This window comes from Gymnoscopelus microlampas (assembly GCF_963454915.1).
Source record: "Gymnoscopelus microlampas genome assembly, chromosome: 16".
In the NCBI taxonomy this organism is placed as follows: domain Eukaryota; kingdom Metazoa; phylum Chordata; class Actinopteri; order Myctophiformes; family Myctophidae; genus Gymnoscopelus; species Gymnoscopelus microlampas.
Window position 1 is genome coordinate 25,945,916 of NC_139953.1, and position 72,089 is coordinate 26,018,004.

The 72,089-nt window shown below is 41.6% G+C and overlaps 4 protein-coding genes across 5 annotated transcripts in view; 1 reads left to right on the forward strand and 3 right to left on the reverse strand.

Annotated features, from left to right (window-relative positions):
- Positions 1-7,928: 7,928 nt before the first annotated feature.
- On the reverse strand, positions 7,929-23,332 carry LOC311062915 (plasminogen-like; the record flags this gene model as incomplete). Its single annotated transcript, XM_084082134.1, has 19 exons — positions 7,929-8,117; positions 9,044-9,189; positions 9,669-9,775; positions 10,587-10,727; positions 12,029-12,106; positions 14,088-14,199; positions 16,111-16,204; positions 16,425-16,570; positions 17,516-17,694; positions 18,320-18,482; positions 19,466-19,590; positions 19,717-19,879; positions 20,335-20,453; positions 20,896-21,016; positions 21,181-21,320; positions 21,653-21,767; positions 22,035-22,141; positions 22,263-22,395; positions 23,284-23,332. 19 exons carry the CDS (start codon positions 23,330-23,332, stop codon positions 7,941-7,943), a joined length of 2,415 nt encoding a protein of 804 aa, XP_083938260.1. The 3' UTR covers positions 7,929-7,940.
- Positions 23,333-32,837: 9,505 nt separating this feature from the next.
- On the reverse strand, positions 32,838-48,586 carry LOC311063341 (plasminogen-like). 2 transcript variants are annotated; one of them, XM_084082728.1, is made up of 17 exons: positions 48,483-48,586; positions 48,028-48,142; positions 47,547-47,686; positions 47,269-47,389; positions 46,833-46,951; positions 46,079-46,244; positions 45,833-45,957; positions 44,108-44,270; positions 43,272-43,459; positions 42,546-42,694; positions 42,117-42,210; positions 40,535-40,649; positions 36,962-37,039; positions 36,300-36,440; positions 35,553-35,659; positions 33,890-34,035; positions 32,838-33,204 (listed from the first exon to the last, which is right to left on the reverse strand). In XM_084082728.1, the coding sequence occupies exons 1-17, from the start codon at positions 48,580-48,582 to the stop codon at positions 33,043-33,045; spliced, it is 2,229 nt and encodes a 742-aa protein (XP_083938854.1). In that variant the 5' UTR covers positions 48,583-48,586; the 3' UTR covers positions 32,838-33,042. The 2 variants fall into 2 exon arrangements, 1 of the variants encoding a protein (XP_083938854.1); XR_014602580.1 differs by lacking the exon at positions 35,553-35,659 and having other exon boundaries at positions 33,068-33,204.
- Positions 48,587-58,663: 10,077 nt separating this feature from the next.
- LOC311063913 (thymocyte nuclear protein 1-like) lies at positions 58,664-60,646 on the forward strand. Its single transcript, XM_084083547.1, has one exon. It carries the CDS (start codon positions 59,144-59,146, stop codon positions 59,882-59,884), a length of 741 nt encoding a protein of 246 aa, XP_083939673.1. The 5' UTR covers positions 58,664-59,143; the 3' UTR covers positions 59,885-60,646.
- Positions 60,647-67,808: 7,162 nt separating this feature from the next.
- The window catches only part of vgll2a (vestigial-like family member 2a), a 19,096-nt gene continuing 14,815 nt past the window's right edge, over positions 67,809-72,089 (reverse strand). The window contains exons 4-5 of the mRNA XM_084082685.1: positions 68,216-68,333; positions 67,809-68,096 (exon numbers count right to left, since the gene is read on the reverse strand). Of these exons, the coding sequence (XP_083938811.1) occupies positions 67,898-68,096; positions 68,216-68,333 (317 nt within the window). The 3' untranslated portion in view covers positions 67,809-67,897. The remainder of the gene's footprint in view (positions 68,097-68,215; positions 68,334-72,089) is intronic.

Genomic DNA, 72,089 nt, shown 5'->3' on the forward strand with positions numbered 1-72,089 from the left:
TTCGGTAGTGACAAACTTTGGTTTCGGTAGTGACACAATGGTGAAAAAATAAATGTACTAAGTCCAAAGCTCGATGAATGTTAGGGACCAAAAAAAGTCACTACAAAGTACTACCAATCAACTCTAAATTGGCTGAAACGTACTCCTAACAGGTTTTTGGGGGGACGATTTTGGCCTCCACACTTAGTGATTTTTTCGGATTTAACTTTCGTTTCGGTAGTGACCAACTTTCGTTTCGGTAGTGACACAATGGTGAAAAAAAAATGTCACTACAAAGTACTACCAATCAACTCTAAATTGCCTGAAACGTACTCCTAACAGGTTTTTGGGGGGACGATTTTGGCCTCCACACTTTAAACATCCTGTTGATTTTGCTATTTTTATTAAAAAGAACTTGGACTGGATCCGCGGATCTGGATCTTCAAATAGTAAAATCAACAGGAAGTTGACATTTTTATTTAAAAAAAACAGTACTGGGTTTGGTGATGTTCTATATTGACTGAATCAGTTTTGTTTGTGTTCGTTTGCGTGCTAAAAGAGTGACTTTGAGAGCCGTTTCACCGTACAATGTCAATGAGGAGCATATTTTGAATGATCAATTTCTATTCAATTATTATACAGCAATTATTTTAGATTTCTTGTTCACCTTTGGAGTTACATCATGACAAGGTAACTACACAACCCAAACCTCTACCACAGTGATCTTGTTCTTTAACAAGCAAAATCCAAAAGGCTGGAGTGCTCCCAGTGAGCTTCATGGTGAGAGAGAGAACAAGAATGAAGTCCAGCCACCTCTTTTATAGAGGACAATCCAGGTGGGCCAGATCTCCACTGATGACACACTCTGCCCTCCAATCATTCTGACACACATGACACATGGTTAGTAACCATGACAACCACACCAGTCACCCTGACAACTCCTCCAAGGAACAGGCCATATGGTGTAGTTGGCAGGGCTTTATTGAAGAAAAGGTGACATTAAAAACAAACAATTAGACAAGACAAATAATCATACATTGATGATGATAATGAAGTGTAAGTCCAGAGCTCGATGAATGTTAGGGACCAAAAAAAAAGTCACTACAAAGTACTACCAATCAACTCTAAATTGCCTGAAACGTACTCCTAACAGGTTTTTGGGGGGACGATTTTGGCCTCCACTCTTAGTGATTTTTTTCGGATTTAACTTTCGTTTCGGTAGTGACCAACTTTCGTTTCGGTAGTGACACAATGGTAAGTACTACCAATCAACTCTAAATTGCCTGAAACGTACTCCTAACAGGTTTTTGGGGGGACGATATTGGCCTCCACACTTTAAACATCCTGTTGATTTTGCTATTTTTATTAAAAAGAACTCGGACTGGATCCGCGGATCTGGATCTTCAAATAGTAAGATCAACAGGAAGTTGACATTTTTATTTAAAAAAAACAGTACTGGGTTTGGTGATGTTCTATATTGACTGAATCAGTTTTGTTTGTGTTCGTTTGCGTGCTAAAAGAGTGACTTTGAGAGCCGTTTCACCGTACAATGTCAATGAGGAGCATATTTTGAATGATCAATTTCTATTCAATTATTATACAGCAATTATTTTAGATTTCTTGTTCACCTTTGGAGTTACATCATGACAAGGTAACTACACAACCCAAACCTCTACCACAGTGATCTTGTTCTTTAACAAGCAAAATCCAAAAGGCTGGAGTGCTCCCAGTGAGCTTCATGGTGAGAGAGAGAACAAGAATGAAGTCCAGCCACCTCTTTTATAGAGGACAATCCAGGTGGGCCAGATCTCCACTGATGACACACTCCGCCCTCCAATCATTCTGACACACATGACACATGGTTAGTAACCATGACAACCACACCAGTCACCCTGACAACTCCTCCAAGGAACAGGCCATATGGTGTAGTTGGCAGGGCTTTATTGAAGAAAAGGTGACATTAAAAACAAACAATTAGGCAAATAATCATACATTGATGATGATAATGAAGTGTAAGTCCAGAGCTCGATGAATGTTAGGGACCAAAAAAAAAGGCACTACAAAGTACTACCAATCAGCTCTAAATTGCCTGAAACGTACTCCTAACAGGTTTTTGGGGGGACACTTTTGGCCTCCACACTTAGTCTTTTTTTTTTCGTTTCGGTAGTGACACCATTGTGTCACTACCGAAACGAAGTTAAATCCGAAAAAAACACCAAGTCCAGAGCTCGATGAATGTTAGGGACCAAAAAAAAGGCACTACAAAGTGCTACCAATCAACTTTAAATTGCCTGAAACGTACTCCTAACAGGTTTTTGGGGGAACAATTTTGGCCTCCACACTTAGTGATTTTTTCGGATTTAACTTCGTTTCGGTACCATGGCTCAAGAGAAAACTCTGGGGTTTATAAACCGAAGGTTTAAGGTTCGAAACTCCTGGAGCACATTTTCACTGTCCATCTAACTTTTAAAAGGTGGTTAGAGTATAACGTTCTCTTTTGTATTATACCTGTGTGGCTCAAGAGATAAACACAGGGTCTGAAAGCAGAAGGTTTGGGGTTCAAAGCTCATGAAGAACATTTTCACTGGCCATCTAAATTATAAAAGGCGGGTCAAGGATGACGTTCCCAATTGTAACTTCCATGCCAGCGTGGCTCAAGAGATAAACACAGGGACTGAAAGCAGAAGGTTTGGGGTTCAAGGCTCCTGAAGAACATTTTCACTGTCCATCTAAATTCTAAAAGGCGGGATAAGGATGACGTTCCCAATTGTACTTTCCATGCCAGCGTGGCTCAAGAGTTAAACACAGGGTCTGAAAGTAGAAGGTTTGGGGTTCAAGGCTCCTGAAGAACATTTTCACTGTCCATCTAAATTCTAAAAGGCGGGTTAAGGATGACGTTCCCAATTGTACTTCCCATGCCAGCGTGGCTCAAGAGTTCAACACAGGGTCTGAAAGTAGAAGGTTTGGGGTTCAAGGCTCCTGAAGAACATTTTCACTGCCCATCTAAAATTCTAAAAGGCGGGTTAAGGATGACGTTCCCAATTGTACCTTCCATGCCAGCGTGGCTTAAAAGATAAATCAAAGGCTCACAAACTAAAGGTTCGAGGTTCAAAGCTCACTCAAAACAACTACTAAATAAAAACTAAAAGGGTAATACAACAAAAAAACAATGGAGCTGTGGTCAATACAAACTGGTGATGAAAAAAAACAATAAAAAAATGTCTCAAACAAATTCATGTGAAAAAAAACAGTGGCCATAAAATCACAAAAAATACTAAAATAAAAATCTTTAATTAATATGTAAATGTATTAAGCTCCTCCCCCTGGAGGTGGGCTCCCTCCATGCTCCTCCCTCTCCTACCGGAGCTAAAAGAGGGCGTGAGGAGGGAGGCGGGCTTCATCCATGGTTCTCGCCTTAAAAAGACCGAAAATTGAGATCTTCCCTGACCAAGATTCAAACCCACAACCATCCGCTTGTGAAGCCTATGCTTTACTCTTGCACCACCAGGCCTTTCACATTAATTAGGATTTTGAGGTTATATTTAAAGTTAAAGCAAGAGGGGACAGGTCAAAAGATGAAAATCCACAGCAAACACCTCTACCCCTGACAGAATGACTGGATCTACTAGATACACCCTCTGATGATCAGGGAAAGAGTTCATTATGACACGACTGAGATTTAGGTTGTTTAAAACCATCTGTTAGAAAACGTTTACTCTGGCTGAGTCTGAACCCAGATTTACACTTTCATTGAAAGGAAACAGAGAGATGTTTCGTAATGTCATAAAAATTCATACCCTTTTTGTCATTTATAAATTCCTTAGTTTCAGATGATCAAAACTATAGCAGTTTTGGTGTTAAATCAAGTAGGCTACATTGTTCTCACTTTGGACTGGACATTAAAAAATATGTCTTAAGTTTTCAACTATAGTTCCTCAAACAGTGCTGTATTATGACCACAGATCCTCTTTGATTAACTGAATTAAGTTTAAGAAAGTACCACTTTGCACTCATGGCATGCAGCATATCAATCAAATCAATGATCAATTATAGGCCGAGCTCCATACTTCGTTTTGAGGTATTCTAGTGACTCAGGGATAACAAATTACATAAATTCAACCACTTAAATGTAATGTATTTATTGCAACAACCAACCAAGAGTGTTGCAAACGGCTGAGTTTGTAACAAAATGAGGAAACTCACACAAACAAAGAACGTTTACATTATTTTATTAAAACTAACTTAACCCCATATGGGTAACCGGTGAGCCTCAGGGCTCAATACTAGTGTATTTTCTGTTTTGTGTTACTATGAGGAAAGTTTTGACTGAAAATAGCCGATCGACAAGCTCACAACGTGTCGCAGTGAGCTTGTCGATCGGCTATTTTCTGCTAAAGCTATACCCACAATACGGATACTGGGGTGGTTAACAGTGCTTAAAGGGCAAGACCACTTTGGTAGAGGTTTGGGTTGTGTAGTTACCTTGCCATGATGCATCTCCAAAGGTGGGCAAGAAATCTAAAATAATTGCTCCATTGATAATAAAAAAATATGCTCCTCATTGAATTACATTGTAGGCTGAAACAGCTCTCAAAGTCACTCTTTTAGCACAAACGAACGCAAATAAAGTTGATTCAGACTATATAGAACATCACCAAACCCAGTACCATTTGTTTTTTAAATAAAAATGCTAACATCCTGTTGATTTTGCTATTTTTATTAAAAAGAACTCGGACTGGATCCGCGGATCTGGATCTTCAAATAGTAAAATCAACAGCAAGTTGACATTTTTATTTAAAAAAAACAAAACAGTACTGGGTTTGGGGTGTTCACTCTCCATTCCGACATCTCACCACTCCGACTAGTGGCTTCCGCGTGCGGTTAGGGTTAGGGTTAGGTATAGGGTTCGTCAACGTCGGAAAGGCGACATGTCGGAAAGGAGAAATGCACCCCTGGGTTTGGTGATGTTCTACTGTATATTGACTGAATCAGCTTTGTTTGTGTTCGTTTACGTGCTAAAAGAGTGACTTTGAGAGCCGTTTCACCATACAATGTCAATGAGGAGCATATTTTGAATGATCAATTTCTATTCAATTATTATACAGCAATTATTTTAGATTTCTTGTTCACCTTTGGAGTTACATCATGACAAGGTAACTACACAACCCAAACCTCTACCACAGTGATCTTGTTCTTTAACAAGCAAAATCCAAAAGGCTGGAGTGCTCCCAGTGAGCTTCACGGTGAGAGAGAGAACAAGAATGAAGTCCAGCCACCTCTTTTATAGAGGACAATCCAGGTGGGCCAGATCTCCACTGATGACACACTCCGCCCTCCAATCATTCTGACACACATGACACATGGTTAGTAACCATGACAACCACACCAGTCACCCTGACAACCCCCAGGGTTGTCACAAGAATTAAATATAAAAATAGATAGCTGTGCTGTGAACAATTTAGGCTGACAAGAACAAAGTATTTTTTTAACGACAGGACTGTATGGCATTTTGTTTATACTAAAGTATTGTATGAATTCCTTTTTTATGACACAGTACGAGTTTAGTATGACTTTTCTCATAATACTATTGTGTCAATGTAGGAACTGAATTAATAACAAGCTAAAGTCCTTTTTGCATCAACTCCTCCAAGGAACAGGCCATATGGTGTAGTTGGCAGGGCTTTATTGAAGAAAAGGTGACATTAAAACCAAACAATTTAGTGATTTTTTTGGATTTAACTTTCGTTTCGGTACTCGTTTCGGTAGTGACACAATGGTGAAAAAAAAAATGTCACTACAAAGTACTACCAATCAACTCTAAATTGCCTGAAACGTACTCCTAACAGGTTTTGGGGGGGACGATTTTGGCCTCCACACTTAGTGATTTTTTCGGATTTAACTTTCGTTTCGGTAGAGACCAACTTTCGTTTCGGTAGTGACCAACTTTCGTTTCGGTAGTGACACAATGGTGAAAAAAAAAAAGTCACTACAAAGTACTACCAATCAACTCTAAATTGCCTGAAACGTACTCCTAACAGGTTTTGGGGGGGACGATTTTGGCCTCCACACTTAGTGATTTTTTCGGATTTAACTTTCGTTTCGGTAGTGACCAACTTTCGTTTCGGTAGTGACACAATGGTGAAAAAAAAAAGTCACTACAAAGTACTACCAATCAACTCTAAATTGCCTGAAACGTACTCCTAACAGGTTTTGGGGGGGACGATTTTGGCCTCCACACTTAGTGATTTTTTCGGATTTAACTTTCGTTTCGGTAGTGACCAACTTTCGTTTCGGTAGTGACACAATGGTGAAAAAAAAAATGTCACTACAAACTACTACCAATCAACTCTAAATTGCCTGAAACGTACTCCTAGCAGGTTTTTGGGGGGACGATGTTGGCCTCCACACTTGGTGATTTTTTCGGATTTAACTTTCGCTTCGGTAGTGACACAATGGTGAAAAAAAAATGTCACTACAAAGTACTGCCAATCAACTCTAAATTGCCTGAAACGTACTCCTAACAGGTTTTTGGGGGGACGATTTTGGCCTCCACACTTAGTGTTTTTTCGGATTTAACTTTCGTTTCGGTAGTGACCAACTTTCGTGAAAAAAAGACTACATATAGAAGAAGCCTCTGTCACCAATTTGTCCATACATGGTATGTCTGGTTGTGGTTAAGTTTCTTATGCATGAATAAATAGGCACAGACTAGTCGTGACATCATTATTATGTCACAAGTATAAATACGGTTGGTATATAACGTAAGACACAAAGATTTCAGAATTAGACCTCACACGACTTCACACAACACCGGCTTAGGTCTGGCACAAACATCCTGGTCTTGTTATCCTATATTACCGGTATCTAATTGAAAAAATCACACCCTGTGTGAAGGTAGCGGCGCCTTTGATACATTTTGTCATCGATATGTGTTTATAATGTGTTTATAGCCATGTGTCACGTGAAGCTTGACCAATCACTTTGTTGACGCACCTGACCAATCAGAACGTTGACATACGCACACGGACAAAGTCAGGTATAGAGCAGGATCCGCTCAATACCTAAGGGTATAGATCGGCTAGCGCCGCTAAAAAGGTAATGCTACAATATGTTATGAGGAAACAATGCCATAGTGTGCCTCTGGTAATATATTCTCAACCTTTTTCATTTCAAGGACCCCCAGTTTGATATGCATTAGGCCAGGGACCCCCATTGGACACAATCTTCATCATCTCTGCGACCCCTATCTGTAAAATCTGTGTTAATTGAACCTTATGGGTTCCATTGGTACACTCTCTGAGTTACAGACCCAAAAGGGTCCATTTGGACCCCTGGTGGAGAAACAATGCATTAGCCTATTATATATATAAAAACAAGCATACAATATTATGTGTAACAATACACTGGTTGTATGCCTTTGATTTAAAGAAAGAAGCCACACTGATGTCATCAAAATACTGTAAGCCATAGTGATATTCTACCATCAAATATTTGCAATAACCAAAAATATCATAGGCTACTGTGATAGCTTCAGTAATAATTAACAACTCCAGTATGTTTAAAAATGCCATTCTACATTATGTCAGAAGTAAGCCATACTATATTATTTGTTGATAATAGCCCATATATGGTCATCAGAAATAATCATCACCTCATCAGACAGTACTGTTACTGTACAAGTATTACAATCATCTGTTGAATGATAGAAAGAAACCGACAGCAATCTGAGTTTCCATTTTTGTGCACGTTTGTACAAACACATTTGAACACATTGTGTTAAAATAGCAAACACAAAAAAACAAAACAAAACTGAGAAGTATGCAGGTTTTTGATACATTTGTATTAAAACATTTATTTTTTTAAATGTCTTTAGGAAGTCTCACAATGCGTTGGCTTCTTCAGTATCATTACTGTTCACAGTATAGAGCCATCGATTGATGTGTATTTTGTAGTGTGCCCCTTTAGTTGGTGGCCATGGTACTCTGAATCCAGTCAACGAATTTGGAGACCCGGGTGTAGACACCAGGCCTCATGGCTTTGGCACAGCCCAGACCCCAGGAGGTCACACCCTGGATGACAAACTTGCTCTGAGCGTTGCTCTGAGCGTCGCTGCACACGAGAGGGCCACCGCTGTCACCCTGCAGGGAGAATGCGCGCACACACACACACACACACACACACACACACACACACACACACACACACACACACACACACACACACACACACACACACACACACACACACACACACACACACACACACACACACACACACACACACACACACACACACACACACACACACACAAATGAGGTTTGCTGCTTCAAAGTGTAGAAAACAGTGGTGGAAAGTAAGTACATTTACTCAATTCTGCATAATGACATACAAAAGGTACATTTTGATACCATTTTAATATATTTCATTAATTCCGGAATTTTACATGTAACAGAGTATTTCTACATTGCAGTATTGATACTTTTACTTAAGTAAAACAATTGAGTACTTTTTCCACCACTGGTAGAAAGTCAAAGTGTTTTGTGATCATGGATGTTGTGTTTGCATACAGTACACATGCAACAGAGTGGCCCTGCCTGAAGACCAGAAGCCTAATACCTCCCTGGGCATGGGAGAGCTCAAATCCAGGTGATGCATAGATTAGACACACAAACAGATGGGTGGGTTCACCATCAGGATGGTTCAAATTGTGGCAGTATGTTGTCCGGGATTGGGATTTGTTCTAACATACTGTGCAGATGAGTAAAAAAAACTATAAAGGGAAAAAGATGTGATTTTTATTGAACTATTTGGACAAGACAATGGAGAAAGACAGAAAAACAGGAGCAGAGCATGAGGGGATGATAAGCAACAAACAGGGTAACAGGGCCAGTGTTCTTAATGGCTGAACCACCAAGGTGCTCTTGCAAATACTTTTAAAATCATGGACAGTTACTGCCTGGGAATAAAGTGTAACTTTGACAAAAGTGTGTGACACACTAGCCCTGGCTCTGAACCAGGGCTAGTGACACACATGCACTCATGCATGCACAGATGTTTTGCATACCTGACAACTATCTGTTCCTCCCTGGATGTTGCCTGCGCACATCTCATGGGGTCTCACTCTGTAGTTCAAGTAAGATGGACGGTTACAGATCTTGTTCTCGATCACAGGGAATCCGGTTTCCTTCAGGACCCCCTCTCCACCTGTGCCTGTAGAATAAGGCAATACGGCTGTAGAATTAATACATAAAAACTAAGGACATTTAAAGTGATTTACAAAAGGCATAACATGCATTAATGGAGAATTAAAGAATAAAATAAATGAAAGACATGAAATATCTTAATAAATATTAGTGCAATTGTAGTCTCACTTTTCCTGCTCAACCAAGTTGCCTCCATACTGTATGAGGTCTTTCTTACATAAATTGCTACATTGATTTTGGATATGCACTTTTCAGTCACTTTTATCATCTTTTTATCATCTATCCTTGTGCACAATCATCTCTCTAGACATGACTTCTCCCCATCATCGTCATTATCATCATCATCATCATCATCATCATCAACAATACAGTTGTCATGCTGCACCTTTGATTCATAAAGTGTTCTCAAAAAGGATTTGGTTTGATCAGATGACGAAGAAGGGAAGACAATTAGACGCACACATGCGCGTGCTTGTTGTACTGTACCTTGAGTTTCTCCCCAGCCAGTAACATAGCACACTGTTTCACTGGGGACCACATAATCTTTGTCTGGGAGACAAACAGGCAGCACCTTGTCGTTTAATACAGCTGGGCTGGAAACGTATGCACACACACACACACACACACACACACACACACACACACACACACACACACACACACACACACACACACACACACACACACACACACACACACACACACACACACACACACACACACACACACACACACACACACACACACACACACACACAGGATTTTCATTGTGACCAATGGTTCAAGAATTATAGTGACAAAATGTGAAGCGACCTGTTATAGCACAAGGGATGGAGGTTCTTCCTTGGCTTACTGGTACAGTGTGTATGCAAAGTTTGGACCGATCGGGCCAGCGGTACACAAGATTAGATGCTCACAGTTAGGCGGACAGACAGACAGACAGACAGACCGACAGACAGACAGACCGACAGACCGACAGACAGACAGACAGACAGACAGACAGACAGACAGACAGACAGTGGCTAAAATATAATCCCTGCTCTACCAAAATGAGGTGTTGTTAAATCCCATTTTGAGCTACAGTATATGTGCACAGGAGGGAAAAGGGAGACTCTGGAGCCTACATCATTTTATACATTCCAAACATTCATTCAGATAGGTTTCATTGTATGCTGACCCACTGCCACAATTGGACTTCTTATTTTCTTCCAAGTAAGTTAGCTGTTACCCTTTCAATTTAGGGAATCATTCATGATGTATTATTCATTAATAACCAAAAAACAAAACCCCAAGACAGCCAAAAATCTAAATCATAAAGCCTTATTTTGCTTCTGATAAGCTCCAGCGATATCCGGCTGATTTTGGTTAGAGCAACATACAGTATACTTCCACTGCAGTACTCACCTGCTGAGTTTGAGAAGGGCGATGTCGTCTCCGTTGGGCCCAAGAAACAGTTGATCCAGTGTCCTCTCCTGTTTAGACGTCTCGTTGGCTCTTTCTGTGTGGATGCCCATCACCACCTTGTAAAATGATGGCGGCTTACCCCTAGACACACACACACACACACACACACACACACACACACAAATGGAACATGCTGTGTCATACGACAAAAAAACTGTCATCCACAAAGTCGAGGTCTGCATTAGGGTTATAACACCTAATCAAACTAATTCATTTAATTGATTATAAAAAGTAATTGATTTAAATAAAATACAGTAGCAAATATAGAGAAAATAGCATGTCTCCAAGCTATCAACGATAGCTTACGATGCGTAGCATTGTGAGATTGAAGCTTGACCATTTTCACTATTTCTGCATAACACTGTTGCACACTTAGAATAAAATAGGATTTAAATGGTTAAAGGTAGGGTAAGTGATATTTCTTGGTTAAAACTGAAATGTTTTTTATTAAAAGGTAAAAGAAAACTATATTCTGATAGTAGTCATTGCTAGAGTGTTTGTTCAGTAACAGGGGTCTCCCTATCTCTCCAGCTCTTTAACAAACAGAAAACTCGAAAATGTGCTCCTCGGAGCACAGGTCTCCGCCAGTACTGTTCCTGATTAATCCTGTCTTACCTCACTTCAAAAGATATAAATGATCTTTTGAAGTGACACACTTATTTATAGGTCTCTATTTCATCATGCGTATCGCTAGCCAATCAAAGCACACCCTTTCAACATATTGTCACGTGTCACGTGAAGCTTGACCAATGTTAGCTTGGTGGACACACGGAGGGACGAGAACGAAAACATAGTCTCCTGGCGGAGACAATAAATGTTCAGGTGGGTTGCCAAATTCAGCCAATAGGAGAGAGTACCAATATATCAATATATAGTGTTCCATTTACAATTTTGTCTGCTCATATCTTTGTGTCGTCACCTCCACTTTCAATTGTGTAATCTGTCCCGTCTTAGTTCTCTATCCTGATTGGATAAAATTGGTATCCTGACCTGAAGATATATTTTCTGTTTATAAATAGCTGGAGAGACATGGAAACCCTTGATACTGAACAAACACTCTATAGCAATGAGATCAGAGAGCAGAATCAGAATATAGAGCTATTTAACACTTATTTTAACAAAAAAAATATTGTTTACCTTACGTTTAATCAGACTAATCAATATATAGTTGATTTAATGTTGTTGATAATTGTTATCAATTGTTGATAAATAAAACATGAAAATAATACATTAAAAAGTTATGCTTCTTGATGATTTGATTAATCGAAAAACTAATCGATGGAATCATTGCTAAGAAAATAATCAATAGTTGCAGCCCTAGTCTGTATCTCAGGAGGTATTTCCATAAGGGAGTGAGTGTATGTGGGGTGTGTTAGAGGTACTTCTCCAGGCAGTGTGCAGCAGTCACGACCCACTGGGGAGCAATCAGCGTTCCTCCACAGACATGTATTCCTGAATTCCTGAGAGAGAAAGATGGAGACAGACAGACAGACAGACAGACAGACAGACAGACAGACAGACAGACAGACAGACAGACAGACAGACAGACAGACAGACAGACAGACAGACAGACAGAGGGATGGATAGATGGATGGACGGACAGACAGACAGACAGAAGGGCAGAGATGAAGGCTACAACATTGCGATACATGATACATGATGGCAATGAAGAAAACAAATTATATTGTACAATTTCATAGTTTGTCATGTAGTATAGTGTCTTGGTGATATTATATTTTGATGGATTGTATAATATTTGATCACATACACAACTTTTCGCCCTGAGGGAGGGGAGTGACAAAAGTTGTCTGGTTGTTTATTGCTTTTATATTATCATTTTTTTTGTTATTTATTATACTGAACAGACAAGATGTAATACAACAAAAATGGCATTCAGTGCTCACCGCTGAAGGAAATACTGGGTAAAACAGTAATGTACTGTAATGTTCCTGATGATTCTCTCACAGTACAATGAGTCAATAGAAGGGAACTCTAAACCAGCGATTCACGACTAGAGGTTACGAATGTAACCCCGGTTTTAGTAGGTTCGGAGTTTACTACTCACTATGGGATATCAGCGCCCTCAGGCGATGCACAGAGCAACACACACGCTCCCGATGCCAATTATTTGATTGGCTTAGGGTATGTCACGAGTCCGGAAGACCCTAGGGTACAAGAGACTCCTCTTAACATTCTCCTCTCTGCACACCAAATGCGCACAGAAAGGGGTGTAAACACTGTAAACACTGAACCTACTAAAACCGGGGTTACATTCGTAACCTCCAGTTTTACCACGGTTCTCCGTTTACTACTCTCTATGGGATTCATAAACCCCCCTTGAGGTAATGAGCCACACAACCCTGACAGGCCTGCACGCCCCTCAGCCCCTAGGTCCCGTCCCCACGGGCGTGACCTACAGCCCAATGGGCGCCCCCAACCCACCGGGCTGGGGTGGGATAGATAATAATAAAGGTTAGGCCCTGACACACTCCAGAGTCCGCCTGTTTACTAACAGGCACACACAAGCCTGCCTCATAACTCAATATGAGGAAACAGGGCCCCATCTCCTGGGAGCCAGGCCAGCTCGTCCCATGGAAACCCAAGAGGAAGTGGAGAGATAGGGAGAAAGGCCCCAAGCCTACTCCCTTCCCTCCACTGGCCTGGAGGCAGCCGCTACGCCTAGGACCGCGCGCACCACTGATGACGCCGCCACGTCCAGGCTGTAACAGGCCGCAAAAGTCGATGGAGACGACCAATTTGCGGCTGCACAGATCTCCTGGATCGAAGCTCCCCTGTAGAGAGCCCAGGATGTAGCCATGCCTCTAGTAGAGTGAGCCCTCAGACACTCCAGAACCGGGGCACCACTACTCACATAAGCCAACCTAATGGCATCTCGGATCCATCTAGAAAGCGTTGCCTTAGTGACCGCCTTCCTCTGAACCCCAAGGCCAAAAGAGACAAAGAGCTGCGTCGATGAGCGATTGGCCGCTGTCTTCTGACAATAGAGCTCCAAGGCTCTCACTGGACAGAGACAATGCACCCGCCTTTCCTCCGACGAAACGAAAGAAGGCGGATGGAAGGCCTCCAACTCACCCGGATCCGGGGCCACCACCCCGGTCCTGGTAACGAACGTCAGGTTAGGGTTAAGCAAAACCCTCCTGTCGTTGTTAAAACACTTCATGCACTCCGGACTCATCGAGAGTGCATGCATGTCACTGACCCGTTTAGCCGTAGACAGGGCCACCAAGTCTCGAGCTGGAAACTATTATAAGACTGAGCATGAGATAAACAAATTATCACCCGGGAATTCGTCTTTGTCCAGGTGTTGGATAATGAAAACGTAAACAAATGTCTAGGTGATAATGTATGTGTAGTGTAATGTACAGTAGCATATCTTTCCATATTATATTTAATCCCACTATCCCAGGTAATCCCACTCACTTGATTCTGAGGCTGATCTGCCATGGCCATGAGTGAGGTTTTGATACACAGCCTCCCACAATACGACCAAAACAACGCCGTGGAGAGACAGGTGACACGCCACACTTTCCCGCTGCAGTGGAAGACAAGAAACAACAACAGTCTCACCAGTGAAATACAACACTATGTTTACATTTGTTTTGATATAATTTCCCCCCAAAACACATTGGAAGCCAAGTCTGGTTGACACTGTGTGTAGACACCTAATGATCCATTAGTTCTTCAGGTATAGCGTGCCTGCCTAAATCTGACTTAATACTTTAATCTGAATATAAAAGTTATAAATTAATATGATATCAATGACTGTTGCAGTTGCAATCAATAGTCCTTTAATTTCAGGGTATTTCCCAAGCTTTAGTTCAAATTGATATAAAACATTTGAAGACCGTGCCTGCCAACACACTTCAAAATTACATATTTACATTTTAGCACGGTTAACACTCTGACCGCCGGGCCCGTAGCCTACGGGCCGATAAATCCAACCGTAAAGCGCCGATCCGGTAGCCTACGGGCTGTGGTGCTTTTTCCTTTTTTTCGAAAAAAAAAAACTTTAGTAACAGAATTACTCGGGATCCGGTTTTGCCGATCCCGTCGGCCCTCGTTGTAATGACGAAACTGAAACCCTATTTTCTCCTTGTAGTTTTTTCTCCTCGGTGATCACTGTTTAACATAAACCATTCTAACTACAACATGGAGGCACTGTTTGAGACGTGGTCTTCACTGCTCGAACCAGGCAGATGTCTGCGATGTAAACAAACAGTGCACAGCTCAATCTTAGGGATTTTAACAAGGTCTATGGCGACGTGAAAAAAACAAAAAACAACAATAAAACGTTGGCACTGGTGAACATTATGAGATTAACCTCTGGCGGTCAATGTGTTAATGACACGAGGGAGACCAATTCATACTGTAGCAGCGAGTGGTTGCAGGTTTATTCACCTTCGGCAATAATCTATCTATAATTTCAGTTTGTGTGTGTGTGTGTGTGTGTGTGTGTGTGTGTGTGTGTGTGTGTGTGTCCTGGGCATAACTCAGGCACTGGCCGACAGACTTCAAACTTGGCATGTCGCAGTTGACCCAGAGGTGTGCAGAAGTGCCTTTAGTCCAGGGGCCAAGCCAGATTTTAGTACCACCCAAGGTAGGTGACCGTAAATCCTTTATATTTCTGTCTTCCTTCATGTCTCTAGTTAATAGTTTGGTATGATACATCTGCCAATCTAGTAGCTTAATGACAGTTATCACTCTCTAAACAAACCTACCTCCATAAAACTGTGATGTGTGTCATTGATATGACTTCTAGACAATACTTTTTGGAAACCAATGGTCTTATAAACAGTTGACCTTAAGGTCATTTTACCAGTAGAATCCATTTCTGCTGAGGAAATGTTGGTATTGTGCATATTTAATGAGATAATTTGCTTATTTGAACACATTTGTGGAAATAATTACATGATAAATACAATTACAGTTAGATATTTCAAAAGGTGTAAAACATATGTGGGGAAAAATAGTGGTCCATGACCTGTCTGTGACCTACTGGCAATGTGCAAAAGCAATTTGGTGCTGATCGGCCCAATGATTTGCGAGTTTCGCCAGACAAACTGCTACAAGCTGTAGTTGACAAATCCAACACATCGGCTTCATGGACTGACCTAGCTCTGCGTCACGTTTGTGCAGCTGCATCATTATACCGTAAAGTAGTAACGTGCTGCTTGCATGCAATAGATTAAGTAGAACTCCATTTATTTTATAGGACAATGCATAAAATATCTGTATCGCGTTCGGCAAAGAGATTTGATGTGGAGGAAAAAAAGGAGGGGCCAAGTATAGACCCTTGGTTGACAAAGTATATAGAGTGGTTAACACTGAGGATCTTACAGTGTAGAATGGGATCCAGACATATTGGGGGCGTCAAGGCCAAATGCATACACAACTGGGTGTTATTGAAATTAAAAGGTTGATGATAATCTCTGGATAAACATACCACAGTCAGGGATCTGGCAGTAATCCCATTTCTTGTTCACATCAGTGGTGTAACACCATGGACCGTTCACATCATTGTCGGGGTTTCTGCAACTCTGACAGTAAGACAACAAAGAATGATTAAAGCCGCACTTAATTTATACATGGCGTAGAAGTATAAATCAAGCTTAACACTCTTCAACATTATGTACGGTATATATTTGTTATAGGGCTAATATTCCATTAGCAGCCATGAAACTGAGCAGTCCTCTGTGTCTCTGAAACACCACTGAAGTTGTGATGAAAAGTTTACTCCAGTGAGTCACACACACTTACATTGCTCTCTAGCCCTTTGGTGGGGTGTGTCTCAGGGGTGAAACTGTGACGGTGGGGTGTCTGTGCGGGCCAGGCCTGACAGGTGACTCCCAACAGGGTCATGGAGGTAGAACCATTGTAAGTTGCTCCATTCCCCACCTTGCAGTCTGACAGAAAAACAGATGGATGGATGGATGTAATTTAGGATGTAATAATTAATGTTTAGATAAAATACTTCCATTCAAACGAGGAAGGTGAGTGATTTAACAATCAGGTGAACAAAGAGTTCAGTGATTGAATGTCTGCGTGTGTGTGTGTGTGTGTGTGTGTGTGTGTGTGTGTGTGTGTGTGTGTGTGTGTGTGTGTGTGTGTGTGTGTGTGTGTGTGTGTGTGTGTGTGTGTGTACGTACGAGCTTGCATGCATTTGTCTGTCTGTGTTTGGGCATGTGTGGGCGTAGGCTTCCTTGCTTCCCAGATTGACGCACCTGGCTCTGGTCATCTCATCTCCACTCACATCAACCTCCACTCTATAAAAGCCCGGTCTTTTGCCCATATGCTGCCAGATAGTTTTCTCAGTCTCCGTGCGCTTCTAGCCAGTTATTTCTGTGTATTTTTGAGTGCATTCTAGCTTCCTAGCATTCTAGCACTCTAGCTCTACTGAGTCCTTGTTTTTGCTCCTAGTGTTTTTGTTTTTTTGACTCACTCCTGTTTTCCTCTTCTTCAGTTGCCTGCCTGCGTGCCTGCCTACCTGCTCACCTGTTGCCTTCACCTCAGCCTGCCTACCACCTTCACTCCTGACCACAACACCTTCCTCTTTTGTTCAATAAAAACCCTTGGACTATCTTTAAGTGTTGTGTTTGCATTTGGGTCTGCCAGTTTTGTAAATCGTGACAGAATGAAGCATAAAGCCCCCAAACAAACAAAGCTGCTAGTCAGATTTTAGTGAATGATTATACTGTAGAACAAAATTTGGTGACTGGATGTATAAGAAAAATCATGATTGAATGAATGAGCCAATGATTGTATGAATGAGTGAGTGAATTAATTAATACATTTGTGAATGTGTGAATGAATGAATTAGGGATGAACAAATCTAAGACTCAATTAGTCACCTCTTTCTGGACTGGCTGTGGGCAGAGCGGGGACCGCTGGTTTGGCTGGTAAGACCCCAGAAGGTTTGGCGGAGCACCTCTCCAGGTTGCAGTACTCCCAGCGAACAGCAGGATCAGTGGTATAACACCAGGGAGCTCGGTCTCCGTCGGGGTTCCTGCACAGGTTCCGTCTCAGGTCACTGTCACACAGGCAGAGAGGAAGAGCACTGATCGTGACCATTTTCTTTGGTATTTCGGCAATCACTATGTCATGTGTTTGTGGTGAACTGGGTGAAGTTATAGCTCATGGTCCAAGGTTGCCACGGCATGAGAATCCCAAGCAGAAGGAAATCTGTGCAGAGTTGAAAAGATTCCTGCAATTCAGCATCTACCAGAAAAACATACAAGTCCCAATTTCTGCAGTAGCAGATCAATAAAGGGCATTCTGGACAGCTACTTAAGTGGGTATAAATGGCTTTGACAGAAGCACAACGTTCATGAAAGAGGGTGTCAATCGTCCCTGGTTTAAGGGTTAAAATGTTCTGTGGGGTCCCTTTGTCACTGTGTGAGAAATGTACTATAACAACAATGTCCTCACAGGCATTCCCAGAGTGAAATATGTGTTATAACCACAATGTCCCCACTTGGAAGCCCGGCTTAGAACCTGAGCTGTAAGTTAGTCTGCATGGCTAGAGTGCATCTTTGTCCTCACCTTCCTGTCTCTCTCTATGACGGTCCTATCTAAATTACATCAAGCAAAACAATTGTTGAAAAAACTATTAAAATGTTACAAATGCCGTTGTATCGCAGAGCATTGTTTCTCACCCTAGTGGGAAGGCCTGTGGGGGTTTCTTGTGCTTGTGAGGGGTCATGGAGCTCCAAGCCTGACACTTCTTGCCACTGATGGTCACTGTGGTCGCGCCGCGGTAGCTCGACCCGTCCCCCACGTAACAGTCATCGTCCTCTACAGCAGGGACAACTGGCTCATCTGCAACAAACACAGGCAATTATTTCCATTTAGGAAGAGGAAGTGATACAGTACAGGAGGAAGAGGAAGACGTAGGTAAGGTTGGTTACACAGAGTGATGTTAACGTAACCACCTTGATTGATTGATTGATTGAACACTTTATTAACAGTTTGCAAATAGTAGAAGGTACGTATATACAATGGTGCTAAAAGGATAACACCATTAACATCCATTGTGGTCCTGCGTATTCAATTAATCAAAATTGAATTGAACCTGGCTCTCCTGCATGGAAAACCAAACAGCTACCAGTCATCCAAAGAGGAACACTTCCTGACCACCGGAGATATTAGGCTTCTGTTCTACAGGCAGGGCTACTCTGCTACATCTGGTGTCAGAAAAGCCAATGGTAATATTATAACATAGCATTTAGGAGTCAAAGTTTTTCCAATTCAATCATGTGCAGAGGCCATTGCAATGAAAAGGGCAAGATGTTCATTGTCTTCTTCTATATCATAATGTTAGTAAACCACTTTCAACCTATTCCCTATTTTGGGAAAGTCATTATACTGTAGGTATTTTCAGAAATTAAAATTTCAAAACATTTGCAACATCATGTGAGCTTTTAGATCTGCTATTTCTATTAGGGCTTACAGTAAGCTTACAGTAAGTGGTTGATGACTAAAATAGTGTTTGGTACTGTACGTGAAACCAGTCAGGAAACGTTCTTTCAATGCAACCAGTATGTGGTCTTGATGAGTGGATTGGCCATTACTGTTCTGTCCTTGAGGCAGGGATAATGCTACTGATGCCCAATAACAGAACATTAAGCAGTAGCAGTAGTGAAGCATGGGAACATCGACATCTAGCTAAACTCTGGTCAGTTTCTCTGCAAACAGTAAATTGAAAAGTCACAGAGAGATGATGTTTGTTATTCGTCTTCAGCAGAAATTCCTTAAAAGTAAAAACTAAAATCATTGTCATGAACTTAAGTAGTTAAAGCTACCTGGTCCGGGGGCACCATCACAGCTAGGGACCTGGCAGTATTCCCAGCGTGTCTCTGAATCAGTGGTGTAGCACCATGGCATCCTCTCACTGTCTGGGTTACGGCAGTTGTTGTTGTCCAGGCCTCTGACAAAAATAGGTAGGTACAGTAAGTAGGTAGTTGACGAAACAGACAGACAGACAGAAGGATAGATAATGTAGATGGATAGATACTAGTGTAGATAGATACCGTATTCATCTGGGTGTTCTTACTTGCATGGGTAGTTGTCGGACGAGTGGTTGTGTTTGTGAGGTGTCTGAACCGACCAGCTCTGGCAGGTTTTGCCAGAGATTGTCCTGTTAACCGTCCCCCTGTAGTTTCCTCCCTCGCCAGTGGCGCAGGTCAGCTCTGGGACAATGGTAGGTGGCTCTGAAGCTGCCGAGGACAGGAAGGACAAGGTGATGGATGAGAGGGGAAAGACGAGGACCAGTGTATTTCGCCTTGTCTGTTGACAAGCAAATTTCGCCTTGTCTATTGACAAGCGAGGAATGGAAGCAAGCTTCCATGGCAAACTGAGTTTGGGCTCTGCTATTCTAAGATTAGTATCACTAGTCCATACCCGGTGAAGTGCGCAGGCAAAAGTAGTTGCAAACGTGGGGTTATTGCGCGTCCTGTCGCGCGTCCCTTCACACAAATACACTTAATTTTGCCTCCATTTAATTCCTAGCAGTGCTGAGGGGGCCACAAATCCTGTGTACCTACTCTATGTGACACTGATTAGTATATTTGTGTAATTTCTATTATCACAGATCAAGATCCAGATTTCTCAAAGGTCCGGTCACACTTTCAATTGTGTGTGTCAACAACAGAATGGGAGGTGGGGGACTCACTGCAGCGGGGTATGCTGCAAAAGTCCCATTCTTTGGCCTCGCTGGTTGTGAAGCACCAGGGTCTACTGCAGGAATCCGGATTCCTGCAGTAGTTCTCCTCCAGGTACTTCTCTGGAAGACTGGGGGAGCGGGGGGTTGGGGGGCGGGAGAGATGGAAAAAAGACATTAGCTTTCGTTCTATGCTGTATTAAGCTTGAGAAAATGTGATTATCCCATAACAAGAGGTGACAAGAGGTATTGCATGACGCTCAAAGTGTAATATTTCCCCCACCAAATGTTGGTATTTGCCAGGGTTCAAATTCTGAGCAGGACATACATGTTATGGATTGTAGCTTTAAAGGCTTCCTGAAAACAAGTGACAAGACATGGAGACCACTGGACAACATAGATCAGTGGTTCTCAAAGGGGGTCCAGGGACCCTCTGGGTTCCTTGAGGGAGTTCCAAATGGACCCTTACTGGTCTGTAACTCTACATTACTGACCAGACTTATGGAGGTCCTTGAAATAAAACAAATTTGAGAACCACTGACATAGATAAATTGTGTGTGGTGTATTTATTACGCGCTGGGGATGTAGCCATGGTTGTGTGGTTTCTGCGCGTCCCAGCGCTGGCAGGTAAAGCCATTCTCTGTGGTGGCGATCTTCCCTCTGTAGTCCTCTCCACTGCAGTGCATGCACTCCTCTGTTCAACAGCAAACAACACAGAGTTTGTCAGCCAACCATCCATCCATCCACCCATCGATCAATTCCTTCATCTATCCATTCATAATTGCTTCCCTCCATTCATGCATCCATCGATCCATTCATCCCTTCATCCATCCATTCTCAGTCACTTATCCATCTTACGGCTGCAGTTTTCTACGTTGCAGGGCTCCCAGCGTGTGCTGGGGTCCGTAGTGTGGCACCAGGGACCCCTGCTGTCCGAGTCTGGGTTCCTACAGAAGTTGGAGACCAGGTCTGCCCTGGGATGAGTCTGAGGGGTGATGCTGCAGGCAGCACGCACATCACACAGAACACAAGGTGAGATATTATGCGGTATGAGATGATTCCATATGAGTTTAGATTAGATATGACTTGGTATGACTATACTGTATGATGTAGAAGGATTAGAAATGATGTGACGTGTCATGTGATATAATGTGTCATGTTGATATAGTATATGATATGATATGGCTAAATAGGTAGAGCGGGCGCTTGACATGTTTGTACATAAACTATTAATACTACTACTTGGGAATCGAAAGGTTCCCCGTTCGAGCCCCAGCTGCGATTAAATGTGATGCAAAATAAAAGAGACAAGGTGAAATGAGAGGAAAACCTATGTGGGTGTGGGAATTTCGCATCCCATCTCTGGCAAGTCTTTCCCGATTCCGTTCTAGACTTTGTGCCTCTATAATCTGTTCCTATTCCATTCACACACTCCAACAGGAATCCTAGACAAGATAGATAAAAGATAAGATCTATCAAATAACAGCCTCAGTGCCAGTGGTAGTGTAATTTATTTTAGTCTGTGTTTTTGTCTAGCAACACAGCCATGTGACAACAAAGTAGCCCTTCTCAAAGTCTTTTTACCCCCCCCCCCCCCCCCCAAAAAAAAAAAAAGAATACATAGATAAAATTAATGAATGAATGAACGAATGAATGAACAAACAAACAAATGAACAAATAAATGAATAAATAAATAGAGAAGAGGAACCTACCTTTTTTTTCAAACAGAGCTGTGCTGCTCTTGCGTATAACAGTCTCTACTTTGGAGTTAGCTTCTGCTGTCCAACATTCCTGGTCTTTCTCTATGTACATGAATGACCTGAAAAACACAACAGTAATGGTTATGGAGAGTCAGTTTGAACCTTTCATGAACCGTTGTCTGCCAGCCTGTTTAAGCATAAAATGTGAACTTTACATGCAACTTTACGATGAAATCCTACTTGCACGTGAAGGCTGTTTCATCATTACACTTGACAGCACACTCTGCTACAGTGTTCACCGAGTATTCCCTCTTATGCAATGAGAGGATCCCTGCCCCATCTGTCTTGGCATAATCGTCCACATTACCACCGACTGGAAGAACAGAAAAGAAAAAACATATAACTGTTTACCTGTTTTATCTATCAATAAAGAAAGAGTGACAGTGGTCAGTGATAGTTGCAGTTTGGATGATGTCTGTGAAATGATTCAGATAAGAGTGTGTTATGGTGATGGAATATTCATATAACAATTTACAAAGCACACACTTCCAAAAGTAAAATAAATAAAATCCCAGGTGCAGGACAGAATAATACATTAAAATAGAGACATATAGAGTCTGCACACTGGATCATGCTCCCATAATAAATGTAATGGATTATCACCAAGGTGATGTTTTGAGCGTCTGCTCTATTCATACACAGTACCAGTGAGAGAATAAAGGGTGCTGTAGTTTACTTATTCTGTGACATTACTCTGTTTTGATGGTTGCAACACTGACCAGGCTATTGACAGATGAGTCATTTGTGGACATACAAAACTACAAGACATCGTTGAAAAACACTGAGGTGGTTTAATTTTAGTTAAGTTGGAGGACAATTATACATAATAATAGTGGCGATTCAGGAAGAAATGTCAGGGAAAATTATAGGAACCGTAAATTAAGTCAAAAGTTGGTAACCCTGACAGTTCTCTCGCAAATAAAGCATGGTGTAATATGAAAAATAGCAAAAAAAAATTAGATCACTTAATCAACAAAATGATCAAAAATGTAACCAAGGGCCTATTTCAATAGCAGATTAATATTAGTTCCCTCAGTTTCACTTACACATTTGAATAAATGGCTCCTATACAATGGACACACTCTAAGCCTCTGCCATGTGTAACCTGGTAAATCACCCTCAGAATTAATCAAATGTGTTTTCTGAAAAAAGCTCAAATAATTCAGATGCCATTGCTTTTTCCCAGTACAGTACATCTTACCTGTATAGATGACCGTTGCCACAAGGAAAGTTGCTTTGTACAGATCCATGGTGAGAACTCTCACTAAAAATGCATAGCCGACTAACTCACTGTACCTTATTGGGGTCCTTTCATCAAAGGCAGTAAGACAAATAACATCTGAATCATTGGTCAATCATTAGCTTGACAAGGACAGTTTAGGACTGAGAGGTCAAAAACTGTTTGCCTGTGGGTGGATTTAGTACGCAGTGGGGTGAGTCTCAGTACATCAAAGTACAGCATTTCCAGTACATGTCTCATTGAATATCTTTGATCTGAACTTATCTGATACATACACTAGCACTATGCTTTTCAGATCCTTTCATCATAATGACAATATGTATTTGTATGCTGCTGGTGTCTTCCATTACCCAGTACCCACAACACAATGGATTACGGACATGAGCGTTGACCCTTTCAATATCATGTGGCCTTTTGTGTTCTGTTATCGTTGTATAAATTCAATATCCAGTCCACACAGATTCACATAGCAGTGTCTTTTATGAGACTAATGACTTGATATTTAGATTTTACAGTATGTATTAAAACACCATGTGAAGCAAGGAACCATTTTCGTTATGCATTCGAATGCATTAATTGAGTCAAGGTGAGGGCCGCATGTGGCCCCCGGGCCGCCAGTTGCCCATGTATGGTATAGATGTGTGTAGGCTACTGGGTCAAGCAGATAAATATCATAATTCATGACAGCTACAGGGTGACTGAATTGTTTCAGCTGTAGGCGCTGTATTGTTCCAAGGGGCAAATTAGTGGAGGTAATTTGTAAGCAAATAGATTAAGTTATTTGTATACCTTAATGTTCTGCATTTCCTTCCATGATGCCTTTAGTAGTGCCTTACAATGTGTGTTACATATATCCATCAGCAAATGTAACCAAGTAAGTCAACCTACGTTACCTGCTCATCAGGGGCAATTAATGATTCGAGTGTCTTGCTCAAGGACACTTCCAGCCAGGAGCAGAGAACTTCTGGTGACCAGACAGCCAGTCTACCTGCTGAGCCTCTACTGCAGACTTGAGTTACCTTTGGGGAAATTTACTTTCTTTAAAGATCACTGTTCTCTTGGCAATATACATCTTGTCTTATTAGGAATATCTTAGAAGGTTAATTGTCAACAAATATTGGTTGACAGTTGGCTGATGTCATAGTCTGGTCAGCAAGTGCAGGGCAATGGAGGGTGAAGAGGTGTTGCTGTCTACATTCTTTCCAACTGTTTCATTGTGGTTCCACTTCCAGGTCAACAACATATTTAGGTCAGAGTACAATGCACTCTCTCTGTTAGACCATAGCAGGGTGCCAAAACCCTTCACATGCTCTCTTCTGACCCTCAGCCCAACCCTCCCCTTCCAACTGTTATCTACTACACCATTATACTTGGCAGAAGTGCCAACAGACTACACATCCAGTCTGTTGGACCTGTTGTGTAGGACAGGTCGATTTTTAAAGAAGGGTACCCCTGGAGAAAATGTATGTGCCCTGATCTAAAATGCCATGACCCTCCCTTTGACAAAAAAAAAAATCAATGACCCTCCCCAAGTGATTAAAACAGGGTCCCCACACATTTTTAGCAATGAATTTCCAAAACTTTTCCAGAATATTTAGCCCAATTTCCAGGCCTATAAAACAATCATTCAGAGCAATAATGTGTCTCTTACTCCTATGTACAATGCCCAAAGATAGGCAGTGTAGCAAAAATAAAGCATAGAATATAAAATAGTACAATTTCATTCAACATTTCGTGCAAAATTAGGGCATAGTGACCCTGCGAGCGAAAATAGGAGGGGTGGACGACATCGTCGCTCGCGGTAGGTCAGGACGGTCTCGAGATTTCATCGCCCGCTCGCTTCGCGTCACGTCACATCACGTCGCATCGCTGGCAGTGTGGATGGGGTGTTACACAGCCCGTTCTGCGAAAAACTACTTATGTTACATATTTCGTGTAATGTTAATATACATGTTTATGAAAATGTTTTGTATTAAAAAAAATCAATAGCCAAAAACAATGCATAACCAAATATTTTTCCAGGACCCTTGATAAATTCCAGGACCTTTGATCAATTCCAAACCTTTTACAATACTGGATTTTTTAATCAAAATATTTCCAGGAATTTCATGACCGTGGGGACCCCCCACCCATAGGAGTGTCACGATATATTGTCCCACGATATAGCCTATTGTGGTATTAAAATGTGACGATAGCTATTGTCAAGATGTCATACTGTATCGTAATATTTAAGGGTTCGAGCCCTATCAGGCTCGAAGCCTTATTGCATTCCTTGGCTTTCGTGTTCTTCCGCCGTTTTTTCAGTTCTGGCCTAACCGTGTGGTCACTTTTTACGAAACTCTGCAATATGGTAGAGGGCTATGCCAAACAGCCAAGGCCCGAAACTCAAAACCATTGGCCAAAGGGTGGCGCTGTAGCTGTAGCACTCAATTGAAAATGCCAACTTTGAACAGGTACAACTCATGCCCTGTTTGACCTACAGCCATGAAACTTCGATACACACATGCGTCTCCTCATGCCTAACAACTTTCACACTCTGACTTTTCACCTCTGACCTTTAGATCTCCCACCATTTTGAATTATATGAAAAGCAGTTAAAATCAAACTCCTCCTGGTATTTTTGAGCAATCTGCACGAAACGTTTTACACATGAACTTTGGACCTATACCAACAGATTTATGGGAATGGATTTTTTCTAAGTGAAAACGTTAAGCTTTTATGACGCCAATGAATATTGCAGTTTTATGACAATTATTCATCTGCCCCTAACACATACATGCAGACTCACATTTGTTTGAAACTTTGCAGTAATGTAGAGGGTCATTCCAAATATCACTGAAACCAATCTTACTCCAATTGGTCAAAGGGGGGCGCTATAGCAATTTTTTGAAAATGCAAACTTTAAACAGGCAAAATCATGCCTCTTTTGAAATGTTTTTTTGAGAGTAGTTGTTTTTTATGTATGACATACTTTCTTGTGAAAATAGCCGATCTACAATCTCACAACTTTTCAGATAGCATCGCGTTGTGAGCTTGTAGATCGACTATTTTCACTAGATTCCATTCCGAGGAGACAAAAAAAAACTTTATTGGTAAATGTTTTGTGAACCAGTGATCTAGAGTAGTTAGCGAAACAGAGGCTTGGTTCATAACGGACGGAAAAACCTATAGATATCAACAGACACCATCAGGGAGGCCATATCTCTAGCTCAATGAGAAGAGAGGCAGCCTGTGAATCCATAGGTCGCTGATACGATCCCTGTTCCCAACAATGCGTTGAGGTGATCATCATTTGTAATTCTTAGTTTTACAAATAGTGTTTCTTGAGGTTAGGTCGTTGTTTTACTGATGTTAAGGTTAGTGAGGGTGGGTGTAGAAAAGAGTCATCTAGTCATCAACCTTACCCCTATTCCCATGGATTGGATCCACCCCTCTCACCTGCTCTCACTCATCACCAATCACACCTGTCACAACTCATTAGTGGCCTGGTGGCTTTTTCTTTGAAATAATGTGTAGTTTTTCAAATATTTAACTTTAAGCGCCCAATGCCAAGTTATTGGCCATGGCCATTTAAAGGGTAGCAACATTAACAAACAAATGAGTCTATAGCTGTAACAATGCTCTATACACCAGGGAACCAGATTACTCATATGCTGTGTTGCTTTTGCCAGGATTCGATCCTATGACCTTGCGGTTCAGAGTCAATAGCTCTTCCAACTGAGCTACCCAGACACAAGAAACAATATACATTGTCATTTGATGAACTTGCAACTTTTACACTACAGATTTTTTTTTTTACTTCACACTCCTATTTAATCAAAAAATCTAAGCTGTGTGATATATACATTTTGAGTTAAGACCATTAATATCAACCCATTATTTTTCTTTATTTTTTGCCGGTGAAAGTAATAGGAGTTCTTACTGTATGGTGTATGATACGAAATGTAAAGCTTATCATGAACACAGTAATTATTAATCATGTCTTCCATCATATTCAAGATATTTTGGAGAGAAATTAAACAGACTCCAGTATGTGCGTGCGGGTTGGTTTTTTCATGACCCGCCCCGCCACGGAACCCAACCCGCCTCAGCCCACTCCGCGAACCCATATACTGTATAAATCTATGGCTCAAGCCGCCCCGCGACCCGCGGTGGGAAAAAAAGATTATCACATTCATAATAGCTCAGATTTATATAGCGCTCTTTTAAGTACCCAAAGTCACTTTAAATGTCACATACAGTAGCACAACATTGTCATGGGCTAAATAAACAAGCATGTTGTTCAAAATAGGGTGTTTTTGTTTTTTTTGCGTGAGAGCGGCTGACCCGCTCACCCGCAGCCCACATATAATTGCCTCTGAAATCCTGACTCGACCACCCGCGCCACGGGTTGACCCGCGGGTTACGGGTCGGCCCGCTCATCACTAGACTCCAGTCACTTTCAGTTTAAAGCACTGCAGAGGGGAGCTGATGCTCGTTGACGCTCGTTAATGTGACATTAAAGCAGTTATGCCACTCTCAAATAGGCCTACATCTTATCTAAGATTGTTTACATGGTATACTGTATCTGGTATTATAGATTGTTTTTGAGCTGTTGGAAATAACTAGGCTGCACTTGGTTCGTAAAGTCCAGATGACAAAAATATGAGGTTTGTGGAATTTATAGTTATGCAGTGTTATATTATATTATATTAGTGTCTATCTGTCCTCTGAAACAATGGGTTTATAGTTAGTGAGAACTTCACTTCTCCCTTAAGCTTGCACAAATGTATTTATTTGTGTGTACAAAGCACTTCGTAATTGTTTTTTAAAGTGCTTTATAATTGTTATTTTAAACTAAAGATGATGGCCAATGTTGATGATACATGAGAAAAGAACATTAATAATGTATCATATCGAAATGTTATAACCAACATCATGTATGTATCGTGAAATTAGTGTTATCTTGACACCTCTAACCCTCCCCATCAAATATAACAACATGACATTTAAAACTGATAATATGTCCGATGTTTTGCTTTCCACATTGATTAGACACCGGCTTCGAATGCTATCAATGCATTGAATGGGAGATTATCACGTTTTATCAGACAGAATGGGGCGAGTAGGTGAGGAGTAGGCGATACACGGACCTACCCGCGATTTGTCAGACCATTCATTGGGCGTAATCAGGAGCTACTGACCTACTTTGGAGGCGGAGCAGTCCCCACAACAATATTTACGATTCTGTGCCTATCGGTACATAACTCCAACGGCGCTGAGTAGGCTCAGGCGAGCGTCGCAGGCTCTAGCTCGCCTGAGACTGCGCGCCTCCGTCATGGTCCGAAACCAAAACAACCAAAACCAAAACCGAAACTGAACTATTTAAGTCATCTCCGTCGGTAGGTCAGTATGTCTTGATAACACCCAATGAATGGTCTGATAAATCGCGGGTAGGTAAGTAGGTCGCCTACTTCGCCCATTCAATGGTCTGATAAAACGTGATAATCTCCCATTCAATGCATTGATAGCATCCGAATCAGGTGGATTAGAACAGTACTGTAGTCAGTCTTGCTAAATGCACAGTGTAGTGTCTGTAGTGGTAGCAGAATGGACAGTGTTCTAAACTTACATGTGGGAAACCCATTGAATCCCATAATTATTAACTACGGTGACTACACTGTTGCCTACATCATGGGTTTTCAACTGGTGGTCCGTCAAGGTATTGCATGTGGTCCCTGACCATGCATTTAGTAATGTAGGAAAGTGAAGATTTGTATTATATTTTATCGATGGTGGATACTGTTTAATGTGTGTGACAAAAGAAAGGAAATTCAACTCAAGGATGACAGTTTTACACACGCACACAGCAAGTATTTAAGGGAGGTTTTAGTACATCAAGGTAAATACAGGCTTTTATTTGGACATCCAACTTCCAAGTAACTGAAAACACTGATGCGTCATCATACATCAAATAAAAGCCTGTATTTACCTTGATGTACGCTGACAACATTGATGCGTCACATCAAATAAAAGCCTGTATTTACCTTGATGTACTAAAATCTCCCTTAAATACTTCCACAGAAATGGGAGTTAGAATTTCAAGGGAATCTGTACCGGTTTACCTGGTTGAGTCATCATTAGTAGGAAATGTGCCCATATCAATCACATGTGCTTGCTTGTACTTGTGCAATTCGAAAATGGCCCCTGTCTAAGTCTTAACAATTAGACCACTTCAACACCTGTTGAAGTGTTGCTTAATTGTACAACCACCATCGTTAAGACGCTGAATTGATTTGACTGGGTCGTTCACACTTGCTGTGCGTTGATGGCTTGTTAACAACCGTCATTGATTCTAAATAGACCAAGGTGTTACTGGAATAGAGAGGGGTCATTGACCACTGTTCTGCTGTACTAAAAATGTATATAAAAACGGACTATTTTATCAATTCAAAATTGCATGACCCTCCCTTGGATTCAAAGTAAAATTAGCTGACCCTCCCTTGTACAAAAATTAGAAAGGCATGACCCTCCCCCCTATTTTGCTCCAGTGACCCCCTTCTGTAAATTTCGACTGGTCGTGGTGGAGGGTGGCACCTAGTGGTTAATAAAAAAGAAAATAATTTTATAACATAGCATTACACAATGACCTCTCAAATCAGGACAGTACTAATCAAATCCCCTGGGTCCGGCAAAAATACATTGAAATCGGATGGAAAGGCAAAACATTGGCAATAAAAATGCAATAATAAAAAACAAAATAACAAAAGTAGGAGTATTGAGAAAATAAATATAATAAAATAAATAATTGAAGGCTACTTTAACCTGAAAAATAAGTACCTTTGAAAAGAAAACGTTCCCATTAAGATCATACAATTTATAACAGTGAAGAGACTTGTGTTACCTATTTCCCTCTGTAGCTACGAACCGTGGTTGGGAGCGTCTGGAAACGTGGCTCGTTTATCGTGGTAACCTTTATAGAATTAGTTCATACAACTTCTTGGTAGAGAACGGGTATCATTTATTACTGACGGTCAGGCAGGAACATACAGGTTATACTTTTCAACGGATGCTTCTCTCTTTGTTATCTTTTCTGTTACAATATCTTTCTCCCGCTACTCACTCGCACCATATCACTTCCGTACCGGCACAACAACAGTTCGTCAACGTCATCACGTTTCACTCGAAGGCCCCACCCCCTTAAAGGCACAGGCCTGGCATATAACACTTGTTTTTGTGGGCAAAGAAAAGTGAAGATTCCCATCACCGGTAGATGTCACTATAGCAACATCATTTGAACCGATGACGTAATTTCTCTCAAAGATAAATGCCCAATAAGTCCCTCTCTCTGTCGCCGGGTGCAGTGGTGTGCGCCTGTAATCCAAATTACTGGGAGGCTGAGGCTGGCGGATCGTTTGAGCTCAGGAGTTCTGAGCTGCAGTGGACTATGTCGATCGGGTGTCCGCACTCAGTTCGGTATCGATATGGTGCTCCTGGGGGAGCCCGGGACCACCAGGTCGCCTAAGGAGGGGTGAACCGGCCCAGGCCGGAAACGGAGCAGGTCAAAGCCCCCGTGCCGCTCAGTAGTGGGTTCGCGCCTGTGAATAGACACTGTAGTGCAGCCTGAGTAATACAGCGAGACCCAGTCTTTTTAGGCTTTCTTTTTAACGTGCTTCTAAATGTTTCCCACGTGTACGGAGTTCCTGGTTTTCGATTTTTTGACATAGCCAACTCTCACATGTACATAAACGTTCAGGTTTCAAATATAAGGATGTTACAAGGCGATCCGTACCGCGATTAAGTACCCGTATCTCTCGTATTGTTCAATAAAAAGCATTATAATCCCTTCGCCGGCCATTTTTTTTTTTGGATAATGAAAGAAGGGAAAAGGAGAACAAATTTGAGAAAAAGGGAGGGAATGGATGCAATTTTAACTCAGCTTCATCTAAAATCCTGCTGCAAGCAATTATGCATCCGAATATTTTCAAAAAGCACTGAAATGTTAAAACTAGCGTTTCTAAGAAGGGGAAGTATGGATCCCAAGGTCGCCAGTTCAATCCCCGCTTTGACCAAAAGTCACCTGACACTAACAAGTGCTCATGCTGTGTTTTAGATCATTTTACACAATGACAAATGTGATGTGAAATGTAAAGAAGAGTAGAGGGCTGTCCCTCCACACCAAGAACGATAACTGTAAATGGTTCTACGGCTATAGAGTCTATACCAGTGGTTCTCAAAGTGGGGGTCCTTGAGGGAGTTCCAGGGGGTCCCCAGCGAAATGGATAGTTAGGAACCAAATGAACCCTTATGGGTCTGTAACTCTGAGAGTGTACAAATGGAACGGGTCCATTTGGTTCCATTTGTACACTCTCAGAGTTAAATTAACATTAATTTTACAACATTGTCCCAGAGAGTGGTCCCAGAAATGTCATTAAATGGGCGTCCGTAGCCTAATGCATGTCAAACTGGGGGTCCTTGAAATTAAAATGGTGAGAATCACTGCTAGAGCCGTAAATATCTGCTCTTATGGAGGTCCCTGGCATTACTTTTCCAATGGGGGTCCGTGGCCTAATATGTATCAATTTGGGGGTCCTTGACACGAAAAAGTTTGAGAACCCCTGGTCTATACCACAACTAATGGTAATGACAGTAGACAAGCACACTAAGCTTTGTACATTGCATTTGACCCATCACGTTCATGTACATTACATGAACGCGATGGGTCATTCCCACGTCCCCCCATGTCCATTGCCGCATTGACAATGCATTGGGTGCTTAAAGTTAAATATTTCAAAAACTACAAATCATTTAAAAGTAAAACATGGTGGAGAAACAATGCATTAGCCTATTAGGCCTATATATAAAACAACAGTAACAATAAACTGGTTGTATGCCTTTGATTTAAAGAAAGAAGCCACACTGATGTCATCAAAACAAACTGTAAGCCATACTGATATTCTACCATCAAATATTTGCAATAACCAAAAATGTCATAGGCTACTGTGATATCTTCATATGTTTAAAAATGCCATTCTACATTATGTCAGAAGTAAGCCATACTATACTATGTTGTTGAAAATAGTCCATATATGGTCATCAGAAATAATCTACTACACACGTTTAATAGATTGAAAGGCTCAGTAGTAGACCAGTGAGGCTGTATTGGTCTGTTTAGCACACTGAGGAGAGAGAGAGAGAGAGAGAGAGAGAGAGAGAGAGAGAGAGAGAGAGAGAGAGAGAGAGAGAGAGAGAGAGAGAGAGAGAGAGAGAGAGAGAGAGAGAGAGAGACAAGTATTACAATCATCTGTTGAATGATAGAAAGAAACCGACAGCAATCTGAGTTTCCATTTTTGTGCACGTTTGTACAAACACATTTGAACACATTGTGTTAAAATAGCAAACACAAAAAAATAAAAATAACTGAGAAGTATGCAGGTTTTTGATACATTTGTATTAAGATACAACTCCTTCTCATTTGAGTTTCATACATTTTCATTTGTCAATTAAGGAAGCACATGACATTTCAGAGCCCCCCAAAATTGTGAACATGACACAATCTGTATGAAATACTCTATCCTTTTTGTACTCATGCTTTAGTCTCTGTTGACCTGCTTGCCAAACAACTAAACATTTATTTGTTAAAATGTCTTTAGGAAGTCTCACAATGCGTTGGCTTCTTCAGTATCATTACTGTTCACAGTATAGAGCCATCGATTGATGTGTATTTTGTAGTGTGCCCTTTTAGTTGGTCGCCATGGTACTCTGAATCCAGTCAACGAATTTGGAGACCCGGGTGTAGACACCAGGCTTCATGGCATTGGCACAGCCCAGACCCCAGGAGGTCACACCCTGGATGACAAACTTGTTCTGAGCGTTGCACACGAGAGGGCCACCACTGTCCCCCTGCAGGGAGAATGCGCACGCGCGCACACACACACACACACACACACACACACACACACACACACACACACACACACACACACACACACACACACACACACACACACACACACACACACACACACACACACACACACACACACACACACACACACACAATGAGGTTTGCTGCTTCAAAGTGTAGAAAACAGTGGTGGAAAGTAAGTACATTTACTCAATTATGCATAATGACTACTTTTGGTACATTTTGATACCAATACTTTTGTACTTTTGCTCAAGTCATTTTTTAATTCCGGAATTTTAGGTGATGCATAGATTAGACACACAAACAGATGGGTGGGTTCACCGTCAGGATGGTTCAGATTGTGGCAGTATGTTGTCCGGGATTGGGATTTGTTCTAACATACTGTGCAAATGAGTAAAAAAAAAACTATAAAGGGAAAAAGATGTGATTTTTATTGAACTATTTGGACAAGACAATGGAGAAAGACAGAAAAACAGGAGCAGAGCATGAGGGGATGATAAGCAACAAACAGGGTAACAGGGCCAGTGTTCTTAATGGCTGAACCACCAAGGTGCTCTTGCAAATATTTGAAAATCAAGGACAGTTACTGCCTGGGAATGAAGTGTAACTTGTTTTGACCCAAGTGTGTGACACACATGCACGCACAGATGTTTTGCATACCTGACAACTATCTGTTCCTCCCTCGATGTTGCCTGCGCACATCTCATGAGGTCTCACTCTGTTGTTCAAGTAAGATGGACGGTTACAGATCTTGTTCTCGATCACAGGGAATCCGGTTTCCTTCAGGACCCCCTCTCCACCTGTGCCTGTAGGATAAGGCAAAGCAAAATTAAAAAAAATATTTTTCATTAATACATAAAAACTAAGGCTATTTAAAGTGATTTACAGAACGCATAAAATGCAGTAGGGGAGACCTAATGCATAATTTAACATTTTTACTTACACATACGTTTTATATACATAATTACAATTATTTTGTATTCGTATTATTTTATTTTTCAATTTTGTTTTTTCAAATGTATGTCTATTTTTTATTTAAATGTATTTTCACTTTGAAATGTAGTGACATTTACTAACATAAAAGTATGTAATCCCAGACAAAAAAATCTGCTTGCATTGAAACTATAAAGAATACATCACATGGATGCACCTGGGACGTATCATCAGTGTTGTAGCCTGGGGTCATAGGGTGTTTCGGGTCTCGCAACATACACCCTTGCCCAGGTGACCCAGCCGGGGTTGATCAAGCCCCAACTTACGTCCCAGGTAGCTACCCACGGTCAGTCCTATAGGGAAAGACAGGGCTAATCAGTCCGCTTCTCCAGAACTACTCTGCCGGAACTCGGGGGAGGCTCTGGCACGTGGAGGGACTAGGCTCTGTGGTTGGCCTCCTGGCCGGGCTCCTCCTTCGTCTCACCAGGACCTAAGCGCTGTACCAGATCCTCTGCACCATCCCGATCCAAACATTTCCTTCTGGCGTGATGGTTCCTTGGGCCGATACCACTAGATTGGGCCGTCTAATGGTATTAGCTCCACTTGCGGTTTGCTTGAATGGCCCTCCTAAAGGCCTCACCGTGGGTTTGTTGGGCTTCTTCCTCACAGAAGACACAGGCTGACCCCGGTCACTGTGTTACAATTGCCCCCGATGGGGCAACCATGATAAAATCCCATATTCTAGCTAGAAACACCTATACTAGCATAGGCTGCTGACGTTAATTTGTGGGGGTGCTCCTTCCATTCCGACATCTCGCCACTCCGACTAGTGGCTTCCGCGTGCGGTTAGGGTTAGGGTTAGGGTTAGGTATAGGGTTCGTTAACGTCGGAAAGGCGACATGTCGGAAAGGCGAAATGCACCCTAATTTGTGACCAATAACATAGAGATGCAATTCATCTAAGTTTAAATTAGCTGACATCTTATCTTTAGACAGCAGAAGGAAAATACCGTACACTCAAAAATGTACGTTTACAATAAATATTAGTGCAATTGTAGTCTCACTTTCCCTGCTCAACCAAGTTGCCTCCATACTGTATGAGGTCTTTCTTACAAAAATTGCTACATTTATTTTGGATATGCACTTTTCAGTCACTTTTATCATCTTTATCCTTGTGCACAATCTTCTCTCTAGACATGACTAGAGAGATGATTCCTACCCATCATCGTCATCGTCATCATCATCATCAGCAGCAGCAGCATCATCATCAACAATACAGTTGTCATGCTGCACCTCAGATTCATAAAGTGTTCTAAAAAGGATTTGGTTTGATGACGAAGTAGAGAAGACAACTACACGCACACATGATGCGCGTGCTTGTTGTACTGTACCTTGAGTTTCTCCCCAGCCAGTAACATAGCACTCTGTTCCACTGGGGACCACATAATCTTTGTCTGGGAGACAAACAGGCAGCACCTTGTCGTTTAATACAGCTGGGCTGGAAACGCGCGCACGCACGCACACACACACACACACACACACACACACAAAAAAAAAGATTTTCATTGTACGACCTATGGTTCAAGAAGTATAGTGACAAAATGTGAAGCGACCTGTTATAGCACCAGGGGTGGAGGTACTTCCTTGTCATACTGCCAGTGTGTGTGCAAAGTTTGGACCGATCGGGCCAGCGGTACACAGGATTAGATGCTCACAGTTAGGCGGACAGACAGACAGACAGACAGACAGAGGCTAAAATATAATCCCTGCTCTACCAAAATGAGGTGTTAAATCCCATTTTGAGCTATATGTGCCCAGGAGGAAAAAGGGAGACTCTGCGTTTTCTAATGGAGCCTACATCATTTTATACATTCCAAACATTCATTCAGATCGGTTTCATTGTATGCTGACCCACTGCCACAATTGGACTTCTTATTTTCTTCCAAGTAAGCTAGCTGTTACCCTTTCAATTTAGGGAATCATTCATGATGTATTATTCATTAATAACCAAAAACCAAAACCCCAAGACAGGCAAAAATCTAAATTATAAAGCTTTATTTTGCTTCTGATAAGCTCCAGCGATATCCGGCTGATTTTGGTTAGAGCAACATACAGTATACTTCCACTGCAGTACTCACCTGCTGAGTTTGAGAAGGGCGATGTCGGCTCCGTTGGGCCCAAGAAACAGTTGATCCAGTGTCCTCTCCTGTTTAGACGCCTCGTTGGCTCTTTCTGTGTGGATGCCCATCACCACCTTGTAAAATGATGGCGACTTACTTCTAGACACACACACACACACACACACACACACACACACACACGCGCACACGCACACGCACACGCACACGCACACGCACACGCACACGCACACACACGCACTTAGTTCTCTATCCTGATTGGATAAAATTGGTATCCTGACCCGAAAATGCATTTTCTGTTTAATAAATAGCTGGAGAGACATGGAAACCCTTGATACTGAACAAACACTCTATAGCAATGAGATCAGAGAGCAGAATCAGAATATAGAGCTATTTAACACTTATTTTAACAAAAAAAAAGATTGTTTACCTTACGTTTAATCAGACTAATCAATATATAGTTGATTTAATTTGTTTTATTGTTGATAAGTAAAACATGAAAATAATATATAAAATAATTATGCTTCTTGACGATTTGATTAATCGAAAAAGTAATCGATGGAAACATTGCTAAGAAAATAATCAATAGTTGCAGCCCTAGTCTGTATCTCAGGAGGTATTTCCATAAGGGAGTGAGTGTATGTGGGGTGTGTTAGAGGTACTTCTCCAGGCAGTGTGCAGCAGTCACGACCCACTGGGGAGCAATCAGCGTTCCTCCACAGAAATGTATTCCTGAATTCCTGAGAGAGAAAGATGGAGACAGACAGACAGACAGAGGGATGGATGGATGGATGGACGGACAGACAGACAGAAGGGCAGAGATGAAGGCTATAACATTGCGCTCCATGATACATGATGGCAATGAAGAAAACAAATTATATTGTACAATTTCATAGTTTGTCATGTAGTATAGTGTCTTGGTGATATTATATTTTGATGGATTGTATAATATTTTATCACATACCCAACCTTTCGCCCTGAGGGAGGGGAGTGACAAAAGGTTGTCTGGTTGTTGATTGCTTTATATTATCATTATTTTTGTTATTTATTATACTGCATATTTTCTTTATTTTATCAATCTGGATGGCTCTGATACATTTATCAAGAACAGACAAGATGTAATACAACAGAAGTGGCATTCATTGCTCACGGCTGAAGGAAATAAGCTACCACTAGACCTACTGGTGCATGGCTGGATGGAGCAGTAAGGCCTGCTACTGGGTAAAACAGTAATGTACTGTAATGTTCCTGATGATTCCCTCACAGTACAATGAGTCAATAGAAGGGAACTCTAAACCAGCGATTCACAACCTGTGGGCCTGGGCCCACCTGTGGGCCGTGAGGATATTTCAAGTGGGCCCGAAATAATTGGCAAAACACAAAGGCTTTATTGATAGCCTACCATGGCATGACACACATAAACAAATTAATGTAAAAACATGTCATGGTATCTTTTCTTTCAAACCTTGAAAAATTAGTGTTCCTAGTCATACTGAAATAGGATAGAATAAAGTAGGCTATACTATGTTAGTTGCATTGATCCAAGCCGGAACACAATCGATTGATTGATCATTAAAATAAACATGCTGTGAAAACACATGCATTTCGGCTGCCGTGTTAAGTGGTCAGATGGGTGGACCACGAATACCTTTTAGATTTTCAAGTTTGCCCTGATCCAGATAAGGTTGCGAACCACTGCTCTAAACCAATGATTTTTCTGGCTTTTTTAACACAATCCATATCAGACATTTCTTCATGTGTTGCATTCCAAAACCATGAGAAAAAGAGAACATACCGGTACAACGTGTATTGTTCCTTTTACACCATTCAACAAGCTGGCTGACCTGCCTTCTATAATAACATTCAACATCATTGCTTATCTAACCTGCCACTGTGGTGAGCATGGAACATGACAATCACCAAACCAGGGAACGCAATCATGAGAGAATAGTAATAATAGAAAAGGAGAAAGCACACACATGGACCGCAGTGCTACATATTCCAAAGGCCATGTGAAGAACTTTAACAACTTGGCGATATTCAGGAATTTAGCCTCAAAAAGTATTTAAGCTTTATTTATACATGTAATCTAATTGAGACCTGAGGTCTCATTCTCAAGAGAGACCTGGTTTGGACAGTATAACAATCAACAAAGATTATGATAAATGAAAGTGTAAGTGCTAACAAAATTAAAACCGCTAAGTGCAAGTGCAAACCTCAACCTCAAGCTCCTCCTCAACCTGTTAAAAAAAGCAGAGGTGGTGAGACATTGTTAAAGGCTGAGTTAAAAGAGGACTCGAGCATAGCAGTTACTGTACTAATGTCCAGATGTCTCAACAACTTTAAACAAGAGCCATATTACATGTCGCTTTCATACACAAACTGATAGTGACCTGGTGGGACTTTCAAATGATGTAAGACCAATCTTGAGGTAAGTGTAATGGGCCAGGCCCAGTAATCATTAAAGGGGAGCATTTATACATTATATGGGTAGGTACTGTGATGGTCAATTCCTTAAAACACTTAGGAACTTTGTATTTGCAATGACCAGTTAAATATATCTGAAGATGTATGGTAACATAGCTGATGGTAGCAGTTATTGAGGAGTGCAAAGTTAGCACAGGTCATGATGTAGGCTACATTAACAGTACCAGTGTCCACTTTTGTATAATCACCACTTTCAAAACAAAAAAACACAACGCTTATCTGGTAAATCCTTATCTACAATAAACAAATAATTTGTTTTAGACCAGTATGTTTAGGGTGATACGTTTGCTGAACAATCAGCGCAAGCTAAAGTTATATCGGGATCTATAGGACAGCTGACCAAACAACACAGCTAAAGTTCCACCATGCACTTAAGTGGCACCGCCAGCAACTTCACTAAAAGAACTTACTATGTCAAACATGGATGAAACATGAAACTCGGATGCTATATGGTTTGGTAGAATTCATGGTTGAGAAGACACTGCAGTTTATGCGGGCACAAAGGAACCAAAACACTGAGCAGAAAACAACGACCTTCGACGGTTCACAGAATGGCTGCATACCAAGAACACGCGTGGGATGCCAGCATGAGACCATCCATGTTCTGAGCCAACTGTCTCCCCACACTGTGGGAAAATCCCAGTGGTAATACCATTTTGTTTGGCAGGGCAATTCCTCGTTGACTGTAATGTTAATCTATTCATGAAATTGAAGTGTTGATTAATTAATAATGTTCTCATCTTTTTGAATAAATAAGGCTATGGGAAACAAATATAATGCAGTATTAATCGTTTCTTGGGATATCCAACTGCATACAGTATCAGCCTAAGCTGTTGGTGAGGTCTGATGAAGCCCTATACCTGATGTTGGAAAACCTTGAGCAGAGAGGAATGCCCAGTTGTTAATCTATATTTATTAAATATCCACCTTTTATTTGCTCTGGGTGAAGCGAGTGATAAAAGTGCAGAGAGTTATCAGCCATAAGGCTGATAACTATATATTATCAGGCCCAGGTTGGGTTTGATACGGCTACCTGATGAATCATTGAAAAATAAAGTGCCACCATGCGCTGAGCAACGAAGAAGTAACATATTGTATCTGGCTGAAAATCAGCCACCTGTAGTTCCTGGTCATGCGGTAGAATTCATAGCAGAGGAGATGCTGGAATCTATTATAAGACTGAGCATGTGATAAACAAATTATCACCCGGGAATTCGTCTTTGTCCAGGTGTTGGATAATGAAAACGTAAACAAATGTCTGGGTGATAATGTATGTAAGAGCCATTTGAGCCATGTATATGATTGCTTAATTGCTTAATTGATGATGTCACTGCAGGGCTTGGTCAAGGCCAAGTTGCCTAGGTACAGTATTTAACAGGGCTGTAATCAGCAGCAGGTGTTGCCAGTGGCAGAGGCAAACAGTTTTCGACTCTGTCTCATGAGAGCTGGAGGTCTGTGTACGTTTTCAGTTGTATTACTCATATTTGTTTATTGTATGCTAAAGTGATTGGCACGAAGCTACTAAGAATAAATATAATTTGTTATGAACTTCAACGGACACTTGTGGACATCAGTTTATATGTCAGAACTCCCTCTGCAACCAGTATAGTGCCAAAAGTATAGGACTCTTGACACTACACTTAATAGTACACCCAAGTATAGGACTTGGGCGTTACAATGTATGTGTAGTGTAATGTACAGTAGCATATCTTTTCATATTATATTTAATCCCAGGTAATCCCACTCACTTGGTTCTGAGGCTGATCTGCCATGGCCATGAGTGAGGTTTTGATACACAGCCTCCCACAATACGACCAAAACAACGCCGTGGAGAGACAGGTGACACGCCACACTTCATTCCCGCTGCAGTGGAAGACAAGAAACAACAGTTTCGCCAGTGAAATACAACACTATGTTTGCATTTGTTTTGATATAATTTCCCCCCAAAACACATTGGAAGTCAAGTCTGGTTGACGCTGTGCAGACCCTAATGATCCATTAGTTCTTCAGGTAATGCGTGCCTGCCTAAATCTGACTTAATACTTTAATCTGAACATAAAAGTTATAATTCAATATGATATCAATGACTGTTGCAGTTGCAATCAATAGTCCTTTCAGTTCAGGGTATTTCCCAGGCTTTAGTTCAAATTGATATAAAACATTTGAAGACCATGCCAACACACTGCAAAATTACATATCTATCTATTGTTAGTGTGTGTGTGTGTGTGTGTGTGTGTGTGTGTGTGTGTGTGTGTGTGTGTGTGTGTGTGTGTGTGTGTGTGTGTGTGTGTGTGTGTGTGTGTGTGTGTGTGTGTGTGTGTGTGTGTGTGTGTGTGTGTGTGTGTGTGTGTGTGTGTGTGTGTGTGTGTGTGTGTGTGTCCTGGGCATAACTCAGGCACTGGCCGACAGACTTCAAACTTGGCATGTCGCAGTTGACACAGAGGTGTGCAGAAGTGCCTTTAGTCCAGAGGCCAAGCCAGATTTTGGTACCACCCAAGGTGACCGTAAATCCTTTATATTTCTGTCTTCCTTCATGTCTCTAGTTAATAGTTTGGTATGATACATCTGCCAATCTAGTAGCTTAATGACAGTTATCACTCTCTAAACAAATCTACCTCCATAAAACTGTGATGTGTGTCATTGATATGACTTCTAGTCAGACAATACTTTTTGGAACCAATGGTCTTATAAACAGTTGACCCTAAGGTAATTTTACCAGTAGAATCCATTTCTGCTGAGGAAAGGTTGGTATTGTGCATATTTAATGAGATAATTTGCTTATTTGAACACATTTGTGGAAATAATTACATGCAATTATAGTTAGATATTTCAAAAAAACATTTGTGGGGAAAAATAGTGGTCTATGACCTGTCTGTGACCTACTGGCAATGTGCAAAAGCAATTTGGTGCTGATCGGCCCAATGATTTGCGAGTTTTGCGAGACAAACTGCTACAAGCTGTAGTTGACAAATCCAACACATCGGCTTCATGGACTGGCCTAGCTCTACGTCACGTTTGTGCAGCTGCATCATTATACCGTAAAGTAGTAACGTGCTGCTTGCATGCAATAGAAGTAGAACTCCATTTATTTTACAGGACAATGCATAAAATATCTGTATCGCGTTCGGCAAAGAGATTTGATGAGGAGGAAAAAAAGGAGGGGCCAAGTATATATAACACTTGGTTAACAAAGTATATAGAGTGGTTAACACTGAGGATCTTACAGTGTAGAATGGGACCCAGACATATTGAGGGTGTCAAGGCCAAATGCATACAAAACTGTGTGTTATTAATATTAAAAGGTTGATGATAATCTCTGGATAAACATACCACAGTCAGGGATCTGGCAGTAATCCCATTTCTTGTTCACATCAGTGGTGTAACACCACGGACCGTTCACATCATTGTCGGGGTTTCTGCAACTCTGACAGTAAGACAACGATTAAAGAATGATTAAAGCCGCACTTAATTTATGCATGGCGTAGAACAAAGTATAAATCAAGCTTAACACTTTTCAACATTATGTGCGGTATATATTTGTTATAGGGCTAATATTCCATTAGCAGCCATGAAACTGAGCAGTCCTCTGTGTCTCTGAAACGCCACTGAAGTTGTGATGAAAAGTTTACTCCAGTTGAGTCACACACACAGGCATGCAAGCGTGCATGCGCACGCGCACACGCACACACACACACACACACACACACACACACACACACACACTCTCTCTCTCTCTCTCTCTCTCTCTCTCTCTCTTACATTGCTCTCTAGCCCTTTGGTGGGGTGTGTCTCAGGGGTGAAACTGTTGTGTCGGTGGGGTGTCTGTGCGGGCCAGGCCTGACAGGTGACTCCCAGCAGGGTCATGGAGGTAGAACCACGGTAAGTTGCTCCATTCCCCACCTTGCAGTCTGACAGAAAGACACAGATGGATGGATGGATGGATGTAATTTACAGTAGGATGTAATAATTAATGTTCAGATAAGATACTTCCATTCAAAAGACGGAGGTTACTGATTGAACAATCAGGTGAACAAAGAGTTCAGTGATTGAATGTCTGCGTGTGTGTGCACGTGAGCTTGCATGCGTGTGTGTGTGTGTGTGTGTGTGTGTGTGTGTGTGTGTGTGTGTGTGTGTGTGTGTGTGTGTGTGTGTGTGTGTGTGTGTGTGTGTGTGTGTGTGTGTGCGCGCGCGTTTGCGTGTGCGTGTGTGTGTGTGTATGTATGTATGAATGGAGCATAAAGACTGCCCCCAAACAAAACAAGCTGCTAGTCGGATTTTAGTGAATGAATATACTGTAGAACAAAAATAAGTGAATGAATGGATGTATAAGAAAAATCATGATCGATTGAATGAATGAGCCAATGATTGTATGAGTGAGTTAGTGAGTGAGTGAGTGAGTGAGTGAGTGAGTGAATTAATTAATACATTTGTGAATGTGTGGATGAATGAATTAGGGATGAACAAATCTAAGACTCAATTTGTCACCTCTTTCTGGGGGGGTCTGAGTGGCCGCGGGCAGTGCGGGGACCGCTGGTTTGGTCGGTAAGACCCCAGAAGGTTTGGCGGAGCACCTCTCCAGGTTGCAGTACTCCCAGCGAACAGCAGGATCAGTGGTATAACACCAGGGAGCTCGGTCTCCGTCGGGGTTCCTGCACAGGTTCCTTCTCAGGTCACTGTCACACAGGCAGAGAGGAAGAGCGCTGATCGTGACCATTTTCTTTGGTATTTCGGCAGTTAAAAACAATAATCACCATGTCATGTGTTTGTGGTGAACTGGGTGAAGTTATAGCTCATGGTCCAAGGTTGCCACGGCATGAGAATCCCAGGCAGAAGGAAATCTGTGCAGTGTTGAAAAAGATTCCTGCAATCATTCAGCATCTACCAGAAAAACATATAAGTCCCAATTTCTGCAATAGCAGATCAATAGAGGGCATTCTGGACAGCTACTTAAGTGGGTATAAATGGCTTTGACTGAAGCACAACGTTCATGAAAGAGGGTGTCAATCGTCCCTGGTTTAAGGGTTAAAATGTTCTGTGGGGTCCCTTTGTCACTGTGTGAGAAATGTACTATAACAACAATGTCCTCACAGGCATTCCCAGAGTGAAATATGTGTTATAACCACAATGTCCCCACTTGGAAGCCCGGCTTGGAACCTGAGCTGTAAGTTAGTCTGCATGGCTAGAGAGCATCTTTGTCCTCACCTTCCTGTCTCTCTCTGTGATGGTCCTATCTAAATTACATCAAGCAAAACAATTGGTGAAAAAACTATTAAAATGTTGATCAAACAAATGCCGTTGTATCGCAGAGCATTGTTTCTCACCCTAGTGGGAAGGCCTGTGGGGTTTTCTTGTGCTTGTGAGGGGTCATGGAGCTCCAAGCCTGACACTTCTTGCCACTGATGGTCACTGTGGTCGCGCCGCGGTAGCTCGACCCGTCCCCCACGTAACAGTCATCGTCCTCTACAGCAGGGACAACTGGCTCATCTGCAACAAACACAGGCAATTATTTCCATTTAGGAAGAGGAAGTGATACAGTACAGGAGGAAGAGGAAGACGTAGGTAGGGTTGGTTACACAGAGGGATGTTAACGTAGCCACCTTGATTGATTGATTGATTGAACACTTTATTAACAGTTTGCAAATAGTAGAAGGTACGTATATACAATGGTGCTAAAAGGATAACACCATTAACATCCATTGTGGTCCTGCGTATTCAATTAATCAAAATTGAATTGAACCTGGCTCTCCTGCATGGAAAACCAAACATCTACAGTACCAGTCATCCAAAGAGGAACACTTCCTGACCACCGGAGATATTAGGCTTCTGTTCTACAGGCAGGGCTACTCTGCTACATCTGGTGTCAGAAAAGCCAATGGTAATGTTATAACATAGCATTTTAGGAGTCAAAGTTTTGTCTAATTCAATCATGTGCAGAGGCCATTGCAATGAAAAGGGCAAGATGTTCATTGTCTTCTTCTATAGAGCACCCGAAGTCCTGACGTCACTGCCAGTAGAGGGCGCTTTTCCGCAGGTTCGTGGCTTTACTTTTTGTGTTGACATCCTCATTGGGGAATCTTAGACCGCTTCATATAAGAACTGTGTTCCAAAAATAAACACACCACCCTGGGGATTTTACTCATATGGATATGAAGCATCGACTGAAGGTGTAAATGTACACATTTACCCAAAGAGTAACACAATATAAACACTAGAAACGAGTCAAACGACCCAAAGACTACATTTCCCATGATCGCGGCTGCTGCAGGGACAGTGATTTCAGACCCGGAAGTAGTAGTTCTTAAGACTTTTAAGGCAGAATTAATTCCATTTTCGCCAGAAACAGGCTGTATCAAATATGAATGAATATCATAACGATGCAGAGCCACCCCCCTGACAAAAACGCCAGGGTGGTGTGTTTATGTTTGGAACACAGTTCTTATATGACGTGATCTAAGATTACCAAATGGGGATTTCAACACATCAAATAAAGCCACGAACCCTTGAAACAGCGCGCTCTAGTGGCAGTGACGTCAGACTTCGGTGCTCTATATATCATAATGTTAGTAAAGCACTTTCAACCTATTCCCTATTTTGGGAAAGTCATTATACTGTAGGTGAACATTTTCAGAAATTAAAAATGTCAAAACATTTGCAACATCATGTAAGCTTTTAGATCTGCTATTTCTATTAGGGCTTACAGTAAGCTTACAGTAAGTGGTTGATGACTAAAATAGTGTTTGGTACTGTACGTGAAACCAGTCAGGAAACGTTCTTTCAATGCAACCAGTATGTGGTCTTGAGGAGTGGATTGGCCATTACTGTTCTGTCCTCGAGGCAGGGATAATGCTACTGATGCCCAATAACATTAAGCAGTAGCAGTATTGAAGCATGGGAACATCGACATCTAGCTAAACTCTGGTCAGTTTCTCTGCAAACAGTACATTGAGAAGTCACAGAGAGATGAGGGTTTCTTATTCGTCTTCAGCAGAAATTCCTTAAAAGTAAAAACTAAAATCATTGTCATGAACTTAAGTAGTTAAAGCTACCTGGTCCGGGGGCACCATCACAGCTAGGGACCTGGCAGTATTCCCAGCGTGTCTCTGAATCAGTGGTGTAGCACCATGGCATCCTCTCACTGTCTGGGTTACGGCAGTAGTTGTTGTCCAGGCCTCTGACAAAAATAGGTAGGTACAGTAAGTAGGTAGTAGACAAAACAGACAGACAGACAGAAGGATAGATAGATGGATAGATACTAGTGTAGATAGATACCGTATTTATCTGGGTGTTCTTACTTGCATGGGTAGTTGTCGGGCGAGCGGTTGTGTTTGTGAGGTGTCTGGACCGACCAGCTCTGGCAGGTTTTGCCAGAGATTGTCCTGGCAACCGTCCCCCTGTAGTTTCCTCCCTCGCCAGTGGCGCAGGTCAGCTCTGGGACGATGGTCGGTGGCTCTGACGCTGCTGAGGACAGGAAGGACAAGGTGATGGATGAGAGGGGAAAGACGAGGATCAGTGTATTTCGCCTTGTCTGTTGACCTGCTCAGTAGATCTTTTTCGCAATAGCCATTTTAAAATGAAATAAACAGGTGTTAATACTAAGCAAGCTTCCATTGCTCTCATGGCAAACTGAGTTTGAGCTCTGCTATTCTAAATGGAATGGAATCTTAACTAGTATCATTGGTAACAGAACCTACTGTTAACCTACTATTTATTGTCAATATGGCTGCCTTAAAGAAGTATATTTAATCAGTGTATATAAAGGACCTCAGAGTGTGTTTTGCAAGATGTTCTGTTGGGATTGCAAAAAAATGTAAAATCACAAATACACCCTAACCTAATTTTGCCTCCATTTAATTCCCAATGGAATTGTGGCCCTCTCAGCAGTGCTGAGAGGGCCACAAATCCTGTGTACCTACTCTATGTCTATGTGACAACGATTAGTATTAGTGTAATTTTCTATTATCACAGATCAAGATCCAGATTTCTCAAAGGTCCGGTCACACTTTCAATTGTGTGTGTCAACAACAGAATGGGAGGTGGGGGACTCACTGCAGCGGGGTATGCTGCAAAAGTCCCATCGTTTGGCCTCGCTAGTTGTGAAGCACCAGGGTCTGGGGTCACCATCCGGATTCCTGCAGTAGTTCTCCTCCAGGTACTTCTCTGGAAGACTGGGGGAGCGGGGGGTTGGGGGGGCGGGAGAGATGGGAAAAAAATTACCTTTCGTTCTATGCTGTATTAAGCTTGAGAAAATGTGATTATCCCATAATAACAAGAGGTGATAAGCGGTATTGCATGACGCTCAAAGTGTAATATTTCCCCTCAAAGGGGGTCTAGGGACCCTCTGGGTTCCTTGAGGGAGTTCCAAATGGACCCTTACTGGTCTGTAACGCTACATTACAGACCAGACTTATGGGGGTCGTTGAAATAAAACAAATTTGAGAACCACTGACATAGATAAATTGTGTGTGCATGGTGTATTTATTACGCGCTGGGGATGTAGCCATGGTTGTGTGGTTTCTGCGCGTCCCAGCGCTGGCAGGTAAAGCCATTCTCTGTGGTGGCGATCTTCCCTCTGTAGTCCTCTCCACTGCAGTGCATGCACTCCTCTGTCCAACAGCAAACAACACAGAGTTTGTCAGCCATCCATCCATCCATCCACCCACCCACCCACCCACCCTTTCATCCATCTCATTCATCCATCGATCCATTCATCCCTTTATGCACCCATCCATCCATCCATTCTCAGTCACTTATCCATCTTACGGCTGCAGTTTTCTACGTTGCAGGGCTCCCAACGTGTGCTGGGGTCCGTAGTGTAGCACCAGGGACCCTTGCTGTCCGAGTCTGGGTTCCTACAGAAGTTGGAGTCCAGGTCTGCCCTGGGATGAGTCTGAGGGGTGATGCTGCAGGCAGCACGCACATCACACAGAACACAAGGTGAGATATTATGCGGTATGAGATGATTCCATATGAGTTTAGATTAGATATTACTTGGTATGACTATACTGTATGATGTAGAAGGATTAGAAATGATGTGACGTGTCATGTGATATAATGTGTCATGTTGATATAATATATGATATGATATGATATGGCTAAATAGGTAGAGCGGGCGCTTGTCATGTTTGTACATAAACTATTAATACAACTACTTGGGAATCGGAAGGTTCCCCGTTCGAGCCCCAGCTGCGATTAAATGTGATGCAAAATAAAAGAGACAAGTTGAAATGAGAGGAAAACCTACTTAGGCCTGTGTGGGTATTTCCCAGCCCATCTCTGGCAAGTCTTTCCCGATTTCGTTCTAGACTTTGTGCCTCTATAATCTGTTCCTATTCCATTCACACACTCCAACAGGAATCCTAGACAGATAGATAAAAGATAAGTTCAACAAATCTATCAAATAACAGCCTCAGTGCCAGTGGTAGGGTACTTTGAACTGTTTAGGGTAGTGTCTGGAATTGTAATTCCTTTCTTGTAGTCAAAAATAATTTCTTTTAGTCTGTGTTTTTGTCTAGCAACACAGCCATGTGACAACAAAGTAGCCCTTCTCACAGTCTTTTTACTCCCCCCCCCCCCAAAAAAAAAAGATAAAATAAATGAATGAATGAACAAACGAATGAACAAGCGAACAAAAAAACAAATAAATTAATTAAAAAATGAATTAAAACCTATGAATACCCAGAGAGAAGAGGAACCTACCTTTTTTTTCATACAGAGCTGTGCTGCTCCTGCGTAGAACAGGCTCTACTTTGGAGTTAGCTTCTGCTGTCCAACATTCCTGGTCTTTCTCTATGTACATGAATGACCTGAAAAACACAACAGTAATCGTTATGGAGACAGCAGCTGCTGTCAGTTTGAACCTTTCATGAACCGTTGTCTGACAGCCTGTTTGGCTGTGCCAAGCATAAAATGTGAACTTTACATGCAACTTTACAATGAAATCGTACTTGCACGTGAAGGCTGTTTCAACATTACACTTGACAGCACACTCTGCTACAGTGTTCACCGAATATTCCCTCTTATGCAATGAGAGGATCCATGCCCCATCTGTCTTGGCATAATCGTCCACATTACCAGCGACTGGAAGAACAGAAAAGAAAAAGCATATAACTGTTTATCTGTTATATCTATCAATAAAGAAAGAGTGACAGTGATCAGTGATAGTTGCAGATTGGATGATCTGTCTGTGAAATGATTCAGATAAGAGTGTGTTATGGTGATGGAATATTCATATAACAATTTACAAGCACACACTTCCAAAAGATAAAATCCCAGGTGCAGGACAGAATAATACATTAAAATAGAGACATATAGAGTCTGCACACTGGATCATGCTCCCATAATAACTTTAATGGATTATCACCAAGGTGATGTTTTGAGCGTCTGCTCTATTCATATACAGTACCAGTGAGAGAATAAAGGGTGCTGTAGTTTACTTATCCTGTGACATTACTCTGTTTTGATGGTTGCAACACTGACCAGGCTATTGACAGATGAGTCATTTGTGGACATACAAAACTACAAGACATTGTTGAAAAACACTGAGGTGGTTTAATGTGTTAAGTTGGAGGACAATTATACACAATAGTGGCGATTCAGGAAGAAATGTCAGGAAAAAGTATAGGAAACGTAATAAGTTGGTAACCCTGACAGTTCTCTCGCAAATAAAGCATGGTGTAATATGAAAAATAGCAAATGAGGGGTAGAGGGGTGATGATTAAGTAATCTAAAGTTTTTTTTGCTATGTTTGATCATTTAATGATCAAAAATGTAACCAAGGGCCTATTTCAATAGCAGATTAATATTAATTAAAACAAAATGTACCTGAAAGAATTGTTTTAAAATGTCAGGTATAGAAATATACTATTACATATTAGGCTACTGATGTTGATTTAAAGAAGACAGAAATTAAAAGAATAGTAGTGGTGTTACACAATTTACCTCACTGGTAAAATGGATGATAGAGACAGAGAGTAGAGTAAATATTAATCAAAATATAATTTGCTACTGCATTACCTTGGAAATAAGACCAATGCTTATATAAAACCCCTCATAACTTCTGTCAAGTAGGCCTACCACTGCTGTTCCGGATTCAGTTTCACTTACACATTTGAATAATTGTGATAAATGGTTCCTATACAATGGACACACTCTAAGCCTCTGCCATGTGTAACCTAGTAAATCACCCTCAGGATTAATCAAATGTGTTTTCTGAAAAAAGCTCAAATTATTCAGATGCCATTGCTTTTTCCCAGTACAGTATATCTTACCTGTACAGATGACCGTTGCCACAAGGAAAGTTGCTTTGTACAGATCCATGGCGAGAACTCTCACTAAAAGTGCATAGCCGACTAACTCACAGTCACCAAGATTACTGTACCTTATTGGGGTCCTTTCACCCAAGGCAGTAAGACAAATAACATTTCAATCATTGGTTAATCATTAGCTTGACAAGGACAGTTTAGGACTGAGAGGTCAAAAACTGTTTGCCTGTGGGTGGATTTAGTACGCAGTGGGGCGAGTCTCAGTACATCAAAGTACAGCATTTCCAGTACATGTCTCATTGAATATCTTTGATCTGAACTTATCTGATACATACACTAGCACTATGCTTTTCAGATCCTTTCATGATCGTATTATAATGACAATATGTATTTGTATGCTGCTGGTGTCTTCCATTCGTACCCACAACACAATGGATTACGGACATGAGCTTTGACCCTTTCAATATCATGTGGCCTTTTGTGTTCCGTTATCGTTGTACCAATTCAATATCCAGTCCACACAGATTCACATAGCAGTGTCTTTTATGAGACTAATGACTTAATATTTAGAACAGCTAAATTGTAGTATTTTACAGTATGTATTAAAACACCATGTGAAGCAAAGAACCATTTTTCGTAGTGTAGGCTCCTCACACTACTTTTGTGCCATCCAGATTTACATAAAATCAATAATAGATGGTTAATGTTCAGCTAAAGATGACCGATGTCCTCAACTGCAAACACATCATTACAAAACAATCTACTTTAGACTGCTAGAAGTCCCTGGAACTACTGTGACTAAGGTTCAGCACTGGTTTATTTATTCAATTTTTCTTTGCAGTACAGGAGCATTTATAATAGAGGTGGGTGTCCTTCAATTCTTTTGTCTCTTTGCCATTTCAGAGCACCCCTTAAAACAACTTAGTGAATTGAGATTATTGGTGTGGTATATTTTTATACGTTATACTTAGATCATAATAGGTAGGTACACATACATACAGTTATAAAAGCTACAGCTCTGGGCCTATAGCTTGAAATCCACAGCACGCCTGAGAGTCACATGAGAGCCTGTTGATTGATTAGGTCAAATAAGAGCTGAGAGACAGTGACTATTGTCTTAGAACAGTGCTAGACAAAGGACAATACACAAGTCACATGATTAATCAACAGAAAGCAACACCCACGATGGACACTCGACATTTTCCTTATGTTTGGGCTGGAAGGATTTTGTCATGCATTGTTGGCACCGTTTGTAATTACTCTGTCTTACAAATAAAAAGACTTGAACGTATCTTCGCCTCCGGACTCCACAGATTTCTTCCAAGCAGGCCTGGTATAACCCACAACTAACAATCTATTATGGATAAAAGACAGCTTGTCTTATCTCAACCACTATGAAGTAAAATAATGTTTTAAAGAAAATGCTGGACCTATTTTATACAGTATGAGTATGTAAAGTGAGAGGTCATGACAATTTGGGAAACATGTACTCTGATACTAGAAAGATACCACCAGAGGGTGCCATTGATTACAAACTGTGAAAGCCACAATGTGTGAAAATTATTCCATCAACAGATCCTTTGCAACCGAGTTGATAGTTCAAGGAGAGAAACAAAACAAAACTGCATTATTGTAAAATGTTTGAAAGTGAGATAAATACAATAATAACACCAACACTGATTAATTCTTAAAGCTCATTTGGCACTATGAGAAGGAGCTGTCAAAGACATCTTCAAGGGCACGTTGGGGCACACTTTCTGGTCCTGCCCAAGGATTGTTTTATTCTGGCAAAAAAAATTGCTTGGTATAGCAGAGTATATGGTTTTCATATCAAACCTGATGCACTAACTGCCTTGTTTGGATGCTCCGAAGCTTCTCTTGCTCTGCCGTACTCTGTCCAACAGACTCTATATGCTTGGTACACTTGTAGCAAATAGAATTATTTTAACAGAGTGGGAAACTTCCATCACTCCTTGTTTTTCTAGATGGCTACATCCATACACCTGGAGAGGCTGCATTGCAACAAACAGGACAGTCTAGCAACATTTGAATACATCTGGGGTCCTATCACAGGTCATCTCGACTCTGCTGTGTGACTGATCAAGCCCAATTGTTAATGTGTCCAACTGTTGTATTCTGTTTGCCTATACAGTACCTCATTATGATAGGTTAATTACTCATGTTTAACATGCATTATAGTCTGGTGTTTGTTTGTCTTATTGTGATGTCTTGTACTCATGTTTAACATGCATTATAGTCTGGTGTTTGTTTGTCTTATTGTGATGTCTTGTTGATTTTTAAAGACAGAGGAGAATTTCCAACACAGCTCAATTGAAATGATTCTTGTTGTTTGGGCAAAGTAATATGGACCCGTTACAACTTACCTGATTCCCCAGGGGCTTGATTCATGAGTCCTGTGATTTGACCCTTGATGCAGAAGCAAATAGTTATTTTGTTCCAGCTTTAGTAAAAAGTATCATAGTCTCATTAAATGAATGTATTAATAAATAATTAAAGAATAAATGAAAGACGTACAGTATAAATGGAAAGTCTCAATAGGTTGGCCTTGGTTAATCGGGAGAAGCACCTTGCAGTCATATGTGCCACCAATTCCCGATTTCATCTCTGAATGGCCCCTTGATCTGTTCAAGTGCTCTTACAGTTAACAGGTCAGGTTTTCTGCCCTTGTGGACGTCAATGGATGTTCCTGCTGAGCATACATCGAAAAGAATTGTTATTGAGAAATATTCATATTTCATTTTTGCATTGTATTGTAGGCTACAGCTGAATAAGATACATGCATGTTGAGAGCACCATTAAACAAAATGTTTGACAATTTTGCTTACATGTTAAAATGTCTTTATTGCGTAATATTCCTCAGTGTTCCTAAAATGGAGAACAGGCTCTCATACTGCAAGTGAAAGTCCTTGAAATGGTAGATTTAATTAAAATTCACCAATGTCAAAACATGGGGATTGCAGATGTAAAACAGGCTTTTAACTTGCCAATATTATTCTCTCTGAATGCAAGAGTGGGGTAAAATTCCCCCGTCTGAATGTTGTGCTGGAAAGAGCGTATGTTTCAGTGTTGTTCTACATTCCAAGTAGAAGGTCACTAGTCTCGGCTGTAAGGCGGAAGGGGACAATAACAGTTTATACAATGCTGGCAGCAGGGGGTGAGGTCGCTCTATGCCATCCAAGGCTTATTACTGAATCAATATCCCATTTTAAGAGATCAATTTAGAAATAGCCACTTCTCCTTAAAACGAGAATGGCTTCCCTTTGTGACCGTGTTGCCCAAGGCTTCATGTCATTTGTCATTGTGCAAACCAGAAAATATCTGATTTTGTTACAACTTGTATACTATATAGACGATGTTTGGTATGTATTCAAATACACTGGAATTCTTGGCGCACATTCATTTCAAGAGAATTTCAATATCCAAAACTGAAGTGAGGGTGACAGGTGTTTGTCACCCTCTTTTCAGTTTTGTCATGCTGACTGGCAAAGGCAGGTACCATCTCTGTGTTTTCAATATCATTGCTCACTTGAATGGAAGGCCCCCAGCAGATGGATATGGAACAATGGATCAACACAAATAATGGCAATGCTACAACTCCCACAATCTAAAGTGCAACTTTTCATAATAAAAATTAAATCATTGCTTCAAATGGGTCTATCTTTCTTCTCTGCATTTTAATCCTGTTGCGTCAGCAACACACCGACACTACCACTCTCTAAGGTAGCCAATCTCTTCGCCCTGTGCCTGGCTGTGCTATCCTATTTGTGACAGCCTTTTATACAACTTTGTCATAAGAAAAGGGACATACAGTCTTATGGGAATGAATATGCAAAGCATGCTGGGCTGGCCTTCACTGCGCCACGCTTACCCTCATCACTGCCATCAGATAAAATAAGCAGCCCTAAGCCCTGCCCCTCTTGAATGAAAATGAAAATATTTCCTCTCCACTTGAGTGCATGTCTACAGACACCTCTCGGGTATAAGCCTTACTTGATTTCAAAAATGGATTTTCTATTTCACAACGTACAGTAAGATGTGACCTATGGACTTGTCACACAGAAATGAACCACACACTAGTCCATTAGTGTGCTCAAATTTGTGTTAGACAAATCAATGTTGGGCTGACATGAAGGTTCCTAAGAGCAATATAATATTTAATTAGGCATGTGAATTAATATGTAATTTGTGGGGAGCTTTTTTATGGTGTGGAGACTGGCGAGTAGTCTAGAAGAGCATTGTCTGCATGTCCCCTGTATGCCTGAAATGACTGACGAAGATCTTCTGTAGCAGTGGTTCTCAATAAATAATAAAATCAGTTTAACCACTTAATACAGTCGGCTATTTGAAAATTGGCAAACTACAAGATCGCAACGCGTTGTGAGCTTGTAGATCTGCCATTTTCAAATCTTGGGACATTTTTAAACATTTGGAAGATTTTTCTTTTAACTTAAATGTTTCAAAACTCCCTGGCACAGAATCTTTTCAGATGAGGGTGCAAATACATATTGATTTGGGGATGAAAAGGATGGAGACCACTGTTTCACAGCATGGCACCAAAAGGGACACCCATACCAAATATGGAGTTCCCCATGCTGACCAAGGACAGCTACTGTAGCCTACAGGTGTTGTGTTAATATAATTATTACATTATTTTAGTCATTAGGAATCGTGTTTCCCCTGCCATTGCCACTCCATAAGAGACAGGAATACTAGTGAGAAGAATCGTACCACATTCATTGATGAACTGAGAAGAAAACTGGGAATCCATTATAACTTAATGGTCCAAAATGCCTCTAGATTGATTGAATACTAATTAACAGTTTTGAAAAAAGTACAGGGGTACAGTCATACAATAATGCTAAAAGGATAACACAAAAGGCCCTGAGGACTTGTTTCAATTGTGGTCCTGAATGTGTTGACAGATATTATAACACATGCAAAGCATTCAGATCAGGAAGCTGGATTTGAACATACAAGATGCAATGACTATTGTAAGCCTGTGAAGCCTGTGCCTACATCAAAAACAAGTGCACACATGAAGTGGCTGGCTTTGGAATTGATTGTCCCAAATTTGTTCTACTGTAGTTGAATGAGATTTTGTGCTTGTATGGGAACTAGAACTACACCCACTGTCGAGTCCCTTTCCAGTTTAGCTCCAAAGGACATACAAGGACGCAACTCAGGATTTCAGACTCAATCAACTTTTTTATTTTCCATCTGATCATCAATCAATAGCAGTAGGAGGTTGTAAACCTTTAACACAGAAAATAAAGATCAAATGTTTTCAAACAATAAATGTCCCAAAACAATAATAATATAATAATGTTTTAAAAACAATAAATGCTTTAAAACAATTAAATGTCTACATTTACAATGAAATGTATATATTTTTAAATGAATGAATCATTTAAGCCCCGTAAATGGAATAAAGAAACATCTTAAGAAAAATAGCTGATCCACAAGCTTGTAGATCGGCTCTTTTCCACTTGGCATTTTAAACCTTTTTCACATGGCAAATTCATGAACTCTACATTTTAGTAGTTTTCAATCAAATAACCCACTACAGGGTAATTTCATGAATTTTCTACATTTCTAAATCATGAACAGGATTTTAACTTTGTATTACACACTTTTAACTTTTCAAACACAAAATTAAGTCAATGCTGCAATGTAATGTATTCCTTGACCAATGCTGCAATGTGTTCCTTAACTTAAACTTTAGCAGTTAACATTAACACATTTAAGCAGTATTTCACACACATTAACAAAGTAAATACAAATTTCACCGACCATTGGGTCTTTGGGCTCAACTCTGAATGGAACTTAGAGTTTCTTCTCTCCTCTCTGGAGTTGGTTTGTTTGAATGAGCACCTCTGGTCCTTTTCAGGTGCTCCTAATCTGATAACGAGCAGCCATTTTGCTGCAGCATTCTGGGAAGTGTAGTGCTGTTTGAGTAGAGGTGTAGTTTTGACTATATAAGGATGAGGATTGGCAATGAAGCTCCAAGTACAAGTACAAGTCAAAGCTCCATTCCTGCATTTTGACTGAACACCCACGAGGTGCTGATGTATTTTCCCTATTCTGAGGGGAAGAAAGGTAAGACTGACTCAAAGAGAGGGATAATCAGGCTGCTTTAGCCTAGTCCTAGACAGTAAAATAATGAGTGTTTATAGTCTCTCAAAGTTAGAAATGGATAAATAGAACACAAAAGAATACGAGATCTGACCCGGTTCAAACGCGGAGTGAGGATACCAGGGACTTCCTGCGATGTCATGGGTTTGAGTCTCGCTGCTGAGCTGCATCACGCGTAATCTCCTCCCTCTATCCTCCACTGGCAATTCTCAAGGCCCCTGCGCCACAAAAGTCCGGTGCTTGACGTTACACAATCCCAGAATGCGTTTCCCTTGATCAAAACAGGAATCCTGGCATGCCACTGATCCACGCCAACCTGTTTTAGCTGCTCTCAAAATGGTCACATTATTGTTAAGCAATATATGATATTATTAGTACATACAGGCCTTATTTTGAAGTCTGGTTTGTATTTAAGCGGGCGGGAAGAAAAGGAGATAAAAGTGAGATTTTAACAAATTTTCAGTCAACATTGCAGTAGTGTTGATTTTGTTTAATGGTTTTATCTGTAAAAGCCACAATGTCAATGGTAGAGGTAGAGAGTAGTTTTGGGGCACAAAAATACCATAGCTGACTCATTTTTCAAAAAAAGAATCTTGAACAGTGGTTCCTAACCTTTTCACGTGCAGGGCCCACTTGAGAATCTTGAAGACGTTCACAGCCCACCCATCTGTGAAGTGGTCAGATGGGTGGGCCACGTGCATTTTCAGAGCATGTTTCTTTTAATGATCAATCAATCAATTGTGTTCTGGCTTGGATAATTGTGTTCTGGCTTCGATAAATGGGACAAACAGCCTATTCTTTAAGTTCTTATTCATCGGTATAACAATGAAAACTCATTTTTAGGTTTTAAAAATATTATATTAGTATGTCATATTTATGTCATATTATCATTAAAATCTATTAGTGTTTCGTCAATTATCTGGGGGCCCACTTGCAATATCCGTACGGCCCACTAGTGGTCCCTGGCCCACAGGTTGGGAATCGCAGATCTAGAAGATTCCAGCTACACCGAAGGACAACTGAAATGGTGCCATTCATTTTCATTCATTTTGCATGATACAAAGGCGGCATAAACAGATGCAACATGACTCTAGTCACATGAAACTCTATAATGCAAAATTGTCCTGATCTCAGCCTCATGTTCCCAAACAGTATCATACAAGCTCTTTCTAGTACTGCTGTGGCTAACTGTGTCACTCAAGATCGAGAGCTCTTTTTGTGATTTGTAAAAAGAAAGAAAGAGAAAAACCTGCAGTCCATTGTTACAAAAGGTTACTTAATTTGTCACAATGTAAAGGAATTTTGCATCAAGCAAGATTGTTCCAAATCGTTATACTATAAAAGAGAAGAATATTTGATATACAGGATACTTACTTTACTTACTTACTATTACTGATGGGAATTCTATCACAATACAACATGCTGATGTTCAATCATTTAGCTTTTTAGCAACTGTACACTGTACAGTCATACTGTAAACATTGTATATTTGTTGCACATTGACAGGCTGTAAGCAACTGCTGGGTATGGATTGATGACAGCCGGGTGTCAGTGGATTCCCATGGCTCCACAACAAATCCTGTTGTTTCAGTAGACAGAAAAACGACAACCCATCTCCATACATACAAACGCACACACTGGCCATAAATGTGTGCGTGAATGCACACACACACACGCACACACACACACACACACACACACACACACACACACACACACACACACACACACACACACACACACACACACACACACACACACACACACACACACACACACACACACACACGTTTGCATTACTATACTTGTGAGGACATCAAGATTCTAGGATGCCGATTTTATGAAAGCCTTTTCTTTTGGCCATTTGTAATTCTAACCCCAAAGCCGAAAATAGGCGATCTACAAGCTCACAACATTACACGCTGCGACATGTTGTGAGCTTGTAGATCGCCTATTTTCAGTGCATGACACCGGCATGCAACTAAGTATGAATCAGGCATAACTCTAACACAAGCTAATTGTAAGCCTAACTCCCAAAATATTTGTATAAAACAATGATTTCTCTAAATTCTATTTTTCTTTGGACATTTGTCCCTCACAAGTATAGTAATACAAGTACACACACACACACACACACACACACACACACACACACACACACACACACACACACACACACACACACACACACACACACACACACACACACACACACACACACACACACACACACACACACACACACACACACACACACACACACACACACACACACACAGTGTCCAATGTATACTGGCCCAGCTGTCTCTCTCTCCGTACACTGTAAGAGAATACCCCCAGCGAGTGTTCTAACCCTCCCCATCAATCTCTCTCCATTTGACAGAAGCTATGCCCACCTGTTCTCCCACACACTTCCACAAGCCAGGACCCCAGTGCTGCAGTCACTTGCTTGGAAGGCTCCAGTAGGAGAGCAGGTTAGGGCAACTGTAGCAGGTCTTTGTAAGCAGTGGTGGACAAAGTACTCAACCCCAGTACTATGCAAAGTATATACTCCCAGTCAAATATTACTCACCAACAAGTGAAAGTTGCTCAGTCACTTGTACTTGAGTTAAAGCACTGGGCTACTTGTTTGTATATATACTTAAGTACGCATCGTGATGTGACATGTTGTGCTATTTTCATTAGACTAGACCGGTGCCAGTTGGGCAATGGGTACCAGCCTGCTCGGGAACGATACTAGTTGGAAATACATGTCCCGCCCAGCCATTTAATACCCGTTGTCAGAGTAGTTGTGCCCGTCTGTCTGTTTGTGTCCCATTTATACCCATATATGGAGATTTCTGTATCTGTCTGTGTCCCTTTTATGCCCAGATATGGAGTTCCGTAAATGGTCAAATGGTAAATGGTGCATTTATATAGCGCCTTTATTCAATACGCTTTACAATGTGCATCACTTCACCCATGCCAAAAGAGATGGCACCAAAGAAAAGGGGCCGAGGAGGGATCACAAAAAGGTCAGAGCCTAATGTAAAAGATGATAGTGAAGAGGTCCCTCCAGGGAAGGTTGCTGCAAAGTCAACAAGAGGGAAGAGGAAGGCTTCAGCTTCTGAGGAGTCCAGAACGCTGGAGAAGACAGAAGTTGATGAACTGCCCAGACAACCACAGTACTATCACTGGTTGATGAAGTCTGAACCTGAGAGTCGCTTTGAGAATGGAATAGATGTAAAGTTTGGGATTGAGGACCTGAAGGCTCTGCTAAATCAGACTGGATGCTGGGATGGTGTCCGCAACTATCAGGCCCGCAACTTTATGAGGGACATGAAAGAAGGGCAGCTAGCTTTCTTCTACCATAGCAACTGCAAGGAACCTGGAATAGCAGGAATCATGAACATTGTGAGAAACGCCTATGTGGACCACACTCAATTTGACAAGAAAGATGTCCATTTTGATGCATCCAGCAAGCAAAGTAACCCTAAATGGAGCATGGTAGATGTGCAATTCCAAAGAATGATGGCACGTTTTATCCCTCTGTCTGAGCTCAAGAAATATCACCTGCAGCACATGGCCAACAGAGGACCCCTGAAGGACATGGCTCTCTTCACAAGAGCAAGGTTGTCTGTCCAGCCTCTCACCGATGAGGAATTTAACTTTGTCCTGAGTTTGGAGGACAAAGATCCACTGTGAACAATTTGGCTGTGGAGTGATGCTTTGAAGCAACAACAAAATGTTAAACCAATGATAATACTTATTCGTATTTTTTCCGTGTCAGGCATGCCCAAATATGGAGTCTAGGCCAGTATATGGTGTCATATTGATGATATCAACATACTCCATATGTGGGGATTAGCGGATTCATCAATATTTGGGGAGATCCACCGATCCAAACAACCATTTTGCGCATCACGCACTCGGTCCTCACTGATAAACATGGCATGCTGAGTTTGAAGTTGACGGCTCCATATACGGGCATGCCCATATATGGGCATAGCGGTCAGATTGGCAGTTTTGGAAGTGGATGTCCATATGCCTATATATGTGTGTATTGGCCGGATTCTGGACAACCGCCTATCTGACCAGTGCTGCAGTCACCATGGGTCTTCTGCGACGCGCGCGCCTAGTTTGAAGTATATCGGTTGGTCGGTTCTCGAGATATGTGAACTACAGACGGATGGACAGACAGAGATTTCTCGTATTTACAGTAGGATTTCAGTGGTTGAGTGGTTATTTGGGTCCTGACTATCAATCGTTTTGGCAGGGACCTCCTGGAGCCCCCTTGGGAACCACTGAGTTACTATACCTTGCTGGTAAAGTAGAAACACAGCAGTGCCAGTGAGGACCTGGTGACCAGTGACCTACAAGACATCACATTTTGTTATGTACTTATGTGGTAGTGTTGGGCTATATGACTTCAAATCAATATCAATCAGGATTATTTCAAACTTTTACCTCGATAACGATTGATGAATGTTTTTTTTATAATAGTAAAAATAGCGGATCTACAAGCTCTACAAGCTTGTGAGCTTGTAGTTTGGCTATTTTCGCACACCGCCATTGTACAACGAAGTATAAAACAAAGCCTAAGTGGGTAATCACACAGATTTAGTTACACCAATATTGTTGTAGTTAAGTAGTTTTATTACCATGTCGGTCTCTTCCACACAGTGCTACATACCGCTTGCATGTGCACGTGCGCGAGAAAGAGTTGCTGCTGTGTTAAAGCCCACGTCTGATTAACACAAACATACAAACATACAAACATGACAACATACCCTGGACACCTATGATGCACTCGCATACGTGCACGCACACAAGACACAGAGAGAAGGAGAGAGATGCAGGATGATGTTACTTCATCAGTATTATTATTGGAGCGTACCTCCTGGCAGAGATTTGTGCTCACTGAGCATCCCTTTCTCGCTGTAGAATTGGGATAATACCACAAAGAGAGCTGACTAAAGGGTACGTCACAGCCAGTTGTGTATTATTGCTATTCTTGCCAGGCCACCTGTATCGCCTATGTATAACAGCTGATGTCACAGTAAAATGTGTGTGTGTGTGTGTGTGTGTGTGTGTGTGTGTGTGTGTGTGTGTGTGTGTGTGTGTGTGTGTGTGTGTGTGTGTGTGTGTGTGTGTGTGTGTGTGTGTGTGTGTGTGTGTGTGTGTCTTCTTGACATTTGTAGGTCACTACGTAGAATGGCAACCCTGAGCTGCTCTCCAGTGAAGTACATTAAAACTCCCCACCATGTCAGCCTAAAGTGGCACGATGTGTTTTGAGACAAGATATCAAGTTACTCTGCTCCTGTCCACAGTCCTTGTGTTGTGAGTGCATTGTCATGGCCAAGAGGTGCTAGGCAAACTTGCCTGTGTCACACACGGTAAGGAATGCTACACTTGTGTTGCGTGTCAAGAACAGAGTGCAGTGTGCAAATATAAATTTATTGCACGGCGCGCATGATTCGTGCTCATTTTGCAACTTCATGTCTCAGGTTTCAGCTGTTCAGTTCAAGTATTCACAGTCATACTGCATTACAGTCATTTTTGAATTTCTATCCCGTCTGAAATGTGCAGTACAATTTGAATTACCACCATGTTTGAATCACTGGAATTTGAATCATGAGGTGTGAGACCTTGTAGTTCCTGTTAATGTGTGTATGTTCATGTCAAGGCATGTGAATAATATATCCCTAGACCATTGTCACCAAGGCACATTCCTTTACAGCTTCTGTACTTGGCAAGTAAAGTCATTCTTGCATTGAACGCACCTGTTATTCAAATAGCCAAGGTAGTGAGTTTAGCCATGATATATCAGACCTCTCTGCTGAAGGTTGAAGATCCCTCCCCCACCACGGCAAACTGAAATGAAAAACCCAGACGATAAAGTATACCTTAATTTCCCAACTTGATTTCCTTTAAAGTCCTTTTTTGTAGGTATCTACACCCCCACCCTATCTATAATCCTCTATGGATCCCATAGATCATCTGTCTAAACTTAGCTTCAAACACACACACGCACGCACACACGCGCGCACACACACACACGCACACGCGCGCACACACACACACCCACGCACGCACGCACGCACGCACGCACGCACGCACGCACACACGCACGCACGCACACACGCAGGGCGTTCAGCACCTCTTCACACCTCACCAATCACCTCTCACCCCCCCTGTCTCTCCATCCCCCTCTTCCTACCATCCTCTCTCCCTTTTAACGCTCCACTCGTTGAGCTCCATTAAGATTCTCTCAAAATCCCTTCTCTCTGTCTCTCCATCTTTCTCTCTCTCTCTCTCACACACACACACACACACACACACACACACACACACACACACACACACACACACACACACACACACACACACACACACACACACACACACACACACACACACACACACACACACACACACACACACACACACACACACACACACACACACACACACACACACACACACACACACACACCCTGGGGCCCACCAGTGGCCCTAATGGTTCATGGGACTCATTAGAGGGGCTCCGGGGCAGGAAGTGGGACCGTGGCTTAGGGGGCAGGGGTTCAAGGTGTCTCTCATCTTAAGTTACCTGTGCAGGTAAGACTGTGTTTGTTTTACCTTTACCTCTGACAAGTCTGGAGGTCCCAAGCCAGGACATGAACAGCTCAGTGTGTGTGTGTGTGTGTGTGTGTGTGTGTGTGTGTGTGTGTGTGTGTGTGTGTGTGTGTGTGTGTGTGTGTGTGTGTGTGTGTGTGTGTGTGTGTGTCCGAGTGTGAGTTATTGTTGACGTTTGAGAGTGGTGACATATGATATAGGTGTTGTAGAGGACTCTGCTCAGACACACACAAGCACACAAACACACATTCCACCCTCAGCAAAGGACTTAACAAGACACAAAGTGTGAGAACGTGCAATTTTGGGCTGCATGTATTCTGCATGTCAACCTCATTCTCTCCCTCTTCATCCTTCTTTTTCTCCCTTTCTCTCTCACAGACATACACATGCACACGCACAGGACCTTACTTGACTGTCAGGGCCACCGTGTCCTCTTTTATCAAAGAGATCTACACAGCTTCAAAGCCCCTCGCAGCGCAGTCTGGTAGCTCAACACCCTAGAAGATGTGACGTCTGTCATCTTAAAAATAAAATGATGCCAATTGATGGGAGCCATATATCGTCCCACATAAGTCCTGTCAATGTGAGGTTGGCAGAGTTGGGGCCACAGCGGAGGCCGAGCTTTCACTGCCTCCACGAAATCTACGGACAGCTGGCGTAAGAGAGGCAGCGTCAGGCGTCCTGGCAGGATCCGGGGATGGACAGGGGAAACACTGCAGGGAGGTGAAACATTTGGCTCAGGAGTGTACAGCTGACTGGCCCACTTAAAAAAAAAAAAGAAGGAAAACAGAATGTCTGATTGTGTGAGCCATCACTGCTTAGTGCTCATGCTTCATGAATGTTCAGTGTTAACTCTGAGAATGAGAGAAAGAAACTATGTGACAGAAATTAGACTGAGCAGAGCATTTGTTCAAATCTGTATTGTGATGTTGATTCAGTAATTTGTATTTCCACTCAAAATGCTTCTGCCTACACAAACCTGTTTGGTGGGTGTGCGTCCCACCACCCCACAAGCCTGTCAATAAAAAACAAAAGGCTTGTAGTGCATCTGCATATATCGTATGTTTACCATTCCATAATGTGTTATCACAGGGTTATATGATGCAAGTACAGTTGCGGTCACAATAGTCTCGCGTCGCCAGACAACTATTCCACAATCTCCGAATGCTACAGTATATAGAGTCTGGAACTACACCTCCGAAATCCGAGGAAGGAAGCAGGCATCCGTTCGTCATTTCCGTTCACTAAAATATATTTTAAAATATCTTTACATTTTATTTTTTAATTTCCATTTCTGCTAAGCAGCAAGCTATATATACTTTGGCAATGCAGGTTCCATACAGAGATTCCAGAGTAATATCTTCGCAGTGATATTAGTCTGCCCATGCCAGGCATACATATGTGCGACTGTAAAGACGAAACGGAAGTGGAGGGTAGACAGGGCTTCCGCTTTCTCATCAAAAGAGCTTCTGTGCTCCAGACTGTATGACCGGAAGCATTTGAAAATTGTGGGAGGCAACAGTCTAGACAAGCGAGACTACAGTCACATTGATGCAAATTAGATTCATTGGCCAAATTCATAAACGTTCAGCTGCTTGCAATAAACAAATCAAACAAGAACAATTGAAATAACTCAACACAACCAATATTACAAGTGGTTTCTCCAAATCCAACACAAAATGCCACTTTCAATGACTTCTGCAGTCTCAAAACTAGTCACCCTTTCATGACAAGCGTCTTTAGAACTTAGTCGAGCACCTTTTTGCTGTTATGACCTGCTGCAAACGTGTTGCATAGCCAGACACCAGCTTCTGGCAGCGTTCCTCAGGAATCTTAGCCCATTCCACATGTGCATTGCTTCCAGTTATGTTTAGGTTGGAAAAGAAGGACATGAAAATGGAGTTATTACTTCTTATTTTATTTTATTTCTTAATATATCTAAAATGCAAACAGCCTTAAAGTACAACTATGTTATTTGGGGCTTACAATTATTTGATCCATGTTGGGTTGTGACATAAAATCTGTATTGTACAGTAGGGTTTCTACAAAAGAAAAAGAAGGAAAAAAGTATATTCACTGTAACTACACTCTATATAACACTGTACTACTGTAGGTAGCTTTCAATATTGCCACCCCCACCGAGCTAAACACAAAACGAACCTATTCATCACAAACAGCTGAGATGCATTTCTCTTGAAAAGAGAAGGTAGGAGGAGGATCGCTGCACTCACCATCAGGCCTGCAAATTACATAAATGATCATGGATGAAAAATTATTTGGCTCAGAATAAAATCGATCAAGCATAAGGAATCTTCTGAGAATATCAGACCGACCAGTTTTCTTAAAGGAGCACTTCACCCATTTTTAACATTATCTTCATATAATTCACTCACTAATGCTCATTATAATATGGTACATTTTTTGTCTACTCACTCTGCGTCTCATTTGTGGGCTATGGACAGTTCACAAACGTACTCAATCTGCGTCTCATTTGTGGGCTATGGACAGTTCACAAACTTGCCTATACTACCAATGACATCATTGGTATGACATTATTCCAAGCAAATAGAAACTACAGCCTTTCTCTTTCTGGAAAGTTAGGGCGGATTCACACTATGGGCCCGGGTGCGCACCCTGGACCACTTGGCTGATATTGTGATAGTGTGAACGTTGCGTATCGTTCCCCGAAACGGATCACCGTACCGTACCCGAGACCACCTCCGGAGGTAGTCTCGGGTCCGGATCATGCGTACTCGGGAACGGAACGATGCAATGTGAATCCATCCGTACCAACAGGAGGAAGTGGACTTCTAATCATATATCATTTATATATTTTTATAATGACACATTATTTTAGCTGGGTTATACCTTCTCATAGTTCTACTTGAATGTTGACAAGAAATAATAATCCCGCTAGTGTTTGAGTAGCTCAAGCCGTGAAAAAACATTAAAAAACACATGTGTAGCGAACGCTGCCACTAGGATGAATATGCCAAGGATTAGTCGGTGACGTCACTGCTAAAATACCAAGGATGCATTAGTGACGTCGCTATCATATTGATAATAACAAAGACGCGAGAGACGTCGTTACATTTTGAGGTTTCAAAGACCAACGCACACACTGCTTCGGTTGTGTATTGTTGTTCTGTTATTATTATAATAACTCAAGACAATGTCAGGAACACAGTCAAACTTTATTATTCACTCTACACTCTGACAAGTGACTCTTCTTCTGTGAATGACATTCTCTGTCTCCCAAAGCCCCATAGTCAACAGCGCCCCCATGAGGCACATATTTACCATTAATGTTAAATTAAATGGTCTCGGGTGCGGAAGAATTTTGGCCAATGTGAATACTGGCCCAGCTGGGAGAGGCCAATCGTACTCGGGAACGGTTCGAATCAATCGGACCCAGTCTGAATCCGCCCTTAGCATGCTGGAATAGAAGCCATTGTCCTTGCCTTGATTTGAAATCTTTTTTGGAATTGCAAAATCTGTCGTCATTGGTAGGCATTTCGGAATACGCCACACCGCAAGTAGACAGAAATGGTACCATCTTATAATGAATACAATTATACGAAGATAGGTTGAAAATGGGTGAAGTGGTCCTTTAAAATCTGGTAATTCTGCCAATCACTGACGTTTCTATTTCTAAAGGAAATGGAAATGGTCTGAAACTTGCCTTGTATTTCTTAAGAACCCAACGCTGGCCATCTGATGATCTCTTTCTCCCAGTATTTGGTTTGGAGTATTTCTTCCTCATTTTGTTTATCTCCACATTCGATCGTGGCTTTCTTTCCTTTTTGAACTTGTTTTTCAAGGATTCATGCAAGGCTTCCTAAAAAAATGAGATTCACTTAAGAATGTCCACATTAACAGATTAGTTGTGTAAGCATTGGGCAATGTCCATCGTTAGTTGCAGCATAACTAAGATCTATGACAAATGGAACAGGTAGCTAATCAGGTGCAGTGATCACTATTTGAGCAGAAAAAATACTTGCATATCTAACTGAATAACATTCATAGTTTTAAGCTGTCAACAATGCAAGAATCTTTCGATGGTACATATCATTCTCTTCTGCATTCCTCGTTTTGCCAGACAGTGAACTAATACTTACGAATCCAGTTCCATAACTTTCCTTCAGATAAGGGAAGTTATACATGACAGACTTGAGGAGGTCCACGTACTGTGTGTGCGATGGATACCTGAAAGTTATAAAATGAACAAACGCAAAGACATGTTGAGTTCCTTTCACAGTGAGGTAGCTCACTGTGACAGTTCAGCATTCAGTGGCACTTTTGTTTGCACTGATTGGTTATCTACTACTGTATCACCTCTAGGGCTTATAAGTTATCAGTGATGATGAATGAAATAATGTGATAAACATACCAAGCATTTACCGGTACTTGCCTTGAGTGAGGGGAGTGATAAAAGCAAGAGAGGATACCTGAAAACAACCTAGGGCTGACAACTGTTATCAGATCAAGTTAGAGAAGCTAGTGTGCACTGTGCATGCCACTTCTGATATCCAATACCTTTTGTATCTGTTATCCGAGTATAGCGCAGTACCCAATATCATAGTACTTGAGGCCAGCCTATGACATCAGTACTATGATGATACCCATCCGAAATGCATGGCCCTTCAGTTATGCCTTTGTACCATTGTCTCAGGACGTATCAATGAATTATTATAGAACTTGGAGGCCAGTACTAGGTATACAGATCTCCATTCATGGGCATGTGATGTCAATCACAACAGAAACCATTGTCAAACCACGCCAATTTGTACTTATATAGGGCATGCCCATATTTGGGCATCATCCGGCCACCTATCCGCCACTATCAGACACACAACTTGAACTTTATAGTAGATGGGTAGACAGATAAGATAGAGAAATATAGAGATAGAAGGATAGATAATAGAGAAATAATGTATGGATAGACAAATAAGATGGAGAAATAGATGGATAGACAGATATAGAAATATACTCTAGATGACAGACAAGAGAGAAATATGGAGATAGATGGACAGAAATTAAAATCTAATTCTGAAGTCATATGTAGATTAGAATAGAGACTTACATTGTGTCCTGGCTCAAGTGATCATACAGTGCTTGAATAAGCATGTTTTTTAATCTGTTTTTCGCATGCGACCGTAGCTCTGTATCCTCATTTGTCAATGCAGTGAGGACTGCTGGAGGCAACTGCACTTTGCAACTCATCGGTAGGACTGCTTCTACTACTGGGGCTGTCTGGATCACAGGGGCTCCTTTTCCACTGCAAAGGGTAGAAATAAGACTTAAGTTCAAGCAAAAAAGTTAAAAGCAGGACAATAACATCTTGAGAATGATTGTCTGAAATGACATTGGGTGAAGTTAACTGTAAAATGTACTTACAGTTTCAACTGCTCTAAAGCAGACAGGAACTTTACTTGGTCTTCCATTTTTGGAAAGATTCGCTCACTCATTCTTTCATCTGTCATCTGTAGAAGTGTAGGGCCGTCTATTTCACTATCTATGGCAAAGACAAAGGATTCAGAGTATGCACATGTTGAATGGAATGAATAAAGGCATATCCAGTGTTTCCTAAGAAATGCAAAGCATTTCATGATGACCAAAATCATTGCAACCAATTTTGGTGGGGGTGGGGGGGGATGATTAGGGCAACTGTAAGCATTAATCCAGCGAGAGGCCATCTACTAGCACATGGGTTAGATGTAAGTAATTCAACATGCAGCCTTAGGGTGCAAAATTCTTACCTTACGTATGGATCATTCATTGTAATGAGGTCTTTACCATCACAACTGTGCGCATCCAAAGCATGAAAGTCCACATCTCCACACTTGAACATCAACAGCTCGTCTGTCTCTCTGATGTGGCATGAATTAAGATGTTGGGGAAAGCTTCCCAACAAAAACCCAATTTGCCCTAATATGCAGAATCAGGGTTATCTTCACAGACAGCAGCATCTGCTCTCCATGCGCAATATCAAGAATGAAGACATCCAGCCACATACTTCACAGAATTCAAACACTGCATTTACTCTACATATATATTTTTTACTTTATTTGTATATCGCTTTTCCAAACAGTTACAAAGTGCTTTTCAAAATAAGATAAAAAAGAAAAGTATTAATATCACTATGAAGAGATAAAATAGAATAGTAAAATTAGAAGATAAAATAACGTTAATTCAGATAAATATCAAATAATATCACAAATCTGACATACTGTAACATGAAAACAGACATAACAAGCAAGCAATATACACTATGAAAAGTGTATTTTCCATAGTGTTTCCAAAACGTGCTTCGCTGTTCCGTGCACATGGTAATGGTGAATGGCTGTGTGCAAATTCACATCAATTGCTCCAGCCACTGAGGAGAACCGGGCAGAAGAGCCGGTTATCCTCAGTGAAGCTCCTCAGTGAAGAAGCTCTCACCACACAGAGCTTTGTCAAATTATAGGAGGATGTAATTCCAATTTGGGTATGATTGTTGGATGCTGTGTTCATGATATATGGCGTTTATTGTAAGGAATAGTAATTCCATGGCCTACTATACTGGGAGTATGCAAAGTTTCATGATTGGTGCAGCGGTGCCCGAGATTAGCTGCTCAAAGACAGAAAGACAGACAGACAGACAAAAAGACTCACAGCCTCACAGGGAGACTTATGGGGGCAAAAACATAATCCCTGCCCCCAGCCGCTCCAGCCTGGTGGAGATAAACAACATGAGAACCAAGATGACCAAGATATATCTGCATACTGAAGTAAAAAAGGTGACAAGAAGGGATACAAGGGGAGAGAAGTGCTAGGTGGTGAGCTGTGAGTCTTCAGATTACGGCGGGAAATGTTTGAGTGTGTCTGCAGTTCTGACTGCAATGGGGAGTTTATTCCACAGTTTGGGAGCCAGGAGTGAAAAGAGTCTAGGACGTGTGGAGCATTGTCCAGGGTGTTTTAGGGAAGGCCCGGACAGCATTCCTGTGTTAGCTGATCTAAGTGAGCGTTGAGGGTTGTAGAGCTGGATCATGTCTTCAGGCTATGGGGGTGCCATGCCAGCAATCGGAAGCCAATGAAGGGAAAGGAAAAGGGGGGAGGTTGAAGACCAGACGTGCTGTAGCATTCAGGATCACTTGGAGGGGCTTAATTGAGCATGCCGGGAGGCCAATAATGGATCTGTGGTCTGAAATCTAAAATCTTCTGTGTTAATTTAACACTGAAGGGTTTACCTTACCTAGAAACTAAATGTGTGTGGCTTGTGTAAACATTGTGCCACTCATGTCCTGTGAAAAAGCCGACCACAGTAGACCCCATGGTGACTCACATGCTGGAGAAACTAGACCTCAGAGAGAAGGCCATTGCCATTGAATATCCAATGGTTGTTTTTCTCCCAGTTTGTTCAAAGCACACCCTGTATGTGCCACCTCAGTTTATATCAACATGATTTATACCACCTGCTGCCTGGGTTTTCCATCACAATCTGCCAGCTTAACAGAGCACCCACGGGGTGTGAGCTCTCTCTCTCTCTCTCTCTCTTTCTCTCTCTCTCTCTCTCTCTCTCTCTCTCTCTCTCTCTCTCTCTCTCTCTCTCTCTCTCTCTCTTACACACACACACGCGCACGCACACACACACACACACACACACACACACACACACACACACACACACACACACACACACACACACACACACACACACACACACACACACACACACACACACACACACACACACACACACACACACACACACACACACACACACACAAATGATTTTAATAAATGAAATGATCACAGGAAGCACATAAGTCCTGAGTTGAAAATAAATGGAAATGAACAGAAACCAGTATGAAAATAAATGTAAAAAGCCAATTAAAACAACCTTTCTGATGTTTGATTTCTCTTTTCTTCTGGTTTTGAATGTCACAACTTCAGCTGAAGCTTGATATCTGGGTTATGCACCACCCAAACTATAAGCCAAACATAAATAAATAGACAGTCATCCTGACAAAGTCGAGTCGATATAAATGGCTTCCCCGTCTTCAGCAAATTGTTTTCGTCAGCTGAGTCACTCTGCCAGGCGTAAAGACTGTGCGTCGATGATGTGTTATTATGATGTATGTCAGCCACACACAGTTTCTGGCAAAGGCAAGCCCAAGTCTGCAGGTATCTGAGCGGCTTAGTATTGACAGTAAATTGGCAATCGTGCGCCTATGCACGCTGTTGCAATTTCCACTTCAGCCGAAAGTTGACAATATGGGGTATCATATCGTGCTGAGGTAAACACACCTCAATAAAAATCACTCAGGCAGGCTTACGTTTTCCTCGTCAACCCAAAAAGATTTTTTTTCTCAGTCAAAACTTGGCTTGTGACCACGACAGCTGTTATTCCTACCCCCACCACATACACATTTACTCCTTTCCTCTTCGTTCATGTGTGTGTGCCTTTCGTGTAATGCAACACGTATTTGGCCTGCTAATTGTAGGTTCTGACAGGCAGTTCTTTTTTGGGGGGTGGGGAGGGGGGGGGGTTGATTTGTTAATGTGACCTGTCTGTGGATTTGTTGACTCACATTTGGGGGGTTTGAGTTCCCATAACGCGGTTCGGAGTTTGTGATGTGAACTCCCATACTAACCGATAGTATGCCTCAGCAATCATACGCACACATGCACAAACAAATGTACATTTGCATGGGAGAGCATTTGCATGGTTGCATGGTTGTATGGATTTATTGTGAATTCACTGAAGGCTAGTAAGCTACTGGTGTGCAGCTGCTACAGGGCTCATTCACACTCATGCCAAAACGTTTAGGACCAGAGAGTGCTGTATTCCACTGTGACTTGCTGTTCAACTTACTTTTTACTTCAGCCGTTGTAATTCATCTGAACATTTTATTTTATTCCAAAGTCCCTGACTATAATCGTAGCAAGAGCCTCAACACATTCCCACTGTCAACCGTTATTCTCTCACTTTCATGGTGGCAAGATCTTGAGTCCATACTTCTCTTCTCTCTCTCGCTCTCTCTTTCTCTCTCACACACGTCACTTGTTTGCAACAAATGTCAATTTTTCTTCCTCTTTTTCCCTTTTTGTCATTCGTCTCAGGGGAGGAACTGTAGCAAACCATATACGAAATGTGGGGAATGCGACAGAACAGCGCAGGAAGAGTGACTCTCCATTGTTAAAGGGCTGTTCCGCTCCATCTCTCCTGTACACAGTGGGACGGGGAAGGAAACCTGATATTGTCACTTAACTCTGATCTGCTCTGCCT

Excerpts from the sequence above, each read along its gene's own strand:
- LOC311063341 (XM_084082728.1), bottom strand. The coding sequence starts at position 48,582 with ATGTACATAGAGAAAGACCAGGAATGTTGGACAGCAGAAGCTAACTCC. Across the intron at positions 45,958-46,078 it reads CCCGACAACTACCCATGCAA|AGGCCTGGACAACAACTACT; the intron begins GTAAGAACACCC and ends TATTTTTGTCAG. Across the intron at positions 40,650-42,116 it reads CTGCCAGATCCCTGACTGTG|CGGGAATGAAGTGTGGCGTG; the intron begins GTATGTTTATCC and ends CTTCCACTGCAG.
- LOC311063913 (XM_084083547.1), top strand. The coding sequence starts at position 59,144 with ATGTGCATCACTTCACCCATGCCAAAAGAGATGGCACCAAAGAAAAGG.